Source organism: Vicia villosa, linkage group LG1, assembly GCF_029867415.1.
Source record: "Vicia villosa cultivar HV-30 ecotype Madison, WI linkage group LG1, Vvil1.0, whole genome shotgun sequence".
Lineage (NCBI taxonomy): Eukaryota > Viridiplantae > Streptophyta > Magnoliopsida > Fabales > Fabaceae > Vicia > Vicia villosa.
The window spans coordinates 45,038,217-45,110,305 of record NC_081180.1 but is presented as its reverse complement, the minus strand read 5'-3'; the positions used below and the strand labels follow the sequence as shown (position 1 = coordinate 45,110,305).

Sequence of the window (72,089 nt, the reverse complement as noted above, 5' to 3'; positions counted from 1 at the left end):
ATTGATGAGATAAGTTTCTAAGAGGCTTTCCAAATGCTGGTTTCAACGTGCCATTTGTAATACTAAATGGACAAACTCACATAATCTTCCATCAGGTAATTAATTAATTACTAATTTTTATATAGATCTATTATAGTATTATTAGGTGTATTAATAATAATTTATTAGGTATTAGGTTAGGTGTATGTATTTTTAAATGCAACAGGACCCGTATTTCCAAAAAAAAGTATGTATTTTTTCCTTTTTTTGCAATATATGTTATAAAGCTTTCTGAAATATGATTGTAAGTGCTTTTCAATTTTATGGCAGTATTAAATATTTGCATATGTAGATGCTCCAAGCTATCAGATATTAAAGAACTTTAATATTATCAGTACAGGCAGGCGTGCTCTACAGAATAATACTGAAGAAAAGGTTTCACAGTTCCCAAATCATTGCGCATGACTGGCACAGCAGCAACAGAAATCACTGAATTTGAAAGCATTTACAAGCTTAAAGTTACAATCGTGCCTACAAACAAACCTATGATAAGAAAGGTATCTTATTGATTGTTATTCATATGCAGCACCTCAATGAATTGATGACTGTTTTGTATTCCTAATATTCCAAAATGGTATGGATGATTGATATTCTTACTATATTTATATGTGCAAGAATAATGCAAATTTTTTTATCATAGTTCTCCAAGAGGTAGTTGTGGTAGATTATTTCCATCAAAAGTAGAGTTTGGAAGCCTTACTTTTTTATCTTAGAGTTATTTAGTGCATGTCTTGCCTGATAAAGCAATTTCATAAATTACTTGATGTTTCTCAAGTCCTAATAGTGTTTTTAATTCCTCTCCCAGGATGAATTTGATTTAGTTTTTAGGGCTACTACAGGGAAATGGCGTGCAGTTGTGGCGGAAATCTCTAGAATGAACATAACTAGTCGTGGGACGGATATAATCCTTGGCGGAAATGTTGAGTTTATGGCACGTCTGAAGCTTCGTGAGATACTGATGCCAAGGTATGGTGGAGCTTTAATTGGTATACATTTTCACCCATTTTTATTGTTTCCTCAGGCCTACAATAATAGACTTGCAGGATTTTGGACTTCTATTGGAGTGGTCCAACAATATTCAACTGTGATACATGTAAACAAATATTTCAAGTATCTAACTCATTAAGCCCCCCATCAAGTACTTTTGCATCCTCTGACATTATTAGTTTGCGATGATGAACAGTATGCATAGGATTTTAATTTTGTTATAGGTTCAATGAAATGCCAGAGTTTTGCTAGTTTCATTGGTGTCACAGTTTGTCAGTTAGTTCTAATAAGCTTGGACAATTGGAGCGCAACAAAAAAAGAGGTTGTGGGAGTTTATAAACAAAACATTTGGAATGCATGCATCTATAAATTTGGCTATGCAAATGTCCTCTATATATGTTATGATATTTGTAAACAATTGGATTTGTTTTAAAATGTTATTTGGTATTGTTGGATAATATGTATGCAATGAGTAACTTAAAATTATTTGTATTGAATTGAATGTAGCTTTTTGATATTTGCACACCAAAAGTATGATTTTGTGTACAAAAAAAACAGTGTACTATAATAGTGTTTTCGTAGAGAGTGCTATTAATGACACATCCTATAATAGCACTTTTAAGAGAAAGCGCTATCAAACATGTGCCATATATTAGCGCTTTCTTTGAGAGTGCTATCAAACATGTGCCATATATTAGCGTTTTTGTTGAAAGTGCTATCAAACATGTGCCATATAATAGCACTTCGTTTGAAAGCGCTATCAAACATGTGCCCTATAATAGCACTTAATTTGAAAGTGCTATCAAAATCAAATAAAAAATGTGCAAAATGTCCACTTCGGTAGCGCTTAAGAAAAAGTGCTATTAAAAACTGGTACTTTAATAGCGCTTTTAAAGTGCTATTAAACAAAAAACTTTTATAATAGCGGCGCGGTTAATAGCGCTTTTAAGCGCTATCAAACACATGAAAAAGTGCTATTAAATAGCTTACTTGGTGTAGTGTAAACAATTCAACTTGATGATTAGCATATGTGGAAGGGGCAAATCATAATTCTAAAGCCTTTGTAAAAAAAAATCAATCCAACAATAGTTTATTTTGGTGCCTCAATTTAAAGCAGCATAAAGTCTCACCCTTCATTTAAAATCCAGCTAATGATATACAATTCTCAGGTGGTAATTGATAAAAATTCAAAAAATACTCTGCTTGAAATAACCATTCTAAAGGGTCTCAACCAACAAATACACCAAGTTCCAATTTTGGGGTTCTAAAAAGGTATTTGATAAATCTGTGGTAAAGAGTATTGTTGGAAAATGAAAATATTGTAAGGTTGTGTGTGAGAAAATATAGTGGTGGAAATAATGTAAGGTTGTTCCATATAGGTTTGATTGTGGAAATGGAGTGGTAGTTGTGCTGCTGTGTTTTGGTTTGCAATAGAAAAATTAGGTGGAGTGTGTGAATGGTCAAATGCATGAGTATGGATGCTAATAACATGGATAAAATAAGGGCAGTAGAGGAAACAATAGGTGTGATAATAGGTGCATAACCAAGGATAGATTGAGGAGTGATTGTTATACCTGATGAACCTGTTGTTTTTGTGAACAGTGGGTGTGGGTGTTTGCTCCTTTCCACTTTGAGCCATCAACTTTGTGAGCGTAGTCATATGATATTGTCATGTCTAAAAATTTGCTACTGGTTATCTATTATGGTGCGGATTTTCCCAATTTATTGCTCCATATCTTGACTTGCTTTATGAAATCTCTCATCTATTTGATGGTGAGAATGATTGATTGCATTTTTAATATGATCATGGTTTTAGGAGGCATAAATTCAAGGAACAAGAGCACAAATGATAGATCTCTTCATTAAAACTAAAATTATTCTAAGTTGCAAGGGAAGAAAACACAAAACAAACTTTAAACTTTTTCGTATCATTTTCAGCAGAAAAATACACTTAAATAGTAGGATTTCCTTACCCTAATTGGCCTGGACCACTTTTGGAAAATTAAATAAACTTGAGTAATACAACTAATAACTATTAGAGATAATTTATAACTACACCCCATTAATATTAAAAATCTTTAAATCAATTGAATCTTTTTCTTTTTCTTTTGGGATTGAAACTTGGTCCTCTAACAGTTAAGGTAAGTAAAATTAGATAGATGATCTTAGGTTCTCTCGAATTTTTCTTCTTTAATGGCAGTTAAATAATTATTTGATTATATACTAGGGTCTTTGCAATAAACTTAATTAAAACTTCTACTATAAACAAATTATATAATGAGTGAACGATTGATAGAAGCTTCGTTAGTTTTCATGCTGAAGTAAGAATCAATTAACTAATGTGCTGGTCTTGAAAAGGAAAAGTGCTTGCCATGGAAAAATAATTTCATAAGTCTTCAGTCTTCTTTTAGTTCTAGTGAATTTTCTAAAGTTAATTAATTAATACACCGAAAGAAAAGCTTAATATTAAGCCTTTAATCTTCTTTTTTTGGAAAATTAAGCCTTTAATCTTGAAACAAGACAAGAACATTCCATGTAACCGAGGCAATTGAAAACAACTAGACGAAACACTGAAATTTAATAAGACTAATAAAAGAAATGGAAGCCCCATTGAAAATTAATTAATTTTATAAAGGGTTTAATTTTTAGATCAATCTCTCCAAAAAAAAAAAAAAAGTTAAGGGTGTTCATTGATTTGATTCACTAGTTTTGTAACTTTGTGAAAAAATTAGTTATGTTTTCGCTATCTTCCATTTGAAACAATTCATATGTTCTTTTGTAAGTTTGTAATCTCACATCTTTCATCTTCTCGGCGCCTCCAAAAGACTTTTCAAGAATCTCCCAAGCTTCTTTTGCAGATTCAGAATCATTAACCTTTTCGAAGTTGTCTGGACTCAGACATTGATGAATTATGAAGAGTCTTTATAACTTTTCTTCTCCGATTCTATATGTTCATTCTTTTCATTTTTTGAAACGTCTTCTCTAAGCGGTTCTACTCCATCTATTACAAGAAACCAAAGACCTTGACATCTGAATAAGACCTTCAGCTGTTTGCATCAATTCTCATAGTTATTTACTTTCAGAATTGATAGACTTGCTGGATAATTTCCATTCCCATAATTCACCGCTGATTTTCTTCTTCTTCCCTTGAACCGATCAACCGGAGCTCTGATACCAGATGTTGGAAATCTACCAATATCTATGATGAATTTCTATCAATCTTGGTGAACAAGATTGTTACTACCACACAATGATAATGAATTTTTTTTGAAAGAAAAAGAATGATTTTCTGCAGAGTTTCTCTCTGCCCATAAACTATGGAAAACTTCTCATTCACTTGCAACTACAAATTCTATGAATACAAATTGATTACTAAAATAGGGATTACTTCCTCTATTTATAGATTTAGGTTAGTTTGCTCTCTAGACAAAAGCCCAAAACTATACAAGTCTAAAATAGCGATTTTAAAACAAAATTAAATCTAATCAAATATGTGTGTAACTAAATCAAATCTAACTAAATCAAATCTAATTCAACACACACTATTCATCACTATGAATTACAGTTTAACATATGATTATTAAAAGAACCGTCTCTCCCTAATAAAACCTAAAAACATCTAACATATTGTATTTTGAGAGTGGAATATTAGAATTATTCAATTATAAAATATTAATAAATAATTTTTTTTATTTCAAACCACTAAGGTTTCTAAATTGCACAACACGACCTAATTAAAAGTACTAGAAGAAAATATAATTGGCGGCGATATTGCTTCATAAATCAAATAGTTTGTGTTGTGACAAAAATAGAAGATTTTTTTTTATAACCAAATTAAAAAAAAAACAAAATAAACTAATATTTCAAAAAAAAAATCCATATTTTCCACGTAGGCGCCATCCCACATGGAGCCTTCTAATTTTTTTTAAAATTTTTTCAGTTACCTACAGATTTGGTGTTACATTCGATTTACCTACAAACCAAACATTAAATATTTCCGTAGGTAAATTCGCAGGTAACATTAAATCAACAGGAAAATCTGTAGGTAACTGGAAAAAAAGGAGGCACCATGTGGGATGACGCCTACGTGGAAAACACCCCAAACACGGTTAGATGGGTAATTTTTTTGAAATATTAGTTTGTTTTGTATTTTTATTTTTTAAAACTTGGTTATTAAAAAAAATCTTCACAAAAATAGCTAGTAATTATATATATTGGCGCTGCGACAATTTAACTATTTGGTGAATTATTATTTACTCAACTCAAAAAGTTGGATAAGGTTACCCTTAATGTAAAATGTCTTGAAAACAACAAATAAATGCACTATTTATAAATAATTAAATATGTAAAAGTTAAATGGTGTTATGTGATTGGCTGAAAGTACACTATCCATCTTTTTGTGATGGGTAGAAAAGTTGTCCTCTAACTATTTTTGTTAACTTCAATATTCAACCATAGCTGCATGCTGGTTGCTGTGTGTGGTATTCAACCATAACTATTTTACAAAATCGTTTTTCAAAATATTACAAGTTTTTTATATTCGTTTTTTCTAAATTGAAATATTACGTTTGACATCCTATAACATCAACAAACATTATTGAAGACCAAAACATAGTCAAAATCGCGATTTAAAAAAATGGTATTTCAATAATGATTTTTATGAAAATCTATTTGAAATGGCTTCAAAATTAAGTGATTTTTTGAAATTTTGATATCCAAAAAAAAGTTTTAATAAAAATAAGAAATACCTTAAATAATATTGTAAGAATAACTATTCAAACCAAATTTTCATTTGAAGTTTTTATGAAAAATTTCTTTGTAAATTTTTTTTACGCAAAATTATGTAACACTATAAAAATCATTTTTAAAAAAAGCCAAAACAAACGGGCCTTTAGTCTTTGTCAAAATATGTCTTGTAAAAAAAGTCAAAATTAAAATTTGACCTGTAATTTGTCATGAAATTATTTTTAGGTTTGAGTATGATTTTTGCGAATGTTTGGTTGACATCTTAGTTTACTTAAGCGTTAATTTTATATATATATATATATATATATATATATATATATATATATATATATATTCAATTAATATTTAAATAAATTAATAAATTAAAAATTTAATAATACTAAAATTTTGTTTGTATTGTCTAAATGAATTGATAACATATATTTTATGAGACAATTTATTTGAGAGAACGTATAAAAAAATTTTAGTATTATTTATAAAGTATTCTCTAACATATATAAAACACCTAAAAACAAAGTTTTTCTTGGTGTTTCACACCTTTCTCCCAATCATGCAAGTTATGTGTTATGTTTTAAATAGAGACAAAAAACATGCATGGTTCAAATATGTTGATTTAAATCAACTACAACATATAAACATTATTCAAATCTAAATTTAAAGATTCTTTGAATCCTATACATATCAAAAAGTATAAGTGTGTGTGACTTACCTACAAGGATAAAAGATAGTCTGAGGCCTTAGTATAACAGATCATGATGATTAGGGCTTGTCTGCGGCGGCGAGAGGTTATGTATGACAGTGTATACAATGTTTACGGTGCGTGACTTATGAATATTGTGTATGAACAAGTTATTAATCAATATAGATTATCTAGTTTGTTTATTCTTGAATTTCTATGGTTTAAATGGTTGTGAAATACAATATTTCAATCTTGATCTAACTCTATCATCTATCAAACATTAAGTCTAGACATAGAATTAATGGTTGATAATCACTTTGTATCGGTTTATAAATATTATTTGTATTGTTCAATCGGTTGAGAAATCGTTGGTTGAACAATAAGGCAAATCTTACTATAACATTGCGGAAACGAATGGTATAGACGAACGATACGTGAAGCATTGATTGATAACGAATTCATACGCATGTTCATAGGAAGACATACAATTTTAGGTCGATTAAATCAAGTCTTGATACTTTTCTTTAAACTTAGAACTTTCCTAATTTTAATCTTTGCTACTAAACTTGTGAATGATCTTTTACCAAACTAAACCCAAAGTAACTTTAACTTGAAACAATATAAACTATAGAACAGCGGTGATATCGCACCAATCCCTGTGGAAACGATAAACTAAAAGTACTCCAATATACTTTCAACAGTAATTCCTCTAACACTTGGACAAAGCACCAAAGGCTTATATAAAGAACTCAAATTTCTTTGTTTAGAAGAAACAAGGACCTATATTGTGAGACCTTTTAGGCTTGCTATGGATTGCAATATATTTTGCTTATGTTCTTGCCTTGAAACATCAGTCTTAACATGCCATCTTCCCATCTTTGAAACTTGATGCTCAAGTAAGATAAATTCATGTTCTTGGACTCTGTGGAAAGATGAGATCACCCTCCACAAATTTTATGTTGGGAATTTGGTATTAATAAACTTGTGTCTTGGAGAAAATTGGCCAACAAAATTGGAAATTTAATCGAAAAACACTTAGAAAAAAATTGTAAGTATTTGACAACTTCAAGATGCCAACTTGATTAATCCATATCTTTAACTCTTATGAACTTTTGATCTATTCTTATTGCTATGGTGTAGTATCAAGTGACATCTTTAATTACATCCATTGGGCATGAAAAATGAATGCTTGAGGAAAGAGTTACAAGGTTGGAAAGTTAGCCATATGAACATGCATTTCCATAACTTGGAAATTTTTTCAATCTTTTCAACTTTGCCCTTTTCACAAGTTACCTCAAATTTCTTGATTTTCTTGATCAAGTTCAACTACTAACCATATTTTCATTTTATTTGACGTGAGAAGTTCATGTTTTACCAAAAATTCTCAAAAGTCAAAGTTTGACTTTGATCAGTTGACTTTTCCAGAATAATTCAAAACTTACAATTTTAATGGGAACTTGTGATCGTGATGCATTATCCATCTTATTAGGAAAATTTGAGGATATAAAGATGATAAGCTTGAGAATACCTTGATTGGTACACAGTTGAAGCTCAACCCTTAAAAACCCTAATTTTTGACTTTTTGACTGAGGTCCTCAAAACCCTAATTTGCTTAAACACTTGATGGATCCATGATGAACCCCTAATGTAGTGAGATATTCATGAATATGAAGAAATATTTAGATGATGAAGACCTAAGTCACAATATACTTGTGGCTCAAACCCTTATATGCTCATGACAATGAAATTACCTCAAACATCAACTTGTGTACAATTCGTAGATGAAACCTATGATATGTGTGATTGATGAAGTCAAAAGACTTAATAAAATGATGCATATGATGTGAGATATTAGGTAAAAAAATTAGGGTATGCCAATATTATTTGTATTGACAATGTCTAATTAAAAACTAATGGGAGATATTTCTTTCAACTGAGTTCACTTTGGCTTTTGATTTTCACTTTTCTTTGAGTACTTTGTTATTATTTTGTCTTTTTTTTTTCTTTTCAAGTTTGTTGATTTACAACTAACTTTTTTTCTTCATATTTTTACTCATATTCATTTGATTCCCTGAATTGCTAATTGATACCCCAAACTTCAATTCGACACATCTTTGAGACGTAATGCTTCTACTCCAAGTAGGGTAGGGTAATGATTAGCCTAAGAGTTACACATAGGATTAAAATTAAACAAAAGGGAATTAACCTCAAATAGGATATGCAAGGGATAAAAACAATTAAAAAGGGGTGGTTAAAGACTCAGGGCTAAAACAAACAACATGCCTCCGTGTGTGTAATCATGCAAATACGTCGCGTCCCTTTTTCGATCATTTCTTTGACTTCCTCCAACCTACAAAACACATAAACCTTTCCAAAAAGATAAAAAATACCAGGAATAATTAAAACATAGACAAATACGAAATTAAATAAATTGACATATAAACCACTCAAATTGTATGGAAAATGCAAATAACTCGCATACTTGTACCTGTTAAACAAATAATAACTAAAGCAGAAATGGAGAGTCATAAGGGACAGGTACTATAGTACCCTACCCATTTCCATACCTACATTTGGTTTAAGGATTTTAAGGATGTTTTTTAGAACCAATTTGGTGGGGGCATTGGCCAAGCCTCGTGCATTCTAAAAGACGCATTTCATTGGGTGTGTTTGGTGGCACCAAAATGAACTCTGATGAGATAAGTGGTTCTAGTTTTGGATTTTTTTCTTAGCTTCTTTTTTTGAGATTTAGACAAGGCAAGTTGGAACTTAAGTGATGCAGGATCAAAACCAGCATCATCATTATTAGATATGTAATCCATATCCACCTTTTTTGCCATGTTAGTCCAAGAGTCTTTGAGTAATTCAACATCCCTTCTTTGAGATTTCTTAGTGTTTAAAACATTATGTTGGGTGATTTCTACAAACTCTAACTCGTTAGAGATAAAGTGGCCAGAGCTTGTATTAGTTTTGTTCTGCTTTCTTTGATCTATGATATTTAGTTGCTTATTCAAATTAGTTGGACTAATCCTAGGACTGGTCAAGGCAGCTTTAGTATTCTATTTTGGATCATTATATAATTGTACTAAAGATTAATGGTGTGTACATGATGGTTTAATCACTCTACTTGCTTGTCCAACAAGTTCTACTTTGCTTTTGATTAGGCCAACCACTTCGATGTAGGTGTTTTTTGTCTTTTGAGGATTACCCTCATCTTATGCATTGATTTTGTGGTTGTATTTGTCCTTGGGATGCACGAGGCCTTTGCCAATGTCTACCTTAGTCACCTTGTCTTTGTCTTGATTTTCTTGATTGCCTATTTTCTTCTAACAATTAATTAGGTTATGCTCAATACAATTGGAATAACTACAGTATGCATAGAGTATCTCATACTCAATTTCCACAAAGAAAGCAAAACCTACTCTCTATTAAGATTTTGTAACTCAGATCTTTTGCTAAGTCAATATAGACTAATACTATAACAAAATGTCCAAAAGCCCTATCAAATGAGGCCTTAATAGAGGTAGATTCGATGCATATTGGGTTACCTATGCTACTAGTAATGAAAAAAATAATATTTGGTCTCTAGTTTTCCTAGGGGAAGACCACAAATACGAATCCATACATGAGCTGAAGTTTGGTTAATACTGATGGTATGAAGTCCCTTGTTTAAGGAAAGAGCTTCAACACTCTCGGGTCCATATTCCAAGCACTGGTAGAGCAAACTTTTCTAACATCTTCCAAACTTAAAAATGTGAATTCGAAATAGCCATTCCCTATGGAGTTATTCCCCACTTGGCTATTGAGTTCCATAGAGCTCTGTAGGCTTGGTGCACAGTCTAACAATAATGAGAAGATTAGTTCCTTTGGATCAGATAATTCTCCCATGTAAATTGTGTTTACAAGCTTCCAATCTTAGTTGGTATTCATCTTCTAGGATGGATAAAGACAACCTATCTCCTTTAACGCATGGTGTTAGGAGTTAGCTCAAAGGAATATTGCAGACGTATGAGACGACTTCCACAAAAGATCGGTTAGGTTTTTGATTTTTTGAAATTGTATTTGAAATGATAGGTGTTTGTTCTTTTGTGTGTGGTCGTGTTTCTGGTAATAGAAGGGCATCGATAGTGAATAATGGATGGAAATAAGAATAGGGAGTTAGGTCAACAGTGACAATCACCATTTTTTTCGCCATTTCAAAAACCCGATTTTATCATTCATATATCTTTCAAATATACAAAAATGATCAAATTATTAAATAGTAAAGTCACTCGATGCTTTCATCAGTAGGGGTGGAAATATGACAGACCGATAACAGGGGCCTACAGGCTAGCCTACACAAGTTCAGACTAAGCCACACAATTATTTTAATTGCTAATTTACATGTGTCTAAAACAAATAGGCTTTTGTGTAGACTAACAGGCTAACCAGACATTCAAAAAAGCCAGACTCAAGCCTAAAAATAAGCCTACGACAGACTATACACTAGACTTAAGCTTCAGATTTTTTGACAGGTCAGACTTAGGCTTGAAAAAGCCTAGCTCGACCTAGCCTATTTCCACCCCTATTCATGAGTTATATAATGCAAAAGTGATACTAGTTAGTTTCCACTATTAAACTAATAAATTATTAAAACCTACTATTAGACCAACCGTGATACAGCAAGATATATATTGATCAAATGGTGAAAAGTGCAGAAAACAATAATCATAAACAAAAAACTCCTCATAAATCATTGAGGCAACTTTTCACCTTTCCTCTCCCATGGAAATCAATTCTCCCCCTAACTCTTTTGTTTCCATCGTCAATTCCACCCGTAGGAGAAAAAAACCCTTAACCGTTAAAACCCAAACCGTTACACCAAAGAAGTGACCAAAGAAAACGACCTATGAGAATTTTAGGTCCCAAACCACCAAAAAGCAAACGGTTGAGAAAAGTCCCATCCGTGTGAGACAATGCAATCCAAACCATATGCAATCCATTATCCAATCCAACCAAACATTTTACTTCTTGTTCTTTATTTCAATTAATGTAACCTCATTTTGCTTCCTATCTTAGCTAGCTAGATCTATGTTTTATTTTTCATCTCCTCAATAATTTATCTCTAGTAGTAAATAAAGACCAAGGAGTAACCTAGATAGAGGTTAATAATTAATATTAATAATAATACATAAGATATGTGGGCTATGTTTGTTGGTGTTATGCATCCACAAAAATACTATACTATATTTACTTTTGTATAAAGCTGTCGTACGTCATGCCTGTCTTGGCCCTTTTAAATCCCTCTCATGTGCCCTATTCTATCACATACCTCGTGCATAGATTCCCAAATAATTCAATTATATTATAATTCTAATATGTGTTACTAATTCACTCTTATTCTATTCTCACGCGACGTCACGTGACACCTTGCATATTTTATAATATTTCAACTCACAATGGAAAAAATAATTAAGCCTTAATAAGTAAGATTCTTAGGACAAATGGACAGTGTCATAGATCGCATCGTATGTGATTTTTTGGCCTCATGAATTTTCTTAATCTGGTTTAGATCTAGAGTTAATCTATGACAGGTTAAATAAAAGCAAAGTCTGAATTGTATATAGTAAATAAATTTGAATTTGATTGGGATCAAGACACATTGCAAATTTGTTAAAAAAGAAGAGAAAAAAAGACACATGGTGGGAGCTTTATTTAAAAAGTTTAATATTCTGTTCTAAATTTTGAAAAAATGTGAACTGGTAATTTTGGTAATTAATTATTGGACCAATTTATGGTCCTACCATCTTTTTAGAAAGTAATACCCAATATACCACACTTTTCACACTTTTTCCCAATATGCCATCTTTTCAAAAAAAAAAAACTGATTTATAGAGCATCCGCCCTTTGAATGGGCGGAGCTTCACCTTTTTTAGGAACATCCGCCCTTTGAATGGGCGGAGCAGTGTATTTCGTTTTTTTTTTTTGAAAATTTTAATTAAATTAAAAACAAATTTAAATAATATAATAAATCTTATAATTAATAATAAACCAATAATATATATTTAAAATATTATAATAAAATATAATATTAATTTCATATTAATTTCACAACATCTTTATAATTTTTTTGATTATTTAATTAATTTATTTTATTATATATTAATCATATTATTGAATTAATATATTTTTTGTTTTAATCATATTATTGAATTAATATATTAATCATATTATTTCACAACTTATTGGATTAATATATTTTATTATATATTAATCATATTATTGAATTAATATATTACTTAATATTATTTTATTATTTAATTAATTTTTTGTTTTAAATATAAAAAATAATACAATTAATTTTTTTAATTTTAGTATAAATTGAATTAAAATATATTAAATCATGCATCCATAAATAAAATACTTTTAATTGATAAATTAAGTTACAATGCAATAAAATACTTTTTTGTTATTTATTAATAAAATTGTCATTATTTTAAAGTATTAAAAAATATATATATATAATGAAATTGGTATGGCTAATGGTGATGCTTTGAGATGGCTACAGAAATGAAATTGGTATGGCTAATGGTGATGCTTTGAGATGGCTAGACAATATTCCATTGGAAAAGTGGACGAGGGCATTTGATGGAGGTCGGCGTTGGGGTCACATGACAACAAACTTGGTCGAATCGATGAACTCGGTATTCAAAGGGACACGTAATCTACCTATTACGGCATTGGTGCGTGCAACATACTATAGGATGGGAACACTTTTTGCTGAAAGGGGTGCTAAGTGGAGTGCAGTATTGAGTTCTGGACAAACATTTACAGAAAGTTGCATGAAGGTTATGAAAGAAGAAACGGCAAAATCCAGCACGCATCATGTAAGAATATTTGACTATAACCATAACACTTTCAGTGTGAAGGAGACAATGGACCATGGTGAAGGAAAGCCTATGGGAGATTACAAGGTAAACCTAAGAGATCTTTGGTGTGACTGTGGAAAGTATCAAGCTTACCGTGTTCCTTGTTCACACGTTATTGCTGCATGTTCTGTGGTGCGCCAAGACGCCTATGCTCTACTGTCCGACGTTTACAGAGTCTCAAACTTATTCGGTGTTTACAGCACAAGTTTTCAAGTACTACCATTAGATGAGTATTGGCCCTCCTTTGAAGGAGATCAAATTTGTCACAACCCATTGATGCGGAGGAACAAGAAAGGTCGTCCGGTGAGCTCACGTATTAGAACAGAAATGGACAACTATGATAAGTTAGAGAGAAAATGTGCGTTGTGTCGTCTTCCTGGTCACAACCGAACGAATTGTCCAAATGTTGGAACCAGTAATGCATAGTGTTGGGCCAGATTTGTATTTGTATTTGTATTAGTATTTGTATTTGTATTTGTATTTGTATTTGTATTTGTATTTGTATTTGTATTTGTATTTGTATTTGTATTTGTATTTGTATTTCTATTGGTTATGTATTTGTATTATCCTTTATTAAACCAACTAGTTCTATCTTTGTCTGGTTGTGAAATTGTCTTCCAGGCCCATACTGCCACTCTTTATTTTGGACAGTCAAATACGCATGCTTTCGTCTAGTCCCATCAGGTCAGTCATTGATCAGTGTGTCTGCATTTATCATACATGTTAGGCGTGCTTGTAAACAGTACGCAACATCATTACTTTTTTCTACCCACTACTATTATAAATTAGGGGCTCCTATGGTTGAGTTTACACACAGATACACAAACTCCAAATACCAAACAATCACACAAACACAACCATGCCTCGCCGGACAACCATTAGGCCAGATGGATGTCACCGGACAACAGAGTTGCCGCCCCGGAGATCAACATGGCGTGCCGAACCTGAACCGGAGTATCGCAGAAGGACCGGACATGTCATATTCTCCGCCGTCAAACCTCCCATGCCGGTAATGTTTTGGAATATCTCATCCGTCGAGCAACTCAAGAGGACTCTCCTAAGATTTTTAGAGGGGGAGTACGAGGCCGGCGAACAGATAAGAAGCATCAAGAGGCTTAAAACAAGGGTTGATGCTGTGACTGGAGCAACGATAACTTTCTGGGATAACGTGGCATACGACATTGATGCCATTCAAATGATGCATGGACCTAATGACATTGTTTTAACCGTGGTGATTTCTTAGATGTTTTAGTTTATCTTTTTCTGATGGTTATTTTCTATGTACCTTTATCTTTTTCTGTTGGTTTTAGTCCATTTGCAGTCCTTTTAATTAATGAATGAACTACTCTTTTCCGTGGACGCTCGAGTTAGCTGATTCACTGATCTTATCTCTTGCAATTTAATATATATATATATATATATATATATATATATATATATATATTTTTTAATACTTTAAAATAATGACAATTTTATTAATAAATAACAAAAAAGTATTTTATTGCATTGTAACTTAATTTATCAATTAAAAGTATTTTATTTATGGATGCATGATTTAATATATTTTAATTCAATTTATATTAAAATTAAAAAAATTAATTGTATTATTTTTTATATTTAAAACAAAAAATTAATTAAATAATAAAATAATATTAATTAATATATTAATTCAATAATATGATTAATATATAATAAAATATATTAATCCAATAAGTTGTGAAATAATATGATTAATATATTAATTCAATAATATGATTAAAACAAAAAATATATTAATTCAATAATATGATTAATATATAATAAAATAAATTAATTAAATAATCAAAAAAATTATAAAGATGTTGTGAAATTAATATGAAATTAATATTATATTTTATTATAATATTTTAAATATATATTATTGGTTTATTATTAATTATAAGATTTATTATATTATTTAAATTTGTTTTTAATTTAATTAAAATTTTCAAAAAAAAAAAAAAAACGAAATACACTGCTCCGCCCATTCAAAGGGCGGATGTTCCTAAAAAAGGTGAAGCTCCGCCCATTCAAAGGGCGGATGCTCTATAAATCAGTTTTTTTTTTTTGAAAAGATGGTATATTGGGAAAAAGTGTGAAAAGTGTGGTATATTGGGTATTACTTTCTAAAAAGATGGTAGGACCATAAAAAATTCTAATTATTGCATGTGAGACTTTGTTTACATGTGCCTGTGGCAAAAGAAGGAAAAACTTTCTTCTTTTTAATGGGATGCCTTGGCTTGCTAATTACTCTAACTAACAATTCTGTCAATTTAGTTTTTTCTGTTATAACTGTGAGCCATAATTCTTATTACAGCCTCAGTATAAAAATAAGAATATTGATCGAGACAAGGTTGTCACAAATGGGATCTTTATAATGTTAGAAACGGTAGTAATAGATCAAAACATTTTATCAGATTCATTTTATTAAATCGAGAGACAAAGCAAGATCGTAAAATTCAATTCATTCAGTCAAAATCTATGAAGCACGGACTCTGACACGGACACTGCGACACGACACGACACGGACACTCCGACACCAATAATATCAAAAATACAGGACACCGACACTCCTACATATGCGATAGTATTTAAGCTTCATTTATCTATATATTGTTAGAAGAGTTAAAAATATTCTAATGAAAATTAATGTCTTTAATTTTTCATTGATAATATTGTTTCAAAACATGTCTAAAAGATATGTAAGGTATGTTGAAAACTATTATTTATGGAAAAACTTGTCAGAATTGTTCTACAAGTGTTGTATGAGTGTCATACGAGTGTCCGACATCGATTTAAAGAGTGTCGAAACAATGAAAAAATCTATTATTTTTTGTGACATTTCTCTGACTTTTCCGACACTTGTATGACTTTTCCGACACGTGTCGTACGAGTGTCATACAAGTGTCGGACACCGCGACGCACGCCTACTCTTAGAGGTGTGCGTGTTTCATACATCAAAATCATAGAAAGAAAAACAAAGAACTACTTATGATGAAGTGGTTTATAGGCTAGCGTTTGCAAACTTTAATTTTGCACAATGAGATTATTTATTTAATGTAAAATATATCTTTATTCATAAATTAAATGTATTTAGATCTAAGTGACAAAATAGAGAGTCAGGCTCAAAACTAGTTGGCCTTTGGCAGAATGTGTTATAGCAGACAAATTGCGCCTGCCCATATTTTCAGGACATAATTCGTCTCATCCATCTTAACTATAATAGAAAATAATATGAAATCTTATTTTATCATAAATGAAAATGAAGGCACATCAAAAATATAAAGTTGATATTAAAAGAAACATCACAAAGAAATGTACTCACCCTCAGCCACCTGTCTGTGATGCTCACTCTCAAAATTTTAGAAACTGTTATAATCCTTTTCCCCACCATTGCACTCTACTTGAACATAAACAAATAGTTATAAACAGCCATCTAAAATTCTATCTCTCTCCCTTTCAAAACATCATGGCCTAGCTGTTTCTTGGATCTAGAGATTCTGCCTAATTTTTTAATGTTGATACACCTCTTTTATTTTGAAGTAACACACAAGACATGATTTGGTTCCTTCTTGTTGTTCCTCCCTAGGCTCAAAAATCAATCAAAACTTTTTTCATTGGAGTTTGTAGCAGCATAGTTAGTTGTAATGCCTCTAAATCCATGGACCCTTTTTTCCTTATCCATTTTTCTATTACTTCCACACCATTCTTTTCTATCTTTGGCAGTGAACCAACAAGGAGAAGCTCTTCTTTCATGGAAGAGAAGTTTGAATGGATCCTTGGAGATGTTGAGTAATTGGGATCCAAATGAAGAGACACCGTGTAGTTGGTTTGGAGTGAGTTGCAACTTGAAGAACCAAGTAGTAGAATTGGATCTGAGGGATGTGGATTTGCTTGGAAAACTACCAACAAATTTCATCTCATTGTTTTCCTTGACAAGTCTTATCTTAACCGGAACCAATCTCACCGGTCCAATACCAAAAGAACTAGGTGCTCTGGTTGAACTCAGCTACTTAGACTTGAGTGACAATGCATTGAGCGGCGAAATCCCGAGTGAAATCTGTTATTTGCCTAAACTCGAGGAACTTCATCTGAACTCAAACGAGCTCACGGGGTCGATACCGGTCACAATTGGGAACCTCACAAATTTGACAAAGTTGATCTTATACGACAATCAACTGAGTGGCGAAATTCCCAATACAATTGGCAACATGAAGAGCCTTCAAGTGATAAGAGCTGGTGGAAACAAGAATCTAGAAGGACAATTACCGCAGGAAATTGGAAACTGTTCTAACTTGATCATGTTGGGTTTAGCAGAAACAAGTATCTCAGGTTTCATGCCACCAACTATTGGACTATTGAAGAAGCTTGAAACATTAGCCATTTACACTTCACTTCTCTCTGGCCAAATTCCCTCTGAAATTGGTGATTGCACACAGCTTCAAAACATTTACCTTTACGAAAACTCACTCACAGGATCCATTCCAACTAAACTGGGAAACCTTAAGAATCTCAGAAACCTGTTACTGTGGCAGAACAATTTAGTAGGCACCATTCCCCAAGAGATCGGAAACTGTCACCAATTATCAGTGATCGACGCGTCAGTAAATTCATTAACCGGAAGCATTCCTAAAAGCTTCGGGAACCTGACTTTGCTGGAAGAACTTCAATTGAGTGCGAATCAGATTTCTGGCGAGATACCAGGAGAATTAGGAAACTGTCAACAACTGACTCACATAGAGCTTGATAACAACCTTATAACTGGTACAATACCTTCCGAATTAGGAAACCTTGGGAATCTAACATTGTTGTTTTTGTGGCATAATAAGTTGCAAGGTAATATACCTTCCACTCTTTCCAATTGTCAAAACCTTGAAGCTATTGATCTGTCACAGAATGTGTTAACTGGTCCCATACCAGAAGGTATATTCCAGCTTCAGAATCTCAACAAGCTTTTGCTTCTATCTAATAATCTCTCCGGTAAAATTCCCTCTCAGATTGGAAATTGTACTTCTCTTATTCGCTTTCGAGCCAACGACAACAACATTACTGGTACTATTCCTTCTGAGATTGGTAATCTCAAGAATTTGAACTTCCTTGACCTCGGGAACAATCGAATTTCGGGTGTTATCCCGGCGGAGATCTCTGGCTGCGGCAATCTCACTTTCTTGGACTTGCATTCGAATTTCATTGTCGGAAGCTTGCCAGAAAGTTTAAGTCAGCTTGTTTCACTTCAATTTCTTGATATCTCAGATAACATGCTTGAAGGCTCCCTGAGCCAATCTCTCGGCTCACTCGCCGCACTTACTAAACTGGTTCTTCAGAATAATCGAATCAACGGTTCGATTCCGACTAAACTCGGTTCATGTGTCAAGTTGCAGTTATTGGACCTAAGCAACAATCAATTCTCCGGTAAAATCCCCGGTAGCATTGGTAACATTCCAGCTCTGGAAATAGCTCTGAATCTAAGCACAAACCAACTCACTGGCAACATTCCCCGTGAGTTTTCAGACTTAACAAAACTCGGAGTTCTTGATCTATCTCACAACATTCTCACCGGAAATCTCGATTATCTTGCCACCTTAGAAAATCTTGTGGTCCTCAATATCTCCTCCAATAAATTCTCCGGCCGCGTTCCGAACACGCCGTTCTTCGAGAAACTTCCTTTAAATGTCCTCTCAGGAAACCCGTCGCTGTGCTTCGCTGGCAGCCGGTGCTACAACGAAGGTGCCGGAAAATCAGGTCGCCGTGCGAGGGAAGCGCGCGTGGTGATGGTTATTCTCCTAAGCATCGCGTGTGTTTTACTCATGGCGGCGCTGTACGTTGTCGTGGCAGCAAAACGACGTGGAGAGCAAGAAAACGACGTGGAGCTCAATGGAAAAGACAGCGACGCGGAAATGGTCCCTCCTTGGGAAGTGACATTGTACCAGAAACTCGATCTGTCAATATCCGACGTGGCAAAAGGTCTCTCCGCCGGCAATATCATCGGCCACGGCCGATCTGGCGTCGTTTATAAGGTCACCATGCCAGCAACGGGGTTAACTATCGCAGCGAAAAAGTTCCGGTTAACGGAGAAGTTCTCAGCTTCGTCGTTCTCATCAGAGATTGCCACATTGGCAAGAATCCGGCACCGTAATATTGTGCGGTTATTAGGTTGGGGTGCTAACCGGAGAACAAAGTTACTGTTTTATGATTATTTACCAAACGGTAATTTGGATGCAATGTTGCACGAGGGGTGTACAGGATTAGCAGTGGAATGGGAGACAAGGCTCAAGATAGCAATTGGCGTTGCTGAGGGATTGGCTTATTTGCACCATGATTGCGTTCCTGCTATCTTGCACCGGGATGTTAAGGCGCAGAATATTTTGTTAGGAGATAGATATGAAGCTTGTTTGGCTGATTTTGGTTTCGCTCGTTTCGTCGAAGAACATCCCTCTTCATTTTCAGTTAATCCTCAGTTTGCTGGTTCTTACGGCTACATTGCTCCTGGTAACTATAATTTCGTCTTTCAATTATTACTTAATCCACTTGTTTACCAATTTCAAACTAAACTTAATCTTGTTTAGGCCAATTTAAATAATCGAAATTATGTCCAGTTAAAACAACTCAGTTGATAGGTAGAGACATCAGATATAAGAGCGTAATTCCAGAGACATTATAGCTGGAGTTAGGTTGAATGATTGACGTTTTTTCCATGTGAATATTATCATTCATGGAGCATGTGTATGATTGAAGGAAATGGGACCATAAGGTTGTTTTCTGTTAAAGTGTGACAGTGCTTGTTTTGTCGCTTTTTCTTTTTTGGTTTCATTACATCTGTAGTTCTGTACATCTCATGTACTTGACCACACGAAGTCACAAATAACTCACATGCATATAGACAAACATAGTTAATAAGACATAATAGTTAATGGCGGCACAAAAGCCAAATCATCATCATGGATAATTTGATAATGTATATCCTATGATTAGTTTTGTGTCTATAGTATAATTTTTGTGTTGGATTGGAATTTTGCAGAGTATGCTTGTATGATGAAGATAACAGAGAAAAGTGATGTTTACAGCTTTGGTGTGGTCCTACTCGAGATAATAACAGGGAAAAGACCGGTTGATCCATCATTTCCAGATGAAATACATGTTATTCAATGGGTCAGGGAGCATTTGAAGAGCAAGAAGGACCCGGTCGAGATTCTTGATTCGAGGCTACAGGGTCATCCAGATATGCAAATACAAGAGATGTTACAAGCACTTGGTATTTCGTTATTGTGTACAAGTAATCGCGCTGATGATCGGCCTACCATGAAAGATGTCGCTGCATTATTGAGAGAAATTCAGCATGACACTACTTCTGGTGCTGAGCCTCTCAAGCCTAAAAGATCCGAAACATCGTCGTATTCTTCGTCTTCAGTGACCCCAGCTCAGTTGTTGTTTCTACAATCAAACTCACATTCACATTCCTCCTCAATTGCGTATTCCTCTTCCTCGGCTGCAGCAGCATACCATTCACCAAGGAACCAGTCATGAATTCAAGATTGATTAAAGCTATTGATTGCTGTAATTTAGGACATAGATGAGATCTTGTTTAGATTTTCTTCATTGATTAGTTAATTAGTTGCGGTAATTAACGTTAGTGTAATGTGAGCAATGTAAATGTTCTCCGCGTATTCTGATTAATGGTAAGATAAGGCAAAGTGAGTTGAGTGTACAGCAGCAGCTTTGTTAACTCACATGATTCAATTTCTTTTATTCATATATTCATGTTCTGGCTAACCACAAATTTTCATCCACAAGACTTGAACACGAGACCTAACTTAAGATATCCGAGTTGCATTTTATACGCATAAACCATGGCATTAATTTTGACACATCTAAATACTTAGATAAGATATGCACTTGATGATTGAAGGGGCTTATACATAGTAATAACAGTACAAAAAACCAAAGGGGAACTTTCTGTAAGAAGTTGGTTCAACCGATTTTTAAAAAGAGGGCAATAAGTGAATGGTGTTACACTGAATTTTAGAGTAAAGTAATGAGATGTCAGGTTGGGCTACGTGGTGAGCTATCAATAGATTCTTTTATGGAGCCCTCTTTAGGTTCCTTTATGATTGTTGGTGATTACAAGAAAAGAAGTGGGTTGGCATGTCTTCATTCAACTACTAACTCTTTAGCTAGGCCCTCACCATGTGATGTAGGATCATTCTGCATTCAAGTTCATTACATTTATGGTCAAGCAATCTCAAGTATACTTCTGGTATATATTATAAGCTATCCGATATTACAACGTATAGCAACTCGCTTTTGCTTTGAATAGTTCACAACCAAATGCAAATATTTAGGTTTCATTTCTTGGGTGTTTGGCATGGCCCCCTCTTTCCAAAGACAGTGAACAAGTTATTTGAGTTTCCATCATATAAAGAAAATGAAAATGATAGATGACATGCCAGAGTACAATTTTCTCCGTCGTGAAAACTGAAAAATTAAACGTTAAACATAACTTGTGTTCCAAGTTATGTTCTTTATGTTGTGATCGAGTCCATCATTTTCATAAAATTAGTGTGTCCATCTCTGTGCTTAAAAGTTCATGTTTTCTCTTTTTTGCATTGCTTTTGATTGAGTTTAGGAGATTTAAATGCTCATTACAGCCATAGAAGGTATTGCCGCTAGTGAAAGTAAATTTGAACATGATATGTATGGCCCAGAAAAGCAAAAATTGCAATCTTGGAAAAAGTAAGAAAACAAAATAAGTTACAGGGTCATGTGTCATATAGGTTGATAATTCTTATCTTCTATTAGTTTCATGTATCAAATAAACTGATAGAAAGAATAATTATATCAATTTATCATCATTGTTGTGTAGATAAAATGATTGATTTTCATTAGAGACCTAGAAAGCTAAGCCTTAAATCCAATGTGTGACATATGAATATCTCAATGAATTTAGCTTAAGCCTGATCTCTATATCATGCAAAGATAGATTTTAAAAATTCAAGACCACCTTTCTATTTTACAAATATTTCAATCCAAAGCAAATTAGATATGTTGTGTTAGTGTAAACAAAACTACACTAACGACAACAAGATAACAAATCAACACACAAGAAATTGTTTATACAATTTGATCTAAAATTATCTAATATGTGGAAGAAATCAACTCTCCGGTTTACTTCCAATCAAAAGTCTTAATCAAGAGATTACATATGAGTTATAAAAATTAGCTCAACAATTATAAAAACATCACCAAATTTCAATGCATTTGAGATTCAGATTTCTCATCATCTAGATATATGAATCACTCAACTCTATTGTGTTTAGAAGTATTTCTCAACCTTTAAATTGCAATGAGTGACTAACTAAGCCCTTAGATTAAAAATCTCAAAGAAATTATCTATTTGACGATCTAGAAGAACCTTCCAACCCAACACGAATGATAGAAAATGTTTATATATGATACAAGTTTCGAGGCACATGCCTCACACTTGATGATATCCATATCACATTTCTCAACTTTAACTTTCACATGTCTTGCGCCTCCTTAAAATCTCTCCGCCTTTGAGGCAGAAATGAAATACCCCTATTTCCATTGCCACCGCCCTACGAGCCTTGCAGGGCGCGTCATAGGTGCGGCAGTGGTGAAAATGATAATTTACTGAGTTTTTTTTTAAGTAACACTCCTCAAATCTCCACATTCCATTAAAAAACTAAATGATGTATATTTACTCATTAACCACCTTGATGTTATATTTAAGCTGAAATCATTCTTTGATAAAGTTGATCGAGTTCAAACAATGATTAAACCTTGACGTAGGTAATGACTTGGTGAACACATCCGCCGAACTATCTTCCCACACAACCTTCTCACCACAATCTCCTAAGACTCGTTCATGTCTCTAATAAAGAGCAAACAAATGTCAATGCAATTTGTCCTCTCATGATTCACTTGATGATTAGCAAAACAAACTATACTTTGACTATCACAATGTATCTTCAAACATGCTTGAGTGATTTCTAGCTCCACAACCACACATGTTAACCACATGGCTTCCTTGGCCCTTTAAAATAGGAAAATATACTCCTCTTGAGTTCTAGATAAAGTGACTACTATAAAACTTAGTTGCTTTTCAACTTATAGTTAGTCTAAAAAATATAAACTCAAAATCGATAATGATTTTCTAGTGTCCATATTCCCCGTTAAGTTTGTACCCACATATCCTTTGAGCTTCCTTTGTTTACTTTAAACCACCCCTAAATGAATCATTCAAATACCTCAACGTATTCTTCAAAGCGTCACAATAAAATCAGTCAGGGTTTTCCATAAACAAACTTATTATACTAATGACATATGCTAAATTTGGTCTACTCTAAACCATCTCATATGTGAGGACATTGCATAACCAAAAGTTTGGTGTGATTGCCTAATATGAATTGAAAACTGAAGAATGAACTAATGCTTCTTCGATGGGGATTGTTTCTTTGATTGTGACTGCTTCTTTGAAGTATGTGATGGTTGATATTGTCTCTGTGATGATTGAGATGATTCGTCAACATACTCATGATATGAAGGATCCCTATAAACATCATACCCATTCGGTTTCTTCCCTTTCTTCTTCACTCCTCCTTTGGTTTTTATTTTCTCAGGTGGTGGACACATTGAAGTTTTTGTGGGATAAACAAGTTCACAAACCCTACTTTTTAATGCTATTTTCCTAACAACATCTAGTGATCTAAACCTTCTCCATAATTTATCTATTGCACTACTCATATCCACCTCTGATCCATCTTCTTCATCTACCTGCAAATCACCTTCCAAACTTAGTTTCCTCCAATGAAGATAACACTGTCTATTGGTATCGAAATACCACCAAGAACGTATCTTCCTAACTCACAAGCACAAGGTAACCCATAATTTGTTATATTAGTACAACCACATTTTTTCATGTTACTTCCAACATAATAAATCCTCGATATCTCTTCAGCAATGCGTCTCAAAGCAGCTCTAAAAACAGAACCTTGCAGATTACCATAAAATGGACTTATGTGTGCGTGCTCAACTTCATAAACACTTTTTCGAAAAGAATCTTGAATGTTGCCTATTTGTAAATTCAGATTGTCATTCATAGCTTCCCAACATTTGACCATGTCACCAATACTATTCCCCAACATCTGCTTTAACTTCCAATATGCAGACTCAACCCTAAAAATAAAACACAGTAAAAATACTAAAATATAACATCGTAAAAATTAATGCATAATAAAAATAGTAAAAAAAATTGACATACCAATTAGTCACAGTGTTACCCAAATGAAGTACTCGATTAATCCATGCTCCAACAAATCAGTGCCTATGTGGAATCAACCACGTGTCTTTCACATAATCAATTAATTCACTATAATCAAAACATGTCTGTTCAAGTTGTTGCAACCGTTGACTATACTCAACATCATCACTAGCCCATACAACATCCATCCATAATGAATCTATCGTCTCTTGCATGTCATTCACCACATATTGCTTGCATTTTGCACCAACATTTTTGTTAATGTCAAATCGACATAGCAAATTAATCATCGTAGGAAACACAACTTTAACTGTTTTCATCAAAGCAAAATCTCTATTCGTCAAGATCACTTGTGGACACAAATCTTTCTTCAGAAACAATTACATCAACTTATCCAAGACCCAACAAAAACTCTCTATCTGCTCACGCTCCATATAGGCAAATGTCAACTCGGTCGATGCATGCCAATAATTTCAAACAGAGGTTGTCTATATTAGTTTGTCTTATAAGTGCAGTCCATAACTAAGACAATAGAAAAAATATTCAGCAACTTAACCGAATTTGGATGAGCCCAAAAAATATCTCTCGCAACTTCTGAGTCATCTCTTTTTCTACTCCAGTAAACATAGTCTGCATCCTCTATAAGTTTAAGCAAATTTTGTATCACACTTCTTGGACCTATTAACTCTTTTTTATCACACTCTTGTGTTTATATACTTGCATGATCCGAGTGACATTCTCAGGATCTTGCTCTTTCAACGAAATCAATATGTGTCGAGGTGGAACATGTCTCTTTGTCAAATCAACAACATGCTGCTTCTCATCTGTGGTCAACCTACCACTAAAGGCATGACCTTCTAATCTATCAGGTAATCCATGATTATGAACTTCACATTTTACACCAATCTTTCATCCAGACCCATCTTTTGGCTGAGTCAACCTAATTTTGAATGGACATCTACATCTCTTAGTCGCACTATGAGTTTCACTTTTGTCCTTGTAATTTCCCCCTTTATCGCAACTACATATTACTTTGTTGCTTCTTCCTCTCTTGCCTGTTTTGGTGTCTGAACGAGTGATAATAAGAGTTACTTTATTTCTAATTCCAACCTCTTTAATCCATCTTATAACCTCTTCTTCTGTATCAAATGTTTGAGCATTTGAGAATACATTAGTGGTATCTACAAATTTCTCGTTTTTTTGACAAATTTAGAGCAGAATTTCCATGAAGGGTTTTGGTTAACAAAAACACAAACCGGATGACTTTGAGAAAGTGTTCTGGTTTGGTTTAAAATTTTTGACCCCTACCATAACACTCTTTTAAAGTCTTCCGAAAGGTGTTTATTCAAAACCGAATCTCTTTGTGTAAGTGTTTCAGTTTGCTAATTTACATATCAAATGTCTTTTTCAATTTGTTTCGGATCACATGCGTAAGGGTACAACTTTTATATTGTTTTGGTATATAGTAAAAAGGGAAATGGTAAATTGATTAAAAATATTAAAAAGTAAAATTGACAATTTTAAAAAATTATAAGGGTACAAATATAATCGTACAGGTAGGGGTGGCAAAACGGGCCGTGGCCCGCCAGACCGGCCCGCGCACCCGCCAAAAAATGGAGGGTTGGGTTGGGATTTTAGGCCCGCCGCTCGCCAAAGCCCGCCGCGCCAAAACCCGCCGCCCGCCATACCCGCCCCGCCAAAGCCCGCCCCTCCTCCAAAACTCACTCTTTTTTTAGTTAATTATAGTAATTGCAATTCTTGATAGTTTATTTTATACATTTATTTATAAATATATGTAATATTTTTTAAGTAAATTTGTTTAAAAGTTGCTTTTATAAAAAATTGTTTTAAAAAATAAGTGAAAAGTTTAATGAAAAGGTAAAAAAACCTAATAATCTATTAAAAAATATATAAATAAAAATAGGCGGGTAAGTCCGCCGCCCGCCAACCCGCCATCTTGGCGGGGCGGGCGGGCATGAATTTTATGCACATTTTACTTGGCGGGCATGTCCGCCCCGCTCGTTTTTTGGCGGACATAAGGCGGAGCGGGCGGCAGGCGAGGCGGGCGGCCCGTTTTGCCACTCCTATGTACAGGTACGAGATAAAATTTTCGACAAATTTTCCAACGAATAAAGAGCAGTCCAAGTATGGTCAGAGTTCGGCCCAATCATACGGGCTCATAGTATTGAAGTTAATTTTTTGAAAAAGACAAGGCCTAATGAATTTAAGTCACTTTAGTTGAAATTCGATTACCGCAAAAGCATAAGCTGGAGTAACAATCGTGAATATGATTAGTGTGTAGCATAGCATGCAGCTTTGATACATTTTTTGAGAAGGGAAATTCAAATATTCTCACAATACTAAATAATTATTACATTTGTCAGATTTTATTCAGATTAAAAAAATGATAATTGAAAGAAATATAATGGAACTATACTTGTTTGGAAGTATAATGAAGTAAAGGTGAACCTGCTGATTAAAATATTTCAATTCTTGCAAATGAAGATTGAGTTAACAAACAATTTTCATTTTTTTTCTTTATTCCTATTCATGTGAATTCTCACGAGGACGATCGAAGAATTCTTTGGAAGAATTTAAAAAAATATTGCAATTAATATTCATGAAGGTTGGTTGGTAACAGGAGATTTTAATGAAATTGCTCATCCTATCGAAAAGATCATTGCTCATCCTATCGAAAAGATCGGAGGTGCCTCGGCTTGTCTTTAAAAATGTACGAGGTGTTTATTTTAGAGAAATGATAAGCTTTAAAAATGTATGAGGTGTTTATTTTAGAGAAATGATAAGAATACATTACTTTTTACACTTAGACCGTAATTAAATATACCCAATACACAAGTTTTATTTTTTAAATAATTTTTGTTGTCTTGAATTTTGTGCAACCAAATTTTCCTTTGTTATAATTTTAAATGTAAGATACGGTGTATTAAAAGTGGGTGTTTTAAGGTTACTAAAACAGTTTTAGAAATATAAAAATTATAAAGATATAGAATAAAGATGTAAAATAACTTTTACATTCTCATATTCTCATGTTTCTATGTCCAAGGAAATGGGTGGGTATAAATAATTTACATGAAGGAAGGAATATAATATATTGTTCCTAAAGGAGCTAAATACCTTTGACATTATTAAGTGTGACGAAATCTTCGATCTGATGATTTATAATGGACAAATTATTGTTCATAAAGGAGCTAAAACCCCACTATTAGAACCAAGGAAGAAAAAATGTTTTTGTAAATTTTATAACTTGTTGGATCATAAAAATTTTCAACGGATCCTTTTCAGGGATCTAGTGCAAAATACTCTCAAGAATGAAAGGCTTAAATTTGTCGACAAATAGAAACTACAACCGAAAGGAGACGCTGAAACCAAAGTTGAGAAAGCTCTCTTTGTCAAACCAGTGGAAATAATGATGGTTGACATTGTCGACGAAGCTGAGGCCAAAGACAGTCAAACAAACTATAAAGATCAGGTAGCAATGGTCTATCCTAAAGCTGAAGAAGAACGGATTGACTTTTTGAAGTGTATATATATATATATATATATATATATATATATATATATATATATATATATATATATATATATATATATATATAATAGATGATATAGTTCAAGTCTTTATACACTAAAAAACAATAGCAATACATCTCTATACTTTGGTGTTGTTATAGACTAAGCTAGGGTCGTTCAAAATCAAACCGGCCCAATAGAAAATTTTGCAAAACCAAATCAAACCAAATTAAAATCGTAAAAAATTGCATTTGGTTCGGATGTGTTTGGGCATTTTTTTAACAAACCGTGCGGTTCGGTTTGCGGTTTGTATTTTACAAACCGAACCAAACCGCATTATGTTACAACCCCCAAACTTCAATTAACTTATATACAACCCAAACTCAAACCTATTATGCCTTAGCCTTACTATTACGAATTATTTTATGCTACTATTTTATGTTTTTTATTCCACTTTTAAATGAAAAGTTGTCATCCAAATATAACGAACTTTGTTGTTATTTGATAACGCATAAATGACTAAATACAACGTTATGTTGTCATCAATATGTGTGTATGGCTCAATAAATTTTTGTAAAAAAAATTGAACCAACCGAACAAGTCCAAATCGCATTGGTTTGGTTTGGTTTGGTTTTATTTCTAAAAGTCAACCGAACCAAACCGAACCACACACTTTTTTCTCTTGCGATTTGGATATTTTTTAAGTCAAAACCGCCCAAACCGCACCGCGAACGCCCCTAAACTAAGCTAATGTCCATTTCAAGCAATACTTAATCTCAAAAATTAAATAGGGTTAAATGTATTTTTGGTCCTCTCTATTTACATATTTTAATCTTTTAGTTTTCTTTAAAAAATTTAGCTTTTAGGTCCTCCCTATTTACATATTTTTAACCTTTTAATTTTTTTTAAAAAGTTTAGCTTTTAGGTCTCCCTATTTACATATTTTTAATTTTTTAGTTTTCTTTAAAAAAATTTAACTTTTTAGTCCTTCAATTTTACTCTCTTAAAATACTTTTTGCCACCTCTAATTTTACATATGTGGAAATGATGATTAGGATAATTTATTTGTTTTTATTGAGGAAACATTATTGACTGGGATACAAAATTTTTTAAAAAATATTAATCAATATTTTTAATAATATTATATTATCAATTATTATTTTTAAATATTTCTTTCCAAAAAAATTATTATGTAATTATTTTAATTGAAATATTTTTTTCATGTGAGGAATATCGAATTATGAAATTATAATTTTTGATGATTAGGGTAACTTATTTATTTGGTTTAAGTGCAATTTTGGTCCTCCTATTTTGTTTTTTTTTTTTTTTCGATTTTGGTCCTCTTATTTTTAAAACCACAATTTAGGTTTCTCTTTTAAATTTTCTGTTAAAAAAAATAAAATTAGGGATTATTTTTGCAGAAAAAAGCAAAATAGAAGGATGAAAATCGCACAAAAACTTAAAAAGGAGTCTAAAATAGTAATTTTTAAAATAGAGGGACTAAAGTTACAATTAAGCCAATTTATTTATTTATTGAGGTCATTGTTGATTTGTATAAAAAAAATTTAAAAACTATTAATGAATATTTTTAATAATATCTCGTTGTCATCCTAGCGACCTAAAGTGAATTTGTTTTACATGCTTAAGGTTTATAAATTCTTTTAGAATTTGTGAAACAACTGGTGTGGGACTTAGTGCTAGTTGGTATTAAAAAACTTTTCATTTTATTTTTAGTTCTTTGAGACAGAGAGAATGTGTTGAATTCTAGCATTCGAAGCGATTTTTTAACCTCAAAACTCTAGGGCTTTGGCTAATATGTATAAGGATTTTCCTTATGCACCGTGCATAAGTCTATATAAGTCATTGGATCATGTTTTTAATCCAATATTGAGTATTGAGTATTGAGTATTGAGTGGTGAGTATTGAGTATTGAGTAATAACATTTGATGTTTAGAATTTGATCCAATGATCCAAGGGTCCATAATAATCTATGCACGGTGTATAGATTTTTATCTATGCACGGTAACTGCACCCAAACTCTAGCATCCACACGACATTTTTATCTATTCTAAGAGTTTCAAAGGGTACGAAAAGAAGTTATTCATCCGAGCAGCCAGAATTAACAACTCTACATTAATAGCAACAACAAATTAACAGTTTAATAACTACTAGAAATATTTTTTGTCATTTTACATCATTTGTTTGTAGTTGGTTTTTAGTACTTAATAGAAATTTAAGCAAAGTAGCAGTAAATATATTTCATTTTCAATTGAGTTACAGGCTTAGCAGCAGCAACCAATATACTTGATAGAAACGAAACAAAAGAGAAGAAGTTTACCCGAATTTATACAAAGCTTAATACAAGAGATAAAGATTCACATCCAATACACCGGTAATCAAGTTCAAGGCATTCTCTCTGTCTCAAAGTAGGTGGAGCCAAGATCCAGCTAGTCCGGGTAGACGTTCAGACTCAACTTCTATTTTTTTTTACTCCCCCCAATTTAATTATTGATTTTTAGACAAAATCAGAAGTAAAATTAGTAAACATAGGCTGTAAAAATTAAAACAGATGAGCAGGGCCGGTCCCGACGTTTTAGAGGTTCTGGACAAATATTAAATTTTTTATATTTTAATTTATTATTATAAAAAAATTAATAATAATTTTTTTATAAAAAATAATAGAACTAAACATAAATAATAATATATTAAATTTTATTATATGATAAATTTTTTTGAATATAAATTAAATATTTATATATATTATTCAAAATTTATTTTTAAAAAATTGAAAAGTTTCATAAAATACATATATAATTATTTTATAGTTTATATTAATACAATGTGTTTTTTAGAAATTCATGTGTAAATGTAAAAACCATAAAACACCTTTATACAGTAGAAACTCTTTAAATTAATAATGTCAGGACCGGAGAAATTTATTAATTTAGAGAGTTATTAATTTATCGATAAATTAATAATTATTAATTTAAAGAGTTTTTAAGTAATTATACCATACATATCAAACAAAAGGGAAAATTAGTCTATGCCTCTTAGAATTACGTTGCAACGAACGTTGAGACTCAGCGTAAATTAGTAACTACTGTGTTCATATGCATTGGAAATCAATAATGACTTTTGAAGTACAGTAAATATAAACAAGAGAAACAAATGTGTTCAATGTATTTTAAAGGAAAACAGACAACTATTGAATCATATTTCAATAGAGTGTAATATATTTTTTATCAGTTTCTATAAATTATTAATTTATGATTTTCTTGGGACCCAAAATTATAAAGGGATCTCCCGAAAAATTATTTTCTTATTATTTTATCGAGTTTTTCAATTTTTTACATTGTCCCAAGTCGGGACCGGACAAATTTATTATTTTAGAGAGTTTATTAATTTATCGAGTATTAATATAAAGAGTTTCTACTGTAGATGCTATTGCTATAGTATAAGGCAAACTGGATCACCAAAACATTAAAAATTGAATTTTAAAAAATACTGGCTGATAAGTCTCGAACTCAAAGACCTATAGATTGCTAGACTAAGAGAAATACCGCTGGGCTATAGCAAAAACTTCTTATAATTTTAGCAATCATTTTATTTACTACTTAATATTTCTTATATTTTTTTACCCTTCACCCGATTCCCGATTTTGAGGCCCCCAATTTTGTGAGGCCCTGGGCCGTTGGCCTGGTTGCCCTGCCCCAGGGCCGGCCCTGCAGATGAGTAATCGATGGTGTAAAGTTTTTGCCCAGACTGTCTAAAATTCTTGGCTCCGCCACTGTCTCAAAGAACCTGCGGGAAAATGAAAAGCTTTTTCAATACCAACTAGCACTAAGTCCCACATCGATTTTACAAACTCTATAAGGATTTATAAACTTTAAGCATGTAAAAGGAATTCTCAAGTGGTCAAGAACCATTCTGATTTATTTACAGAGATCATCAGTGGTGGGCCTTTGCGACAGATGAATAAGGAATTGTTGTGATGGAAACCACCCTTTGGTTTTTATTTTATCAAAACCGATATCAATAGTTGTTCAAGTTTTAAGCTTCAATTTCCAACTCCTACAAAAAATGGGTATGTCATGGTGAAGTGACAAAAAAGAGACACTTGTTTTATACAGTTGAAGATGAAGATGAAGAATTTAGGAATGATACTCTAGAAGACATGATCCGTGATACTGGAGTAGATGCTTTCAAGAAAGCTAATGTGGTAGAACCTTAGCAAAGAGACATGGATGATTCGTTGTATTCAGGATGTCAAAGTTTTACAAGAATGTCAGCTGTGTTAAGAGTATTTAACCTTAAGGCTAAAGGTGGGTGGAAGGATAAAATTTTCACTGAATTGCTTGAATGGTCAGTAATATGTCATCAACATAGAGACATATCAATATCATATTTCTTTCAGGGTATGCTGAACATAAACCCCATACTCCATCTCACATTTTCTGAACCCTTGAAGCTTGAAAAATGAATTAATTTTCAGATTCCAAGCTCTAAGAGCTTATTTCAGTCCATACAAGGCTTTATGCAACTAATACACCATCCCTTCCTGATTCCTTTTCACAAATCTAGGAGGTTGTGATACATAAACATCCTCTTGTAAAGGACCATTAAGAAAAACATATTTCACATCTAAATGCATAAGAGGCCCATTCCTATTTGCAGCTATAGCAATCACCAATCTGATTGTTTCATGTCTAGCTACAGGAGCAAATACTTTAAAGTAGTCTAAACCATATTTATGTAGAAATCCTATAGCTAATAGCATTGTTTTGTGTTTGCCAATTGATCCATCTGGCTTTAGCATTATCTTAAAAACCCATCAGACACTAATGGCTTTCTTGTTCTTTCAAAGCTCACTCAACTCCCAAGTCTTGTTTCTTTCTATAGCCTTAAGTTCTTCTTTCATGGCCTTCAACCACACTTTCTTCTTGAGAGCTTTTTCAGCATTAAATGGTCAGAGTATACTAACATGGCACTCTAAACGACTTCTCATTAAGATTCTCTCTCATTAACTTGCAACATGTCAAACTCGCAAATCTTCTTGATATTTGTTTGATTCTTTGTGGCCTCTGAACTTACTCAGAATCTTCTTCATATTCTGGAACAGTATCAGATGATGAACTACCTTTAAAAAATCCACCTTCAAAGTTATGACCACCGTTACAGGTTAGATTACCACCAGAGTTTAAATCGTCATTAGAATGTAGATTAGAATAAGTCTCACCTTCAGAGTCAGACTCGCCTTTAGAGTCTGTTTCACCTTCAGAGTTACCTTCAGACTCTGACTCATCTTCTGAGAAAAAATGCCCTTCAGAGCAGATTCTCCTTCAGAAGTTATGTCAGGTGTCAATAGTGCACCAAAGTGGCATTGAGACTTGCTCCAACTCCATACTTCTGCTTCCTTCATAATGACATCTCTAGTGACTTCAACTTTGCTAGTGACTGGACAATAAAGCTTATATGCACCTGTACTGTGGTACCCAATCAACAACTTTACTTTGCTTCTATCATCCAGATTCTTTCTAGTAGGAACTGGAACATGTTTGTAACAAAAAATAGAATACTTTGAAATGACTCACACTTTGTTTATCTCTAGTCAAATTCTCAAAAGGAATAGTTTCATTCAGATTCTAGGTTAGACACCTGTTGAGCACATATGTTGCAGTGGAAACAACTTCACCCCACAAGGCGTGGGGGGTCTTCTTCGCTTTCAACTTGCTCTTTGTCATATCAAGCAAAGTCATAGTTCTTCTTTTAGTAAGACCATTGTGTTGAAGAGTGTATGGAGCATTAACCTCATGCTCAATTCAATTCTCTTCAAAGTACTTTTTGAACTCTATAAAGTTGTACTTACCTCCAACTGTCACTTCAGAGAACTTTCATCTTCTGACCACTATATTTTTCAACCTTCACTTTGAACTTTTAAAACTCAGCAAACACCTAATGCTTAAACTTGATGAGTGATACCCAAGTATTTCTTGTGAACTCATCCAAAAAATGCACAAAGTAATTGTTTCCTCCCAGTGAAGGTACTTCAAATGGCCTGCGTACATTATAATGCACTACTCCTAAATCATGCTTTTCTCTTCTGATGCAAATGAAAATTTAGCTTGCTTGTATTTCATGCATATCTCACATGACTTTGTAGGCTTCAAAATCTTAGGAATGACATGTATCATCTTCTTAGAACTGAAATTCCCTAAGAATTTGAAGTTCAGATTCCCCAATCTCTTATGCCATAGCTCACAGTCACCTTCAACGCTTTCTACACTAAGGCATTTAGTTTCAGTTGTCTCCACATTCACCTTGAATGTTCTGATGCTTCCTTGCTCAGATTGCATAATCAGCTTCTGATCAACATCACACAACTTCAAGAGATTCTTCTTCATAGTTACTGAGAAACTTTTCTCAATTAGCTGACCTACACCCATCATATTGGTCTTCATACCAGGAACATACAAAACATCCTTGATCAGAACAACTTTTCCATTCTTCACCCTGACTTTGACATTTCCTATTCCTTTAGCATTAAGATACTTATCATCAACACATCTGATATTTTTCCTCTTTCTATAGTCAAAATCAATCACCCATTGTTTGTTTCCAGTTAGGTGATTTGAGCAGCCAATGTCCATATACCACCAGTCTACCAAATATCCACCATCATATTTAGAAGCCATCAATAACACATGTTCATCATCAGAATTTCCCCTGGCTATGTTTTCTTCTTTTGACTTTCTTTCCTTGTTTAACCAACACACCTTAGCAAAATGACCAAACCTATTATAGTTGTAAGACTGAATCTTTCTTTTGTCACACTTCTCCTTTCCCTTTTGATGTTTCTTCTCATCAAAGTTGGAGGCTTCTGAATTCGGAAAACCACCATGTCTCTTTTTGGCTTTTGACCAAAATTGCCTCTGATTCTTCTTACTAGAAGATGCTTTCAGAGTCTGCTATACATCTCTTTTAGAGTTTCTCTCAGTCAGACACAACTCTTGTGCCTCTAGACTACTATGCAGCTCTTCAATTCTCATGGTGCTGAGGTTCTTAAATTGTTCAATTGCTACAACAATGTAATAAATTTGAGGTGTAAGGGATATGAGTACCTTCTCATAGAGCGTTTCTCCATAAGCCTTCATCTCATTGGTGACCACAATCACTATGGAGATGTAATATGGTACTTTCTCATTGTTTTTCATGTTGAGATTCTCATTCTCCTTACGTAGACTCTGAAGCTTCACCTACTCCACTGATACATCACCACCGTAGCACCATACTAGTGTATCCCACCCAACCATCGTCGTCATTGAATCAACGATCTTCTCAAACACTTTCGTATCCACTCACTGATGGATATAGAAAAATGCCTTTTGATCCTTCTTCCTCAGTTCTCTTTGCGCTTTCGTTGCATTCCTTGCAACCACCTTGTAATCGTCATTGATGAGATCAAGAACATCTTAAGCGTCAAACAACACATTCATCCACTAGTTTCAGTTCTTTCCATCAAATACTAGAAGCTTTGTGATCAAGCTACCGTTTCCGCCGTTCATCTTTGTTCATGTGCAAATTCGCTCAGATCTCACCAACACTCGTGTTTCCCAATCCCGCAGAATCAAGAAATGTGATTCTGTTCGATTCTAATATTTAATTCATTGTGAATTGAATGAGCAGAAATCAATCACACACGCCTCACGTACACTCGTTTTTCCTTGTGAACTTCACCAAAACTATATATACTAATTATTGGTGCACAAGGTTGATGGTGATGGTTTGTGTGTGTGTGTGTGTGAGAGAGAGAGAGAGAGAGAGAGAGAGAGAGAGAGAGAGAGAGAGAGAGAGAGAGAGAGAGAGAGAGAGAGAGAGAGAGAGAGAGAGTTTTATAAATGAGTTATCTTCCACATTGAATCTTAAGTTCAGTATTTAGACTACCAAACTTAAATGCAATTCAAATTGAATTGAAATGTTTTTTTTTTACTAAATAGAATATTCATTAATTCCAATCGATAGAGTACATTGTTGTAATACAAATTAAGAATCGCCAAAAACAAAATGGATGAATCTGCAAACAAACTCACAACATCCATGTTAATAGCATAAAACAGCAAATTCCATATGCCTACGAATATAACTATGACTATATTGAAATGTCTGAAATATTCATGTCTCCAGATCTGTAGCGTTAATGGTACCAAAGTCATAGATAGGATCTGCACTAGATCGAAACTCATCTTTCAAAATGAAACAAATGAACACTGCGCACAAAGACAGAAAAACAAAATACACCGCACAAAGACGAAAAATCAAAACAAACAACGACACATTAAAATGACGAAAACACAAAAAAAAAAAAAAAAAAAAACTAAATTTGCAACGGCCTTGCATTGTTTCTGTTAATCTAAAATAAAATTGAAATGTTAATCTAAAATAAAATTGATTCTGAATTACTTCTAAGATACTTAACAGAAAGCTAATTAAATTTGCAACGGCCTTGCATTGTTTCTGTTAAAACTTCATCACCTATATAGATGGATGAAGCTTCTCTTTGTAAAGTTAGTTAACACTCAATAATGAAGCTTAGTTTCTCCTCGAAATTCTGTTATCTATAATACCGTCATAGTTAATAAATGGCAGTCTATCACAATTAAAAACCTCATACGTAATTCCTTTCAAAGAAACATGAAAATAGCTTTTGCTTGCTTGCTACTACTTCACATTTTACATCTCACAACAAAGTGCTCTTTTGCTTCTTCATATGTGGAATCTTCTTTTCATAGGCCTTTCCAATTTGGGCCTTCATAATTCACAATTAATTCCTTATAAAAAGTAATTCTTCCATCACCTCCAGAAATTCTGACTTTTTTTGTCCAACACTATCTAGCATTCTGAAAATATATTTTGGAATTTGAAGGAACCTTTCCCAAGTCCTTTTTAAAAGAAAAAGACTTTGAACCAATAGAATAATCTTTTCAAGCTAGTGGGGATTGCTTTGTTGTCACGCATGGATGCATCAATTCTTTAGTTATTATTGTACACATGATATTCTTTTTCATTTTATTTTTTGAAAAAAACCATAGTTTTGTCATTTTACAATATTGCTACCAACATCCATTAGGACACTAGGATGCAACTAACTTGTACCGTACCTTTTATCTAATGAACCCAGGTGCTCTTTTTTTGTAGTCTAGTTTTAGATGATCTAAGACTTTGTAGACTAATACAATAATATAGTTATAACATTGACTTGACTTTAGTTTTCAAGGAATTTTTGACATTTTATTATTATTTCTTTGAAAAATTCCATATAGATCAAAATAAGAAGTTTAGGGTTATGTTTATGTATATGAGTTTGAACTATTAGTTAGATTTTATCCAAAGGATTTAAGGTTTAAAACATCTCTTTGGACAAATGTTGATAGCTCTTTCAAATTTCTTAATTTGATTATCTATAAAGATCGATAAACCTTTATGTGATTTATCTCGAGTTTATTTTCTAATTCGTTCAACTGCGCGGTCCGGTCCAATATGGATTGAATAGTATAAGAAACTATTATAAACAAAAAATAGTAGTGATTAAACCCATGCTTGGTGGGGAAAAGGAATAGGATTCTTCACCATTCATAAAATAATGGGTACCAAATTAAAATACTTGGTTTTCCTAACTAAAAACAGATAGATTTTATAGCATAGAAGTTTCAACACATAACTATTCGAGCTTAGCAGTTTCCCCAAATGCATAGCCACATTTAACGGATGCATTAATTAGCACTAAAATACACAATTTACAAATACATTGGACTATGTTTAAACATAGAAAATCATATACCTAGAAACAATGCACACCAAGTTTATTGGTCAAAGTCAACTTCATCACCACAATGTCCAAGTTGAGAGTTACTAGTATATATTATATGTTTGAAATCCATTATAGAAAAAAAAAATTCTAGTTGAGAAATAACTAGGAAGAAATACACTCAAACCATGTAAACTTTGTAATAAGAGAAAAAGTAAAAAAAAGAATATATACTTAAAACATATAGAAGAGAAGAATGTAGTTATTTTAGTACCAATAATAATGTGTTCATATTCATGGACATCTCACATTTCTTCCTGGACCTCCATAATAAAAGTAAGTTCCCCAAACATTGTTTCTTCCTTCTTTAATATCATAGCAATTTGAATGATCAGATAATTGGTGAATATTTGATAAAGGAAGCAGGTTATTATCCCAATCAACTACTTGTAAGTTTCTAAAATAAGCTGCTTTTCTAAAACCTTCTCCTGAAAAATGTCCACTTCCCATTTGAGTCCCGGTGTGGTAGCCTCTTGATCGCGAATTCACAATTTCTCCTCCAAATTGTACCATGCTTGCATGATTTCTCAAGTGACTAAATATGTTTGCTGGCCAATATCCAACTAGTAGACCTGATCCAAATTCTAGCCACCAATGTCCATGCTTTGGATCCTATATATATACCCAAAAAAATTAAGTGTATGTTATAGCCGTGTCATCGAAAGGGATATAGATAACCCTAATTCATGTTGTTAGTATATTGTGATTGTCAGATTAAGATCATATTGTTTAAATTTATCAAAATCTATATATTTTATAAACCAATCGATCTAAAGCTATTGGTTGGTAATGCCTAGACGGTGTAAATGTAGACATATCCCAACTGCACGAAATTCATTTTTGTGTCCTAACTTCACTAATGTGCATGATTAGACTTAATTATAAAGTATACAGAAAATTGGGCTCTACCATAATGTCGCATTAATGTTCATATTTTTATAACTATAGTAATTGAAGAATTTGCTAGAGTGATAAATGGAGAAGATTAATTTTTTAATAACAAGATTAATGTTCTCTTAAGGGTTAATTACTTAATTAATGCTAATTTTGGATGAAAGTATAGAATAGAAAAAGTAAAGAAGTATCATTGAAGCCAGTTACGGAAAAATCAATGTTAAAAAGCATGAGTTAGCCGAGAAATATTGCTTTAATAAAGGGAGAAAAAAATAAATAAAGATAGGAACATAGCTACCCCAATGAGGGACACTCGTACATGGAAAAAAGCCAGGGAATCTTCCATTTGAATAACAATAACATAAAGAAAATTTCAAAAGAAGAATGGAGAATAAATAAAGTAAACGAAATTATTGCTTCACTTGGACTCAAAGTTTTCAATCCTACATTGCAATTTCCCTGCCTAACTTTTTCATGTCAATTTAAACTAGTTATGAAATATACTAAAAAAATTAGTTTGAAAAGCAAAAAAAGCTCAACAAAACACTTTCAAAAAGATTGTGAAAAGCACCAACCACACTTCTAAATGAATGCGTGTTTAGTGTCTTATATATGTTAGTGTCTGATGCTGATATAACATTGACACACGTAATTACATTCAATTAATTCTATTTTTTTATATCATTACTAGTGTTTACTTATCAGTATCATGTTTGATGCCTGAATCTCTGTCTCGCGCCTGTGACAGTGATTCATAACAAGTAAAGAATGTGATGGTAAAATAGAAGTAATGAAATACTCACTTTCCACACCATTAAGCCAATATCAAACTGTCTTCCATTATAGATTGATCTTGGAGAGATTGCAGCCCCTATAGCAATCCTGTTGTTTGTTTGTATAAATCCCGAACATAGTAAATTGTAGCATCCCGTTGCTTGATACGCATCCGTCTATCAAATTCAAACATCAAATATTTGTAAGATTTAAATGAAAAGAATGAAATTAGAAGCAAGGAAAAATCAAAAGAAGCATGCAATACTTACAGTCCAATAAGTGAAGAATCTCGGATAATTGTCACCATATAACTCAGGACTTACCTGAAAGAAAATTTACATTCTTATTATTAATAACAGAAATAATTCAATTTCTTTAACATCTTCGTAATATTTAAACACTGAACGAAAAATGCGAACATACCTGCCATCCAGCTTCTATTGTATTAAGATCATTACCAAATGATCCAGCAATAACCCAAATCTGTGACAGGCTGAACTCATATTGATCTGTTACTCTTGGTGTCCAAACATTTATACTTGCTTTTGCTCCATAGTATTGTTCTCCATTTACAAAAACAACTGCATGCTGCAATGAAAAATTTTGTGTAATGATGCATGGTGTCCCTTCAAAATTTTAAGTTTCGAAACTCAAATGTTGAAAATTTTAAGTACTAATAATCTATCTCTGAAAAAAAGGCGTGTTCATGTCTGTGTCGGACATATGTGTCGGACGCACTGACACTTGAAATTACATTTAATTTATTTATTTTTTCAAATTATTACTGGTATAAGTGTAGCTATATCAGTGTCGGAATCGTTTTCAGAGTGTCCGTGCTTCATAGTAGTAATAATTTGTAATTACCTCATGACCATTCCCTGCAGAGTCTCTTCTTACACCTCTAGGTTTTCTTCCAAATCTTCTAACAGAACTTGCTCTAAGAAAATCTTGTTCTGTTGTTCTTCTGATTGGAACAGTTCCTTGAGGACATGTGTCACCAGAATCAGTCCAAAGCTGAAAGTTATATGTTGCATTTTCTCCATTGTTGTTGTTGCTGTACCCTTTTGGCCTTTCTGGTGGATCCTGTAAACCTTAAGCCTCTTACTCTCAAATTCAATTCAAGCATTTTATTTAAATAAATAAAAAACCTTAGTCCTTTTACAAGACAAAGTTAAACATGTTACATTGGATGAAAAATGAAATAATTACCAATGGTTTTTGTCCTTTGAGTTTTGGATGGTCAAAAGCTGGTTGTTGATGAGATATAATACAATCTATCACATCTCCATCTGGACTCTGCAACAACAAAAAAAGTAAAAGAATTTAATTCATATCACTGAATCACAAGAAAAATGCATCAGATTCAGCACTTCAGCACTTGTCGTTTCGATTCGTTTTAAAATAAATATTTTAGAAGTAAAGTAAAATAAAATGCCTTGATAGTCTTGATGGGAGGCTTGTTGATCTTCTTCAAGTGAGCTCTGATTCTCTTCAATTTACGCAATGCGAAATCTGGTCTAAAAGTTTGGTTAACATTGTTGGTGTGAGAGACTAGTTGTTGTGATGAAGTTGAATTTATGACAATGGCGTGTGACAAAATTGGGGTAAAAAACAGAAGCAAAGTAACAAAAACAAGTAGAATAGGTGGTAGAGTGTTTTGGGAAGAAGTGGAAGAAGACAATTTGAGGGAATGATTTAGTAAACTTGTTTGTTCTGAGACAAGATGATTTTCTTGTTTGCATTGGTGTTGTCTTGTTGTGAATTGAGGTGAAAAAAATGAGTGTTTCATGTGTTTTTTTGTCAAGGAAACTGAATAATATCCCTTCATGTCCATACAAAACAGAAGAACAATTCCAAGGAGAAAGCCTACACCAAGTTTGTTTTGAAACTATAAACAACCCTTCTATTCTAAATGGTCCTCACTAGAGAGAGAGAGAGAAAATATAATGGTTTTAATATGTTGCTCCCACACCTTGAAAAACTTAAGTACTAACAGCAAACAAATAGACCCACACCCTGTACACATTTTCCAAGATTTACTTTTATTTACCCTTCCAAAGGGTTTGACAACTATGTAACTCTACAATAAGTATCTTAGAAATTCGGAATGAATTATCTAAAATAGTTTCACATTTTTAAAATTTTTAAAGAAAAAAATGATTTATATATAATACTAATACTCAACGTCTTTTTAAAAAAAATAAAGTCGTATGATTTACACATAAAAAATAGATAATACTTTGTAACTGCAGTTTCCGTTGACTTGACGTCAACGGAGAATGAGGGATCAGACTCATATTATCGTATCTTATTCATTAGTTTCGATTTTTCAAATAATTGTTTTTGACATGCTAAAATAGTCTCACATTATTTGAGAAAGAAATTAAAGATAATTTATACATAATCTCACAGTCTTTAACACATTGAAATACTTTTTCAGTACACGTCGTAGCACGCACTTAAAGTCGACCTGAACAAAGTTATTTTAAACTTTTGTATGAAGGAAGTTTGGTTGAAAGTCATTGATTGCCTTACACTACAAGGGTAGACTTAAATTGAACTTTGATTTGGGTATAGCTTCCAATATTGTTGTTGTGTATCCATTGAAGGTTAAGATTTATGTGCTGTCATCCTATACCATGTTCCAATGCTACGGAATAATAATGTGGTGGCTCTCCCCTGGTGATAGCTGCTTTTACTTTCCTCTACTCGTATTATTAATTGCAATTCAAATTTTGATACTGCCAAAGAGAAATCGACTTTATGATTATGGAGCTACCTCCTCTGTTATATGCACCAAACATCAAAGCAACTTTTAATGGACCATGCCTAATAATTATATCCAATGCTACCTAGAGAAGTTACTATTCATTTAATATATTAAACTACATATATGCACTACAGTACTTATTTTTTCTTGCCTCATTTGATAAAAAAAAATAAAAATTATTTAATGTATCATACTTTGGATTTTTTTAAGTACGTATAAACAAAAATATGATAAATTGAATGTGATCACGATGAAATTATTAAAAAAAAATAATAATTTATTATATATAAAAATAGACTCCAATATCTTATACCACATAGTCATATTTTTGTTACATCATTAAAAATTTATGCCACAATTTCAAATATATTGTGACACATCTAAAAACTCATCTTCACTTTTTTAAAAAAATTATTTCTCTATTAAATCTTATGAGTTCAACACCGGATAAGTAAAAAAATCTATTAATTTAACAACTAATTATTAATAATTTTAATATAAAATAATTTTATAAATTTTAAATAAAATAGTTTATATTTTTCTTGCAATCTTTTCATCTATTTCATCATTATTAATATATTTTTGAAATATAAAATTAATTATATCCGTTTATTCAATATAAATAAATAATTTAAGTCAATATAATATAAGTTTTGTTTAGAAAAAACAATACAAATAATTACTTACAAAAACTTTGTTGTTAGATGAAAATATAAAGTAAGACAAAAAATAAAGTATCAGCCTAAATAATTTTACACTAAAATTTCACATTCGAACGACTCAGACTCTATGTAACCAATCATCAACGTCAAACACAGGTCTAAATTGATTTTTCCTTCTATTGTAGAAGAACATTAAAACTGCCAATCTTTCAAGAACTTTACTTGACCTTGATCCAAAAACCTTGATAAACACAAATATCCTGCGCCAAGCTTTTGTTCCACATCGATCTTTACTAAGTCCTACCGGTTCCTTGTCTGATCCTTTGCTCTACCAAAAATGATTGAAAACCTCACAACTTCGTTCAACGTCAACCTTTATACAATTATACAAGAGTATTCAATGGAGTATAGAGAATACTCTTCTATTTATTGGATGCTAATCTTCATATACGATAGATACAAAGTGATTCTTTATTCTGAAGCACACAACAAAACTTTAAAAACATTAGTTTTCTTAATGTACCTTGGATCTAGTACTCACACTCAATCTTTACATTTAAGCACCACAATAATGATTTCTTGGTTTAAGGTTGAAGAAGATGATGGTATATAAAGAATCTCACACAACACAATATAGATCACACGAGAACAACATTTTGGTAAGTGTTTCACAAGGTTGAAACAAGGAGTAAATGTGTTTGAGAGGAATAATACTCTTAAGTTTTTCCAAATATTTGTGAAATGTATTTTTGATATTACTTAATCATAAACAACTCATTCAACAAGTTTTTCAGAATGCGTATGAGTTTATTATTATTGTTTCAATGTTTTGGGGGATAATGTAATGGATGTGCCATTGAAATCACTTTTAGGGATAGAAGGTTTATCATATATAGATAGCCAAATCATTTTATCTATTGATAATAAATATACCTACATGTTATCCCTATAATATGCATAGTTTTCACCTTAAAAATTAATGTCTTAATTGTACGTTCCCTTCGGATCATTGTCACCCATATTATCATCTTTTGAAGTCGCAAGACCTGATCAAAAGACTAGCTCTAAGGTCAATTGTTAGGAGAAATATGGTAGTCGAATAGTCTAGAAAAGGGGGGGGGGGGGTTGAATAAACCATTCTCATAAAGACCAATTTTAAAAAATGTTTGCTTTTCAAAATCAGAGTTTAATAAAATGTTTAATAAATGAGAAAGATAAAATAGATGTGATTGAAATGATTCCTGATAACAACCCTAGATTCAGAAAATAGAACGTCATCACGATGAAATTACTAAATAATAAATTAGTAATTAATCCAAATTTGAATGTACACGAGAAGTGTATTTCAAACTTATTTAATCAATAAGGAGTTTACAAACATAATTTTCAAGTTTAATCACCAAGGACATCATTTATAGGCTTAGTCTAACACATACCTAGTTTTACACAAAAAATTGCTACGAAAACAGTAAATCCTAACCGCATGCAATTTCTAAAAAAACAACAAAACCTAAGTATACAATATCTAAGCAAGAAATAAAAAGAGGTAAGCTTAGAGAGAGAGAGAGTGTGCAAAGTTTATATCGATTCAGCTCATTGGTCCTTTCACCATTGAAATTTTGTAGGATCTTTCATTATTTTGTAAAGTTAATAGAAGATATTTTTGGTACAATGGATAATAAAAAAGGTAAACACAACAATCCAATTGCTTTAGTCAACACATGTCTAAACTGATTTTTCCCTTCTATTGTAACATAACACTGAACTACCCATATTTCAAAATCTTCACTTGATCTTGATTCAAAAATCTTGCTAGACACAAATATCCTCCTTCAAGCTTCCATTGTGCATCGGCCTTTACTGAGTTTTACTGGTTCCTTGTTTGAGCCTTTTTTTTCTACCCAAGAATTATTGGAAAACTCTCAATTTTCATTCTGCAACAACCTTTACACAGTTATACCAAAGTCTTTATGAAGTATAGAGAACACTATTATCTTTGTCTGAAGTCAATATACATAAACCATAAACTCAAAGTGATTCATTATCCTGATACATACAATGAAACTTCACAAAACATAAAACCTTCTCTAATGTACCATGGATCTAAAACTCACACTCAATCTTTTAGTTAAGCACCAAAACAATGATTTCTTGGTTCAAAGTTGAATATGATTATGATTATCTAAAGAATATCACATAACACAATCTAGATCATAAAAGAACAATATTCTAGGAAGTTTTTCTCAAGATTAAAACAAGGAGAAGATGTGTTTGTGAGAGGAAGAACACTATTGGGTTTTTCACAAGATTTGTGAAAATATGGATTTTAGATATTACTTGATCATAAACAACTCACTCAATAAGTTTTTATGAATGTGTATGAGTTAATTATTATTGGGGGAAATTGAAAAAAAAAAGGTTTATATATGTGCTAGAGGTTAAGCACAAATGTGAAAAAAAGTGAAGACTGAGGTGAGTCAAAACATATAGTTATGATTTGAATTATAGAAAAGAATAACTTGAATGAAGGTAATAAATTTGGAAATGGCAAGCTTTGATTTGAATCATGATGTGATACTTGTGATTCGATTCAATCAATTAATTGACATGGTTATTTTTTTAAAGTTTATTCAGTCATGAAGTCTTCTTATTCGAGTTAAGGAATTTCTTGATTTGAATCAGAAATACATAGCCAAAATCTTGATTTACAAATGATTTTTTATTTCAATTAGCTATATACTTTATTTGAATCATGCATAAAAAACAACCTGTTTTAAGTTTTCTAACTTGTGATTCAAGGCACACATATGCCTAACTTTGAACAACTTGTTCTTGATAAAAAAACACATTGAAATGGATCAAATCTAACTTATTAAATATAAGTGGAGACACGAAGTACAATATATAACGAATGATCAAATTACTTTGTTCCTATCTACCATGAGCCTCATATAGCATAAATCAAAGACAAGAATGAAGTTGTTTGTCAAAGAAGACAGTCGTCCATAAAAAAATTAAGCGATAAATTGTCGACAAATTCAAAGTGAACTCAATATTAAGAATTTGTAGTCGATTGTTAACAATGTAAAGATTGGAAGAGTCGTATAAGGGAAAAGGTATAACAAAATGCCACAAATACAAAATGCCAAAGTGTATAAATGCTCCCTCGTGTATCCCCTCCCCCTAATTGCCCCAACAAATGATATTATGAGCCCTTGATTCGAGTGGAGGGACTGACTTACTTGTATCGATATGCCCGTAGGAGATGTCCCGTTAAAAAGTGTCAATGACGGTATAAGTGTATGTGGATAAAAGAGCTTCTTCTTGAGAGGAAACATTGTGGATAAACTCACACTTGAGGGTGAATGTTGAAAAAGAAGTACAAATGTGAGTAAATATGGAGACGTCAATATTTATAAATGAGAAAATTTATATTTCTATCACCTTAAAATTTTGAATGAATATGTAGTGTTTCTCTCATAAATATGTGTTGTTCAAAAAAAATATCTAAACATTTATAAATATTTATAAATATGATCTTCGCGTGTTGATCCTGAATTCTCATACTAACTTATATTAGTAAAACTTTATTTTTCTAGATAATTTCCTTGCTGTTTTTTCTTCTTCTTTTTCCACATGTAAAAAAACTAAAAATACTCAGCAAACAATTATACATACTACGCCCTTACAATGTCGGTTAGAGTGTGTTGTGTAGTTGTTGCTTTCACCTCTTTATTTATTAAGTTTCCTTATTTGTCATAAACATAACATTAAATAACACTTAATTTTGTATTCTGTGAGTAAATCGAAACGAAGTGAAGTTATGTTAAACTATATGTCACAAAACAATGACCAAATTAAACTAAGTAGTTTGACGGAAGACTATTTACGATGTTTTCCAAATTCAACACCCTACTTTTTCACTTTTTATACTCCACATCATCTTCTCTCTCTTCCACCTAATAATTCAACACACATTCAACTTTTACTCACTACAATAGTTTTGTTTAATAAAATTCAACACCCTACTTTACCACCATTCACAACACACTAAAAATTCAAATAGTCACAACAACCAATAGGATTTTGCAAAATATTGTATGTGGCCCCCACTCTCATTCATTCAACATGTTGAATTCTTTCAACACAAAGTAATCCACATCATATTAAACAAGCTATTAAACATACCATTGCATGAATTCAACAGTTGAAAAAAAATTTCAACACCCCCATTGTACATAGTCTAAGAAATAAAATACCGTTAAGTTAAGTGATGTCAATGGACGGTCAAAAGAGTCAATAAACGGCAGTATGTACCATGTACCGACGAATGACAAATCATCTAAGCGGTGGGACCCGGGAGCTTTCTTGTTAGTCTGTCTTTTAAGAATTAAAGAGGTTACTTGTTGGTTTTTTTTTTTTTTTTTAAATTGAAATTTGTTATTTTACTCTATTACACGATACAAAATAGTAATGTTTATTATTTTTTTTAAATATTTGGATTGTATTTTTTTTTTACTTTTAAAAAAATAATTCCAAAAAATATTAACTAGATACAAAATAGTAGATTCTTTTTCCAAAAATAATATGATTTTAATGTTATGGTAGATAAAAAAGAAATCTAAAAATTAATTTAGCAATTGAAAATAAATATACAATCATTGATCCAGAACACAACACCTCTAATTTTAACTCTATATCATTGTTATTATTATACTTTTAACATTAATTTATGAGATTAATATAAAAAATTATACAATTAATACATCACAATTTTTAACTATTTTATAAGTGATAAAAATAAAAGTAAATTTTAATAAAAATATAATGGTTACAATTAATTAATTACGCTGTTGATGTATTTTTTAATTTATTTACTAAATCTAATTAACTTGTTTAATACTTTTTAAAATATAAAATAATTTAAAAAGAACTGCTCTTATATGTTTGATATTTAGTTAAATTATAGTTTTGGTCCCTATTTTGTTTGATTCACGAATATAGTCCCCCTATTTTAAATTAAAACAGTTTTGATCCCCCTATTTTATATTTAAACCGTTTTGTCCCCCTCTCATATTTTTTAAATCAAAATCGATGAGATTTTTTATTTTTTAACTTATATTTTTATCTACGAAATTCAATAATAAGTTTATATACAATGATTTGTCGTGTTTTACAAGTAATTTGTCAATTAAAAAGTGAAAATATTGTTAATTTTAAGCAAAAAAGTATGAAAGGGGAATCAAAATTGTTTAAATCTAAAATACGGGAACCAAACCTGTTTAAATTTAAAATAGGGAAACCAATTTTGTGAATCCGAGAAAATAAGGGGGATAAAAAGTGTAATCAAGCCTTGATATTATGATGAGTTTATCAAATTTATTATTATTATTATTATTATTATTATTATTATTATTATTATTATTATTATTATTATTTTGTGTGTAAGCAAGAATTTGATTAATGGGAGAACTAAGGGTTCTCCAACCTTGAAACACAAGAACGGAACAACTCCGACAAAAAAAAAACGATATTACAAACCAATTACAATTACGACATAAAAGCTAAAGGATCTTTGCTAAAATCGTAAAAGTTACAATTGGGATAAGCAATATCGCCCAAGACAGACCACCTCCATATCAAAATTTTGATATTCCAAACTATATTGTTAATATTCCAAATTTCGTTTATAAAACAAAAGTCGTTCCTTGTCAACCAAATAATCCAACAAGTGGCTAACCAAAACACCCCCAATTTGTCAACTCTGATGCCTTTTACCCGCCCCATGGAATACCATTCCATAAAAAAAGAAATACAATCAATCTCCTTCCATTTCGGGTAATCCACCCACTCACCAATTTCCTTACAAACAACCTTAACCACATCACAAATCAAATTTATTATGAATTTGCAAATTATGATGGATAGTCTTGATTTTTACATGTTAATGTTGAACAATATGTAAGTTAGATGATTCATTAAGCTAATGCTTTAAAATTTGAATTGAAGATGTGATTTTCTGCATGGTGAATTTAGGGTTCATTTGTTTTAGTTTAAAAAAATATTTTTTTTTAAAATTTGTTTAAATAGTTTAAAAAAATTTGTTTTAATCCCACATCGAATAATATATGGCCTGAATATGTCCTTATAAGTGAGGACAATCCTCACCGTACAAGCCGGTTTTGTAGGGTTGAGTTAGGCCTAACCACATTTCTTTACAACGTCTATAAAATTTAACATCAATCAAAACTTATTTATATAATAATAGTTTTCAATCTAACAGTAGATTTTATTATACGAATATGTAGTAAAGAATTATCAGATGTGTCATGATATTAAGTTTGACACCTTGATGTCATTGGATTATATATATATATATATATATATATATAGTCAGATCAAATGACACTAAGGTGTCAATGGTTAATAAAAATTTTCAAAAATAATTAGATTAAATGATCAATTAAATTCATTTGATTATATATATACATATATATATATATATATATATATATATATATATATATATATATATATCAAATGACACCAATGTGTCAAATTTATTACTATAACACCTTCAATAATTCTTTTTTAGATATTCGTGTAACAAAATCAACCGTTAGATTGAAAGCTAATATCATATAAATCATGTCTACGAAATTTCACATCAATCGGTAATTATTTGACCTTAGTAAAGTTTCATAAGACGTTAGTTTTTATGATTCTCATTGACATGTCAAATGATTATGGATTGATGTGAAATTTTATAAACATGATCTATATGATAATATATTTCAATCCAACAATTAATTTTGTTATTCGAATATCTAAGAAAGGGTTATCAGAGATTCAGGAGCATCCACCACAACCACTTACTTAACGATGCTAAATTCACAAGCCTAAGATACTCACCCCCAAACCCCCACCCTCTTATCCTTACCCATATCCTCTCACTTCACCCAAACAACCTTGTTATCCCCTTTAGACCCCCTAGAAAAACTATCTTAACATACCTACCAACTTTTGCCACACTGAGATGTGCATCTTCATAAAAGACAAAAAGAACACTCGACCAAGGGGGCCGAGTTCGACACCGAATTCAACAAGACCACCCTCCCCCAAGACTAACGAACCTATTCCACCAAGAAGCCAACCTTTTAGAGACAAGCTTAACCAAAGGGTCCCAGGTCCCTGACTTCCTCGGTTTCGCATCCACCAGAAGACCTAAATACTTAAAACAAAGGGACCCTACCTAACAATGTAGATACTCCTCTATCCTATTTAAAAATGTCCTACTCACATTGATAGTTAACTGATTATCCATCGACAGGACACCCACAATAACTGTATCTTCAACGTATAAAGGTGGGTCAGCAGAACTCCGTCATTCCCAACCTTAAATCCTTCAAAGACTCCCTCAGAGACAACTTTCTTCGACAAAGCACTAAGACCATTGTTGTGAATTCAATGCCAAGAACAAAGTATAAAACAAGGGATGGATAAAGAACAAGGAAGAAGAACACAAAAATTGGTTATAACTGCTATTCTTTAACTTTCTCTTAGAAAACAAGATTACAAGTTTACAAGAATAACAAATAACCTCTCTCACCCTAAATCAGGATTTGTTGCGTGTGCAATGATGAGAGACTAGTATGCTATTTATAATAAAACCTAACATACTAACTAATTGGCTTTTTCCATAAGGCCCATTACACAAGCCAACTTAATAAACAAGCTAACTTAACAAATTAGGGTTTAAACACTAAACCTAATTTAACATGCTAACAACCCTAAAATCTTCGACACAAACATGTGAATAACCTTCGACTTCATGCTCAATCCTGTCGAACCAAGAAGCTACCCTTCGACCATACTAGAGTTTGATCTAATATCTCACAAATCTCCACCTTGGACCTAACTCTACAACATCAAGGGAACAAACTAGCTTTCTTTATGAAGCTTTATCAACTGCATGCACTGGAAAAACTTGCAACTCGGAAATGTCTTTGTGATCATATCAACAACATTATCCTCAGTCAAAACCTTCAGCACTTGGACTTCTCCATGCTCGATTACTCCTCTGACGAAATGAAGCCTCACATAATTGTGCTTAGTTCGCTCATGATAGGCTCCTTTACCTTGAATTTTCATCTCCTTAGCAAAACCTTCAAGCCACAATGCTTCTTTCACAGCTTCAGTTAGGGCAATATACTCCGCTTCAGTGGTTGATAGAGCAACAACCTTCTGAAGTGTTGCTTTCCAACTAATTGTTGTGCCAAACATACTGAAAACATATCCAAAAATAGACTTTCTAGAATCCATACAACCTGCATAATCAGAGTCGACATATTCTTCGATTACTGCTTTACTATCTTCACCCAAGGCCGTACCATAAATTAGGACCCTGTTCAGAGACCCATTTATGTACCTTAAAATCCACTTCAATGCTTTCCAGTGAGCCTTTCCAGGATTCGCCATGTACCTGCTTACAAGACTTACTGTATATGCTATGTCGGGTCTAGTACAAACCATAGCATACATCAAAGAACCAACTATATTAGCATATGGGATGCTGTTCATATAAGATCTTTTGACATCAGTACTGGGACACAGATCAATACTCAGCTTGAATTGAGGGTTTGTCGGAGTCACAATTGGCTTCAAATTCGACATACCAAAAATTTCGAGAATCTTTCGTAGATATGCCTCTTGAGATAAGCATAACTTTGACTTCTTTCTATCTCTTCGAATGTCAATTCCAAGAATCCTTGAAGCAGCTCCTAGATCCTTCATATCGAACTCCTTATTGAGTTCAACCTTCACCCTCTTTACATATTCGACGTTGTTGCTTGCTATGAGAATATCATCCACATAAAGCAACAAAATAACAAATGAATTACCATGTCGAAATATGAAGTAAACACAGTGGTCGAACTGACTTCTAATGAAACTTATGCGTGCCATGAACTTGTCGAATCTCCTATTCCACTGAGGAGATTGTTTCAGCCCATATAAAGATCTCTTTAGCTTGCACACATAATCTTCCTTCCCCTTTTCGACATACCTTTTAGGTTGCCTCATCAGGATCGTTTCATCTAGATCACCATACAAGAACGCAGTCTTCACATCTATCTGTTCCAGTTCTAGGTCGAACTGTGCCACCATGGCAAGCAACATTCGAATGGACCTATGCTTCACAACAGGAGAAAACACATCATTAAAGTCGACACATTCTTTCTGAGTGAAACCCCTTGCAACTAACCTTGCCTTGTATCTTTTCGACGTCACTCCTTCAATTCCTTCCTTAACTTTGAAAATCCATTTACAGTTGAGTAACCTTGCCTCGGCAGCTTTCTTGATCAGTTCCCAAGTGTGATTATCATGAAGAGATTTCTTCTCATCATTCATGGCCTTCAGCCATTCAGTCTTATTTTGACTCCTCATAACTTCCTTATAGTATCTAGGTTCTTCATCTAGAACCTCATTTGTAGAGATTAAGGCATAAGCTATAAGATCTGCATACCCAAGTCTCTGAGGTGTCTTGATGACTCTTCTCTACCTATCTCTTGACAATAGGTAGTCATCGACAGTTTCCTCAACTTCCTCAGCATCTTCTGCTTCTTCTTCGACTTCATTTGGAATATGCTATTCATCATCAACTTGCTCCACCTCAACAGGAATCTCTACCTGTTCCAGCACTTCTGCACTTCGACCATCATCATCATCAATTTTCTTGGAAGCCATCTCAGCTTCATTGAAAACTACATCTCGACTCTTTCTACACCTCCCGTGACCTGGCTATAAGCACCATAGCCTATAAGCTTTTACTCCTTCAGGGTATCCCTTGAACATGCATTTAAGAGCTCTAGGTTCGACCTTGTCTTGCCTAATGTGAGCATAGGCTACGCATCCAAATACTCTCAGTTTGTCGAGATCTGGTGGATGTCCCGACCAAACTTCTTCAGGTGTCTTCATATCTAACGCTGTCGAAGGACATCTGTTTATCAGATATGTTGCTGTCGAAACAGCCTCAACCCAAAACACATTCTTTAATCCAGCACTAGTCAACATGCATCTAACTCTCTCCAAAATAGTTCGATTAAACCTTTCAGCCAAACCATTTTGTTGTGGAGTAACTGCAATAGTTCTATACCTTGCAATATTAGAGGCAACACAAAAACTGTCAAACGCCTCATTGCAAAATTCAAGGCCATTATCGGTTCTCAACCTTTTGACCTTCCTGTCAGTCTGATTTTCGACCAGAGTCTTCCAACTTTTGAAATTCTCAAAAGTTTCATCATTAGTCTTCTGGATGAATACCCATAACTTCCTGGAATAGTCATCAACTATGGATAGAAAATACCTTGCTCATGAATGTGATGGACACCTTGCAGGCCCCCAAAGATCACCATGGATGTAATCAAGGGATCCATGTGTTCTTTGTTTGCCTTTGTTGAACTTCACTCTGCAAGATTTTCCAAATACACAGGGTTCACAAAACTTCAGCTTTTCGACTTTGTCTCCACCAAGGAGATTTTATTTCCCTAATTCGACAAGACCCCTTTCACTGACATGGCCCAATCTCATGTGCCAGATTTCTGTCTTCGACAAAGGTTTCGTGGCTGCAACATTTGTCAAACCACTTACAACTTCAGTCTCAAGGGTATACAAGCCTTGTTTCTTCACGCCTCTCAAGACTTCCTTCGACCCCTTCATGACTCTTAGGATACTTTTCTCTCCTTGGAAAACATATCCTTTCTTGTTGAATTCACAAAGAGAAAGAAAATTTCTCTTCAAATCAGGAACATACCTGACTTCAGTCAACAACCTTATTGACTCATCATGGTGCTTGAATCTCACAGATCCAACACCTGCAATCTTTCAAGCTTTGTTGTTTCCCAGCAGGACTGATCCACCATCTTGATCACATAGTTCCTCGATTAATTTTTTGCTTGGAGTCATGTGTCAAGTGCAACCTGAATCCATAATCCACTCTCTTCTCGAGTCACTGCTTGAAATCACAAGAACATCAGATGATTCAAAATCATCTTGAACAATGGCTGCATTGCCATTATCTTTACCTCCGTGATCTTTCAGGCGTTTAGGGCACACCTTTCTTGTGTGACCCTCCTTCTTGCAATGATAGCATCAAATGCCAGATGCTTCGTCGCTTTAAGACTTTGATTGGCTTTTGCCCTTCTTGTTGTCGAACTTGCCCTCCTTTCGCAAGAATTTTCCCTTAACGGCCAAACCTTCACCAACAGTCGAAGGTTTATGCTCCTTTCGTTTGTTCAAGTCCTTAGAATACAAGGCTGATTGAACTTCTTCAAAGGTCAGGGACTCCCTTCCATAAAAGAGAGTTTCTTTGAAGTGAACATGTGATCGAGGCAAAGCGCACAATAGTAACAACGCTTGATCTTCATCATCGATCTTCACATCAATATTTTCAAGATCAAGAATCAGCTTGTTGAACATATCCAACTGCTCAGCCAACACTTTGTCTTCAATCATCTTGAATGAATACAAAGCTTGTTTCAGGTAGAGTCGATTTACCAGCGATTTGGTCATGTACAAACTTTCAAGTTTCGCCCATAACCCTGATGTCGTCGTCTTCTTTGATACCTGTCGAAGAACCTTATCACTAATGCTCAACAGAATCACGTTGTATGCTTTCTCGATCATAGTCGTCTTCTCCGCTGCCGTTAATTCAGCATTCATGGCTGCCTCTCCCTTCAACACTTCCAAGCAACCCTGCTGAACCAGTAGGGCTTTCATCTTCAAGCGCCACAGACCAAAATCATTCACTCCGGTGAACTTTTCAATCTCATACTTAGTTGAAGGCATCTTCTCCATGCTCACCGCACCAATTTGTTATGAATTCAATGCCAAGAACAAAATATAAAACAAGAGATAAATAAAGAACAAGGAAGAAGAAGAACACAAGAATTTGTTATAATTGCTATTCTTTTACTTTCTCTTAGAAAACAAGATAACAAGTTTACAAGAATAACAAATAACCTCTCTCACCCTAAATCAGGATTTGCTGCGTGTGCAATGATGAGAGACTAGTATGCTATTTATAATAAAACTTAACATACTAACTAATGGACTTTTTCCACAAGGCCCATTACACAAGCCAACATAATAAACAAGCTAACTTAACAAATTAGGGTTTAAACACTAAACCTAATTTAACATGCTAATAACCCTAGCATCTTCGACACAAGCATGTGAACAACCTTCGACTTCATGCTCAATCCTGTCGAACCAAGAAGCTACCCTTCGACCATACTAGAGTTCGATTCAATATCTCACAACCATCCACCACTAAAAGAAACTCGAAGGGAGCTAAAGGATCTCAATGCTTTAAACTTCTTTGAATACTAATTTTCTATGTAGAACTATCGTTCACAAAATACTTTCTCTTAGAAACTCTAGCCATATCTAAAATCTCATTAAGCGCAATCATACCATTCACCAAATTTTTTCTTGACAAAAATCGACTGCTGAGAAGAAATAACCTTCCTTTAAAAAATATATATATATGTTTTTCTAAAAATTGAGTGAACTGCACATAAACTCTTTCACAAAATAATGTGTTTGAGGATTTTTATTTTGTTAGTATTTTGTAATTTTAAATTATGGAAAAACTAAGACCATCAAAAGTGTTTTAAAAGTTAAGAATCTTTTACACACGTCTTAAAGGTCTGCATGTTACTAGGCCAGTCAAAGTTTTGGTTTTGATTTTTGATCAAATTATTACCATTATGTAACAAATAATTAATTAAGCATAATTAGGCCAAATAGACAGAAATATATTCTGCCCTACCTCACCTAGCTTATGAAGCTAGTAAATTCTCTTGGACTGAGAGTTATGGTCACTAATTAAGCTAGTTTTGTGTATTGTATAGTGAAACACAAAAGCATGGGCCCAAACATTGCTTATCTTTTAATGGTTGTGACAGGGTCATGGTGATGCTTCCCACTTACAGTTCTTCCTCTTCTTTTCTTGTTCTTTATTTGATCTATTCTTTTCACAAACTCCCACTCACTCTCTCTCACACTCATACAAAATGGATCTTGAAATGAAATAACATACTCGAGAATAAGCTGTAGCAATCAGCATCAATATTCTTCAACAGTGAGTGCATTATACTTATTTCAATGAATTTTGCTATTAAAACAAATAAATGGATAAAATTTCATTTGAAAGAATAAAGAGATTAATTAAAATGAAATGTATTGAACCAATATTGCATGCATGCCTAGAATTTATTCAGAATTCCTATGATTGTATGGCTTTAGCTATATAGAATCAACTGGCTCGATTTCGCTAAAGGCTGCCATGCTTTTTAAAAGAATAAGTATCATGTGCAATTTAAAATTCAGAGAGAATAAATATAATAATATGCACTAACTGCAAAAAATATTCTCGTAAAGAAAACAATGCAAGAATATTTAGAACAATCATTCAGTCTTATCTCTCACCATATAAAATGTTTGTTAAGATATTTTAAGATGTAATATAATAAAGTCTCTGTAAAAAAAAAATAACCGCACGATAAATAGGTTGAAATATTTTTTTTAATTATTATGTTCTAATCGGAGGTGGTCCTGAGCATGGGCTCGTGGGGCGGGAGCCCAGGGCTCCAAAATTTTAGGGCACCCAAAATTTTTTTACACCCTATATATATTAAAAGATGTGAGATATTGGATCGAACTCTAGTATTGTCGAAGGGTAGTTTCTTGGTTCGACAGTTCGACAGAGTTAAGCATGAAGTCGAAGGATTGTTCACATGCTGGTGTCGAAGTGTGCATGCTGTAGTCGAAGATGGGTCTAGCATGCAGATGTCGAAGATGCTAGGGTTGTTAGCATGTTAAATTAGGTTTTAGTGTTTAAACCCTAATTTGTTAAGTTAGCTTGTTTATTAAGTTGGCTTGTGTAATGGGCGTTGCTGAAAAAGCCCATTAGTTAGTATGTTAGGTTTTATTATAAATAGTATACTAGTCTCTCATCATTGCTAAGCTGCAAATCCTAATTTAGGGTGAGAGAGGTTATTTGTTATTCTTGTAAACTTGTAATCTTGTTTTAAGAGAAAGTAAAAGAATAGCAGTTATAACCAATTCTTGTGTTCTTATTCTCTTCCCTAATTCCCTATTATACTTTGTTCTTGGTATCGTTTTTCACAACAAATTGGTGCGGTGAGCGTGGAGAAGATGCCTTCAACAAAGTATGAGATTGAAAAGTTCACCGGAGTGAATGATTTCGGTCTGTGGCACTTGAAGATGAAAGCTCTACTGGTTCAGCAGGGTTGTTTGGAAGCGTTGAAGGGAGAGGCAGCCATGAATGCAGAATTGACGGCAGCGGAGAAGACAAATATGATCGAGAAAGCACACAGCGCAATTTTGTTGAGCCTTGGTGATAAGGTTCTCCGGCAAGTATCAAAGGAGACGACGGCATCAGGGTTATGGGTGAAACTTGAAAGTTTGTATATGACCAAATCGCTGGTAAATCGACTCTACCTGAAGCAAGCTTTGTATTCATTCAAGATGATTGAAGACAAAGTATTGGCTGAGCAGTTGGATATGTTCAACAAGCTGATTCTTGATCTTGAAAATATTGATGTGAAGATCGATGATGAAGATCAAGCGCTGTTACTATTGTGTTCTTTGCCTCGATCACATGCTCACTTCAAAGAAACTCTCTTGTATGGAAGGGAGTCCCTGACGTTTGAAGAAGTTCAATCAGCCTTGTACTCTAAGGACTTGAATGAACGAAAGGAGCATAAACCTTCGACTGTTGGCGAAGGTTTGGCCGTTAAAGGAGAACTCTTACGAAAGGATGGTAAGTTCGACAAGAAGAAAGGCAAAAGCCATTCGAAGACTTACAGTGGCGAAGCATCTGGCATTCGATGCTACCATTGTAAGAAGGAGGGTCACACAAGAAAGGTGTGCCCTAAACGCTTGAAATATCATGGAGGTAAGGATAATGGCAACGCTGCCATTGTTCAAGATGATTTCGAATCATCTGATGTTCTTGTGGTTTCAAGCAGTGACTCTAAGAAGGAGTGGATTATGGATTCAGGTTGCACTTGGCACATGACTCCAAACAAAGACTTGTTCGAGGAATTATGTGATCAAGATGGTGGATCAGTATTGCTGGGAAACAACAAGGCTTGCAAAATTGCAGGTGATGGATCTGTGAGATTCAAGCTCCATGATGAGTCAATAAGGTTGTTGACTGAAGTCAGGTATGTTCCTGATTTGAAGAGAAATCTGCTTTCTCTTGGTGAATTCGACAAGAAAGGATATGTTTTCCAAGGAGAGAAAAGTATCCTAAGAGTCATGAAGGGTTCGAAGGAAGTCTTGAGAGGCATGAAGAAACAAGGCTTGTATACCCTTGAGGCTGAAGTTGTAAGTGGTTCGACAAATGTTGCATCCACGAAACCTTTGTCGAAAACAGAAATCTGGCACATGAGATTGGGCCATGTCAGTGAAAGGGGTCTGGTCGAATTACGGAAACAAAATCTGCTTGGTGGAGACAAAATCGAAAAGCTGAAGTTTTGTGAACCCTGTGTACTTGGAAAATCTTGCAGAGTGAAGTTCAACAAAGGCAAACAAAGAACACATGGATCCCTTGATTACATCCATGCTGATCTTTGGGGGCCTGCAAGGTGTCCATCACATTCAGGAGCAAGGTATTTTCTATCCATAGTAGATGATTATTCCAGAAAATTATGGGTATTCATCCAGAAGACTAAGGATGAAACTTTTGAGAATTTCAAAAGTTGGAAGACTCTGGTTGAAAATCAGACTGGCTGAAAGGTCAAGAGGTTGAGAACCGACAATGGCCTTGAATTTTGCAATGAGGCATTCGACAGTTTTTGTGCTGCCTCTGGTATTGCAAGGCATAGAACTACTGCAGGTACTCCACAGCAAAATGGTTTGGCTGAAAGGTTTAATCGAACTATTTTGGAGAGAGTCAAATGCATGTTGACTAGTGCGGGATTAAAGAAGGTGTTCTGGGCTGAGGCTGTTTCGACAGCAACATATCTGATAAACAGATGTTCTTCGACAGCATTAGATATGAAGACACCTGAAGAAGTTTGGTCGGGACATCCACCAGATCTCGACAAACTGAGAGTATTTGGCTGCGTAGCCTATGCTCACATTAGGCAAGACAAGGTCGAACCTAGAGCTCTGAAATGCATGTTCATGGGATACCCTGAAGGAGTCAAAGCTTATAGGCTATGGTGCCTAGAGCCAGGTCACAGGAGGTGTATCACCAGTCGAGATGTAGTTTTCAATGAAGCTGAAATGGCTTTTAAGAAAACTGATGATGTTGGTCGAAGTACAGAAACATGTGACGAAGAGCTGGAACAGGTAGAGATTCCTGTTGAGGTGGAGCATATTGATGCTGAATTGCATATCCCAGATGAAGTCGAAGAAGAAGCAGAAGATGCTGAAGTTGAGGAAACTGACGATGACTACCTATTGTCGAGAGATAGGTCGAGAAGAGTCATCAAGCCACCTCAGAGACTTGGATATGCAGATCTTATAGCTTATGCCTTAATCTCTGCAAGTGAGGTTCTAGACGAAGAACCTAGAGACTATAAGGAAGTTATGAGGAGTCGAAATAAGACTGAATGGCTGAAGGCCATGGATGATGAGATGAAATCTCTTCATGATAATCATACTTGGGAACTGATCAAGAAACTTGTTGGGGCAAGGTTAGTCAGCTGTAAATGGATTTTCAAAGTTAAGGAAGGAATTGAAGGAGTGACGTCGAAAAGATACAAGGCAAGGTTAGTTGCAAGGGGTTTCACTCAGAAAGAAGGTGTCGACTTCAATGATGTGTTTTCTCCTGTTGTGAAGCATAGGTCCATTCGAATGTTGCTTGCCATGGTGGCACAGTTCGATCTTGAACTGGAACAAATGGATGTGAAGACTGCGTTCTTGTATGGTGATTTAGATGAAACGATCCTGATGAGGCAACCTGAAGGGTATGTCGAAAAGGGGAAGGAAGATTATGTGTGCAAGTTAAAGAGATCTTTGTATGGTCTGAAACAATCTCCTCGACAGTGGAATAGGAGATTCGACAAGTTCATGGCACGCATAAGTTTCATTAGAAGTCAGTTCGACCACTGCGTTTACTTCAGATTTCGACCTGGTAGTTCATTTGTTATTTTGTTGCTTTATGTGGATGATATTCTCATAGCAAGCAACAATGTTGAAGATGTGATGAGGGTGAAGGTTGAACTCAATAAGGAGTTCGATATGAAGGATCTGGGAGCTGCTTTCAGGATTCTTGGAATTGACATTCGAAGAGATAGAAAGAAGTCGAAGTTATGTCTATCTCAAGAGGCATATCTACGGAAGATTCTTGAAAAGTTTGGTATGTCGAATTCGAAGCCAGTTGTCATACCCCAAAATTTGCCCATGCTATTTTTCATACACAAAACCAAATCAAAAGACAAAGCTCCAAAACACAGTCTCCCACACAGAAGTTCTAAACTAGGGTTTGAATAATTCAGAGGAAAATCATTGAATCAATGGCTCAAGGTGGTTCCATAGGGTCACTAACATCCCAAAGTATCTCCATATAAAGTTTCAAGTCAAACAGAGCAAATTTAGTCCCTCAAATCCTGATTAGGTCAACAGTCGACTCCCAAGGGCAAAACAGTCATTATACAGTCAAAACTCAAGATATTTGGTCAACAACATTCTCATAACCCTAAAATCATCATTTGATCAAGGGTTGATCATGATGATGCAAGGAAAGATCAGAGAAGTCAAAAGTCAAGAGTTACTATTTTGGGCATGAACTGAAAAAGTCAACCAAACTTTGAAAATTCACCAAATATTCATACTTCATCAGAAAAATTCCCACCAAAGCTCATTTTGAAGAGAATTCATTCCTCTATCCAATGATCCAAGAATCAAAGCTCACAGGTCAATGGTTTAAGAATTATGGCCTCATACATTACAGGTCCTTTTCAAAAGTCAACAAAAAGACATGTTTTTCAAAAGGTCATAAAATGAGAATGGAAAAGAATTTTGATATGAGACCAAAGACACTGGCTAGAAGACTCTTTAAGGTTTCCAAAAAGTCTACAAGCTTGAAAAAATATTGAGATATGGAGAAATGGCGTGGTATACAAGTTCACTTATTTTTCAGAGGGGTACAAAGAGGAAAAAACCTAAAATTCCAAATATTTCTAAATGGGCCCATTTTATTTCCATCCAAACCTCATCCTAAGCCCATACACATGCTAATTACAAAGCCATATTATTTTTACTATTTTATTAATTATTTTATGGATTTAATTCATTTAATTCATGATTTAATTAAAATAAAATATAAAAAAAACAAATCTTTAATGCAAGGATGGTTTTTGGCTAATTTTGAGGTCCAAATTATCCCACAATATTGTTCAAATTCGTGCAAGGCCAAATATGGCAAGTTGTGAATCAAAAAATTTGGTTTTTCAATCAATAATCAATTTCGCTAAGTTCCTTTGTCTTTTCATTTTTTTTTATTATTATTATCTTATTTAATTCAATTTTAACTATTTATTTATTTATTACTAGTTTCTTTATTTTTTACCCCAAATTCTTTTTTATATATAATAAGAATATTTCTCTAAATTAAGTTTTTATATATATTTAATAATTAACTTAAGGTAAATTAATTTAGTGGTTGATAAACGTGTTTTAGTATTTAATTTGAATTAATCAAATTGCTAATTAGAGTTAGATTATTTAATCGAAAACCTATTCTCGCTGACTTGATTAATTAGTTGAAAACCAATAATTAATTAATTTGGTTTTTATTTATTTTATTAACCATGGTTAACTTGTGCCCTAAATCAGGGTTTGTGAGGTTTACAAAGATCGAACCCTGCACTAAAAATCTTCTTCTTCTGTGCCTTTTTCAGGGTTATCTTTTCAAACGCTTTCCGACTACGCGCCTGATTCAAAAGCCAAAGTTAAGTACTCAGCTTAATTTAATTTAAATTATATTTGATTTATATTTTAAATTAGGGTTTGTTTCGCCTTCATCTTTTTCTGCCTTGCCCTTCAGGGTCAACCCCAAAAGCGCCTAGCAATCATATCAGATCAAGACTCAAAGCTAAGTATTTTATTTATCTAAAAGTCTATTTTGTTTCCTTTTACTTTTAAGGTTTATCCTTTTAATCCTTTGAACACCGCATACTCTCACATCTATTATTTTGCCTTTGCCTTTGTTTCAGGATTACCCCCGAGGCTTCCCGCCAACCATATCAGATCAAATTCGAAGCTAAGTGCCTACTTACTTTGCTTATTTTAATTTTCTTTATATCTTTATTTTTTAGAGTTAATAGCATTTGCCTCTGAACTGATAATGCACTCACCTTATTTTTGTTTGCCATTTTTCCCACTTTTTCAGGGTTTGCCTAATGCCAAAGCTACGAATAATTGGTAACCCTAAACTCAAATCTTAAATTATTACTTGTGTCAAACCCCATTGGGGATCCGCTGGTTTCATTGTCCCCTTCCTCTTTATTGCTTTATTATATAATGCGTGGTTAGTAATCTTAGGGAGTGCAAGCCTTAAACTGAATTAGAATAACTAATTAAAAGATAATATAATTGAATATAATCACGTGATTGGTGCACCCACGCACACTTTTGGGGTAACCTCCCTGTTGCCTTGTTGCCTGTTGCCTTGTTGCCTGTTGCCTTGTGTTTTTTGCAGAATAAGCCATGTCCCTCGAATTCGAGGATACCTCAGCCATGTTGCCTCGATAAAAAGGTCACGACCCTAACGATGCTGCCTTCGATACACAAATGACCTCGACCCTCGGAAGTTGCCTACGGAAAAAGGCTGAGGTATCTTCTGGCTGCCTACGAAATGGCTTATTCTGATCCTTGCCTTAGACTACCTGCCCTTCTATGGCATGGGACAGTCTTATGGCAAAGGATGCTTCGATGACCCTTCAACCTCCAAACGAAAGGCTTCCTGCCCTCTTATGGCAAGGATAGACCCTTTCATTATGAAAGGCAAAAAGAGACCTATCATCTGAGTTTAAGGTAATTGCCCCTAATTGCCTTGCAATGCTCAAACCTTTTTTATTATATTCTTTCTCATAATTTTTCAAAAGGGCAACGCTTATTCACAAGCTAAAGTCCCTATCTCTTTCATCTACTTTTTCTAAACAAACGAGCAAGCAAAGCAATTAAGAGCCCATGGAAAACCATGGATGCAAAGGGTGCCTTACACCTTCCCTTTGCATAAATTACCCCCCGAACTTAGATTTCTTTAAAAAAGGTTTTTTTCTGTTTCTTTTTGCCTTTCCGAATTTGTTTGGATAAAATAAAAGTCGGTGGCGACTCTTGCTTACCGCGACATTTCGATTGATAAAAAGTCAGTTCACCGTATTACACCAGTTGTGACTCCAACAAACCCTCAATTCAAGCTGAGTATTGATCAGTGTCCCAGTACTGATGTCGAAAGAGCGTATATGAATAGCATCCCATATGCTAATATAGTTGGTTCTTTGATGTATGCTATGGTCTGTACTAGACCCGACATAGCATACGCAGTAAGTCTTGTAAGCAGGTACATGGCGAATCCTGGAAAGGCTCACTGGCAAGCATTGAAGTGGATTTTAAGGTACATAAATGGGTCTCTGAATAGAGTCCTAATTTATGGTGGAGCCTTGGGTGAAGATAGTAAAGCAGTAATAGAAGGATATGTCGACTCTGATTATGCAGGTTGTATGGATTCCAGAAAATCTATTTCTGGATATGTTTTCACTATGTTTGGCACTGCAATTAGTTGGAAAGCAACACTTCAAAAGGTTGTTGCTCTATCAACCACTGAAGCGGAGTATATTGCCCTAACTGAAGCTGTGAAAGAAGCATTGTGGCTTGAAGGTTTTGCGAAGGAGCTGAAACTTCAAGGTCGAGGTATCACTGTTAAATGTGATAGTCAAAGTGCAATACACCTGTCAAAGAATTCATCCTATCATGAGCGAACTAAGCACATTGATGTGAGGCTGCATTTCATCAGAGGAGTAATCGAGCGTGGAGAAGTCCAAGTGCTGAAGGTTTCGACTGAAGACAATGCTGCTGATATGATCACCAAGACATTGCCGAGTTGCAAGTTTTTCCACTGTATGCAGTTGATAAAGCTGCATGAAGAAAGCTAGTTTGTTCCTTGACGTTGTAGAGTTAGGTCCAAGGTGGAGATTTGTGAGATATTGGATCAAACTCTAGTATTGTCGAAGGGTAGTTTCTTGGTTCGACAGTTCGACAGAGTTAAGCATGAAGTCGAAGGATTGTTCACATGCTGGTGTCGAAGTGTGCATGCTGTAGTCGAAGATGGGTCTAGCATGCAAATGTCGAAGATGCTAGGGTTGTTAGCATGTTAAATTAGGTTTTAGTGTTTAAACCCTAATTTGTTAAGTTAGCTTGTTTATTAAGTTGGCTTGTGTAATGGGCGTTGCTGAAAAAGCCCATTAGTTAGTATGTTAGGTTTTATTATAAATAGCATACTAGTCTCTCATCATTGCTAAGCTGCAAATCCTAATTTAGGGTGAGAGAGGTTATTTGTTATTCTTGTAAACTTGTAATCTTGTTTTAAGAGAAAGTAAAAGAATAGCAGTTATAACCAATTCTTGTGTTCTTATTCTCTTCCCTAATTCCCTATTATACTTTGTTCTTGGTATCGTTTTTCACAATAAAAGAAAATTTTTTAATATAAAAATAATTGCTAGAATTATTATTTTTTTTAAATATTGGCTAACAAAATTATAGGGGCACTACAAAGTCAAAATTAATAAAAGAATGTAATTTCCCATAAATAAAATATATAATAGAATTGAAGGTACACGAATACTGTGTGGAATAAAGTCTTACAGTGGCTCAAAGTCCAGCATAGACCACAGAATTGGGACATGGAACTTGACTGGTTGTGCAGGAATGCTAGCAGGAGGAATAGCCGAAATAAAATGATACAAATTGTTATAGTTGAAACGATTATGCTGTATGGAATTTTAGAAATAAGATTTTTCAAGTGAACAACAACGAGGAGTTGAATAGCAATAGTATCAATCAAAGCATCCAATGGAGGATTAATGGGAGTCCCAAGCTTGCAGCCTATTGTAACATGATTCTGAGATAGTTTTATGTTTCTAGGTGTTTGTCTTTTCGCTTTTCTAGTCTTGCTTGATGCCTGGATCGTTTCTTGATCGGCTTGTATTCAAACGATTAATTTTTGGAATAAAATTATTCTTATTTGCTCCAAAAAAAAAATAATAGAATAAAATCAATTAGTTTTCCTAAAATAAAATTAATTAATGTATCAATTATTTTAACAACTAAAGAGTTTAATTGCGACACTAAAATTAAAATAATCATATAGAGAATAAAAGATGTATTACTTAGGATAGTTTCTGTTACTAGATATCTAGCTGAGCAAAATTTAGCATTTCATGAAAAAAATGAGAGGATTAATGTGGAAAACAATGGAAACTTTCTTTCTCTTGTTGAAATGATTGTTGAATGGGATCATGTCATGCAAAAACATTTTGAACATATTAAGAATAATGAAATTCATTACCATTATCTTAGTCATAGGATTCAAAATGAATTGATTAACTTGTTAGGTAATGAAGTCAAAAGTGCAATAGTCGGAAAAATCAAAGAAGCAAAATATTTTTATATGATTCTTGTTTTTACTCCTGATGTAAGTCATCAAGAACAAATGAGTCTCATTATACGTTGTGTGAGTGTTTCTACAAGTCCAATAAAAATTGAAGAGTTTTTTTGTAGAATTTTTGAAAGTCCTATGACACAACAGGTCAAGGATTGTTTGAAGAATTACAAAATGTATTAGAAACGCTTGGTCTAGATGTTAATAATGTGAGAGGACAAGGATATGATAATGGATCAAACATGCATGAAAGGTAAATATCAAGGTGTACAAAGAAAATTATTAGATGTTAACCCTAGAGCATTATACACACCATGTGGTTGTCATAGCCTTAACTTGACACTTTGTGAAATTGCAAATTCTTGTACTAAAGCTAAATATTTTTTTTGAGTTTTACAACGTATTTATAATGTATTTTCTCATTTGACAAAACATTAGAAAATTCTTAGAGACGACGTGAAAGGTTTAACTATTAAACCATTGTCACAAATACGTTGGAAAAGTCATGTGAATATTGTATATGCAATTAAATCTCAAACTTCATATGTAAGAGAAGCACTACTTTAACTAGTTGAACACTATAATGATCCCAAAATTAAGAGTGAAGTTGAATCTTTAGCAACTCATGGAATTGGAAACTTTGAATTTTTAGTAGCTATGCTTATTTGGTTTGAATTGGTAATTGTTGTTAATAAAATTAGCAAGAGCTTGCAACAAAAAAAAAAGACATGTGTATTGATGTGGCTATAGATTGTGTGTTTATTCAAAAACGTAAAATTCATAGAAAACAACACTATGATGAAAATCCATCTCAACCCACACAACTGAATCTTGAGTCTGCTGAAGAGTCTTTCCGAAATCACTATTTCTTATATATTGTAGATCAAACAATTAACTTACTTGATAGAAGATTTAGTATAGCACATATGAAAATATTTTTGGATTCTTGTTTAGTATTGAAAGTCTTAGATCATTATCGAATAAAAACTTGAAAGTATGTTGTAGGAGTTGAATCTTGATGGTGAAATTTTGTTTGAAGAATTGAAAGTTATCAGATTCTCTTGATCTTTATGGTGAAATTTTGTTTGAAGAATTGAAAGTTATTAGAGAAGTTTTAGGAGTTGAATCAAAATCAAACTATATGATATTGAGTTCTTTAAATAATTTTAATTTCTTTCCTAATGCATGCATAGCTTATCAAATAATATTGACTATTTTTATTAGTGTTGCATCTGTTGAAAGAAGTTTTTCTAAATTAAAATTATTAAAATCTTATTTGAGATCTACTATGTCACAAGATTAATTAAATAGTCTTACATTGATTTCAATTGAAAATAATTTTTTGAACAACCTTGATTATGAACAAATTATTAATTATTTTGCAACAAAAAAAATACTAAAAGGATAATATTTAAATAATTTTAAAGGTTTGGTCAATTTTTTTTTATAGAAAAAAGATCAGATCAAGATGAAGAAGATGTCTCTTTGTAGTGGTTTATGTTTTGATGTAGTATAAACATTTATTCAAGGATCCATACTTATATTCTTTTTTGCACAATATCAAATAAAAATGTGTTTTTACCCAATTATTTCTTTAATCCTTATGTATTTATTATTAAAAAAATTGGAGCACCATTCTTTTGATTCGTCCAAGGCACCCAAATTTAAAGGATCAGCCCTGGTTCTAATATTATATAATTAAGTAAAATTTTATAATTACATTTACAAATAATAAACAAATTAATTGGTCATCACATAATATTTCACATAATATTACAGATTATGGTCTCCATTATACAATATAGCATATAATCTTTTCTCTCTATCTCTTGAAGAGGTCTAAAGCATAAGTAAACCAAGTTAAAGAATATGTTAATAAATTAATTGTAATTAAATGGACTCAGGATAGAATAATGGACTGAGAGATGTTAAAATGGGCTAGTCTATATGAGTTGGTCTGCTAGGCTCAAAAAATCATAGGGTTTGGGCCTTAAAATTAGAGCCCATATTTTTCAGGACCTTTTTAGCTCAGCCCTAAAAAGTCCGCTATCCATTAGGGCTAGTCCATATGGGTCGGGGTAGTCCATTAGGCCCGCATAATTATAAATTTAAAAAATATTAATATTTATATTATCTTCCTCCAAAATAGCATATTGATTTTTCTCACTTCACTAATTTTTATCTCTATTCTATTCAATCTTTCTCTTTTAAATTTTATACATTAATATAATCGACATTTTTTCATCGTATTATATTAGTTTTTCTCTTATAATAAATATTCAAGTATTATTTTATACAATTTAGACATATATTATATTTAGAAACTCATTATAGTATTTATAAGAGATAATATAGTACTTAAAAATGTATTATATTTAAAATAACATAATTTTTAATTTTATTTATAATAAATATTATGGGGTTTTTTATTTTAATTTTTTTAAATAAAAAGCCCATTTAGGACCGGATAGCCCGAAGCCCATCTAGGGCCAGGCTCGGGTAGTAAATCTCGAGCCCATATTACACAGGGCCTTTTTGACCTAGTTCTAAAAAATCCAGGGTCTGTCAGGGCCGACCCGTTTAGGGCCGGATACCTCATTTTGACAGCTCTAGATAGAATAGTGAACAAATCACTTTTTATAGTATTTTAAGCACTTTCAAATTGTATTAGACTTTGTACGGAATACCCATGATAATCCAGTCCATTCTCGACTTTGTACAAGATCGATGAAAACTCGAATGTAAAGAAGAAATTTGAAATTTTGTGTGTAGAGGATAAGTTTTTCTCATGTGTTGTTCTAAATTCAAAATGATAAATTTATAGGTCAAGTAGTGTTGTTTCACAAGGTTACCACACTTGATAAAACATACCCTTTTAACAACACTTTCGGAATGTTGCAATTTTTTTCCTACTACAACACTTTAGAAGTATGTCTATTCTATTGGAGGCTACTCAGGAGTTAACGAGGGAGCATTTAATAATCGAGACACTCCTTTGTGAGCGATATACCACTTGTCCACCTAAAACTTTAAGGTGATAAGTGTGTGGATTCTCTCACTTATAAAGTGTTCATTTTCCCCTTTTCTAATCAATGTGGGACTTCTTACTCACACTTGATTCTCAATACTCCCCTTCAAGTGTGAGTCCATACATCGTGTGAGTCTATACACAATGCTCCCCCTCATGTGGAAGTTCTCTCTTCCACATTCACTTGTATCCGTTGACTCTCTTCAACTACATGTATCCAGTGAGTCTCTTTAACTACATGTATCTGTTGACTTTCTTCAACTACAAATAAGTCGGTCCCTTCACTCAAAACCAAAGGCTCATGATACCACTATTGGAAATCCACCAATATTTATGATGAATTTCTATCAATCTTGATGAATAAGATTGTCATCAATCACACAATAACGATGAAAATAGGAAATGAAACTTAAAGAAAGAAAGGATTAGGGTTTCTGCAGAGTTTTTCTCTGCCCACAAAATATGGAAAACTTCTTATTCACTTGCAACTGCAAATTCTGTGAATACAACTTGATTACTAAAATAGGGGTTACTCCCTCTATTTATAGATTTAGGTTAGCTTGCTCTCTAAGCCAAAAGACCAAAATACCTATTTTAGAACTAAGTCAAATCTAATTAAATATGTGTGTAACTAAATCAAATCTAGTTCGACACAAATATTATTCGACACTATGAATTACAATCTAATACACCACCTAATTCATTGTGTCTAAGCTATCTACATTCACCATAGCTCTAAGTATTTTGAATATTTTGACCTGCACTCTCATTCGTCATGATATCTGCAATCTGATTCTCAGTTCTGCAGTTTTCCAACTTCATCTTCCCATCTGCTACCTGCTCTCGAAGATAATGGAACCTCATTTCGATGTGCTTGCTTTGACCATGTGCTATCGGGTTCTTCGCCAGGTTGATAGAAGACATGTTTTCGATCTTCATGGTAATTGCTCCATGATCTTTAATTGTTATCTCTCCGACCAAGTTCACCATCCATGTTGCTTAATATGCACAAAGAGAAGCATCTATGTACTCTACTTCGCACGATGATAATGCCACCACTGGTTCCTTTCTCGAACTCCAAGTAACTGGTGCACCACCTAGTATAAACACATATCCTGCTGTGGATTTTTGATCCTCAACATCATTACACCAACTTGAATTAGTGTACCCAACTAACTTGCACTCTTTTTCTTTATCAGCTGCAGGAAATAAAATGCCATAGTTGAGCGCTCCTTTTAGTTACCTTAGTATCCTCATCGCCGCTGCTAGGTGTGATACCTTTGGATTCTGCATGAATTTACTTACCATACCTACACTGTATGCTAAGTCGAGCCTTGTGTGACAAAGGTGTCTCTATGACCCAATAAGTCTTCTGTATTGAGTTGGGTCGACATCATTTTCATCTGCATATTTTGACAGTTGCAGTCTTGGTTCTGCAAGTGTCGAAGTCGAGTTGCATTCTTCCATCTCAAATATCTTGAGAATTTCTTCTGCATATCTTCTTTGATGCATCATCAAACTTCTACTGCTCTTGTAGAATTCGATGCCAAGGAAATATGAAATGTTGCCCAGATCATACATTTCAAATTCCTTGCTAAGATCACCTTTGAAGTCTTCAATCTCACTTTTGCAGCTACATGTTATCAATAAATCATCGACATAGACACATAGTATAAGCAATTCACTATTGCTTCTTCTTACATATACTCCATATTCAGTTGTGCAGTTCACAAATTCCTTATCCCTTAAAAATCTATCTATCTTCTTATTCCAAGCTCTGGGAGCTTGTTTAAGTCCATACAGGGCTTTATGCAGCCTGTACACCTTTCTTTCTTCGCCATTTTTCACAAACCCAACTGGTTGTGCAACATAGACTTCTTCGTATAAGGGGCCATTCAGGAATGCACATTTAACATCCATCTGACATATGTGCCAATTGTTCATGTTCGCCCGACCAACAACCAACCAGATTGTTTCGATCTTGGCAACAGGTGCAAATACTTCATCGAAGTCGATTCCTTCCTACTGAAGAAATCCTTTCGCCACAAGCCTTTCCTTGTGTCGAGTAGGGATGGAAAGCAGACCCGCACCCACGGGGTCCACCCGCAGCCGAACCCGAGTTGACTGGGTTTGGGTTCGGGTTCGGGTGCCACCCGATATTTCGGGTGCGAGTTTGGATAGTGTGAAACCCGCACCCGAAACCCGAAATCACACCCGCTTTTATATATATATAATATATTGTGGAAAGTTGTAGGAAAAATGTATTTTATGTATTTTACTGCGGGTTCGGGTTTGGGTGAAAAATCCTGAACCCAACGGGTGTGGGCATGGGTGTTATTTTCCCACCCGAACAACATTTGGGTTTAGGTTTGGGTTTGAGTTCGGGTGCTGATTTCGGGTGCGGGTTTGGGTAGTGTGAAACCCGCACCCGACCCGACCTGTTGCCATCCCAAGTGTCGAGTCACTTTATCTTTGGGATTCATCTTCAGCTTTTATACCCACTTACATCAATTGCCTTCTTGCCTTAAGGCAATGCGACAAGTGACCAAGTGTTGTTGTCTTTGATGGACTTCAATTCCTCATTTATGGTTTTCACCCACTTCGAGTCCTTCAATGCCTTAGTTGCATTGATAGGTTGACATCTGCGTAGAAAGCGTAATGTACCAGCTCACCTTTGTTATCAACCACATCATTTGATGTAATCACACATTTTTGAAACCTTATAGGGATGTGTCTTGTTCGCTGAGGTCTACTTGTACTTTGTTGATCTCTAACCTCCTCTTGTCGAATTTCTCTTTCGACTTGAGTTTCTGGTTCTTCAATTAAAATTTCCACTAAATCTTTCTTGACATTTTAAGATCATCTATGATCATATCCCTGCTGATCACTACTTGCTTATTCACTGGGTCGAACAACTTGTAACTTCCAGTTAAATGATATCCTATTAGGATCATCTGACTCGACTTGTCATCAAGTTTTCTTCTCAACTGATTTGATATATATATATATATATATATATATATATATATATATATATATTTCTATGTGCTATAGATCCAAATACTTTCACATGACTGAAGCTAGGCTTTACACCAGGTCAACATTCTTCTGGAGTAATTCCTTCCAGCTTCTTTTTCGGACATTTGTTCAAAATGTATGTTGCCGTCGACACAGCTTCACCCCAAAATTCTTTAGGTAAATGCTTGTCATTCAA

The 72,089-nt window shown here is 33.5% G+C and overlaps 3 protein-coding genes and 1 long non-coding RNA gene across 5 annotated transcripts in view; 2 read left to right on the top strand and 2 right to left on the bottom strand.

Annotated features, from left to right (window-relative positions):
* Positions 1–1,432, top strand: part of LOC131605221 (uncharacterized) — a 2,723-nt gene extending 1,291 nt beyond the window's left edge. The window contains exons 4-5 of one of the 2 annotated variants that reach the window (XR_009284666.1): positions 380–536; positions 845–1,432. This is a non-coding gene — a long non-coding RNA (uncharacterized LOC131605221). Of the gene's footprint in view, positions 1–374; positions 537–844 lie in introns of both variants that reach the window. The other variant, XR_009284665.1, reaches the window with a different exon arrangement.
* A 15,235-nt stretch (positions 1,433–16,667) lies between these two features.
* On the top strand, positions 16,668–21,327 carry LOC131636115 (leucine-rich repeat receptor-like serine/threonine-protein kinase RGI4). The gene is made up of 2 exons (XM_058906766.1): positions 16,668–19,866; positions 20,396–21,327. The coding sequence occupies exons 1-2, from the start codon at positions 17,025–17,027 to the stop codon at positions 20,899–20,901; spliced, it is 3,348 nt and encodes a 1,115-aa protein (XP_058762749.1). The 5' UTR covers positions 16,668–17,024; the 3' UTR covers positions 20,902–21,327.
* A 2,493-nt stretch (positions 21,328–23,820) lies between these two features.
* On the bottom strand, positions 23,821–33,002 carry LOC131624691 (uncharacterized). Its single transcript, XM_058895645.1, has 6 exons — positions 32,734–33,002; positions 25,373–25,517; positions 25,121–25,177; positions 24,719–25,023; positions 24,213–24,570; positions 23,821–24,168 (listed from the first exon to the last, which is right to left on the bottom strand). Exons 1-6 carry the CDS (start codon positions 33,000–33,002, stop codon positions 23,821–23,823), a joined length of 1,482 nt encoding a protein of 493 aa, XP_058751628.1.
* Positions 33,003–37,687: 4,685 nt separating this feature from the next.
* Positions 37,688–41,687, bottom strand: LOC131636107 (protein neprosin-like). The gene is made up of 7 exons (XM_058906760.1): positions 41,152–41,687; positions 40,926–41,012; positions 40,581–40,799; positions 40,140–40,304; positions 39,986–40,039; positions 39,746–39,892; positions 37,688–38,660 (listed from the first exon to the last, which is right to left on the bottom strand). The coding sequence occupies exons 1-7, from the start codon at positions 41,548–41,550 to the stop codon at positions 38,283–38,285; spliced, it is 1,449 nt and encodes a 482-aa protein (XP_058762743.1). The 5' UTR covers positions 41,551–41,687; the 3' UTR covers positions 37,688–38,282.
* Between the last annotated feature and the right edge of the window lie 30,402 nt (positions 41,688–72,089).

Coding starts and splice junctions, on each gene's coding strand:
- LOC131636115 (XM_058906766.1), top strand. CDS start 17,025: ATGCCTCTAAATCCATGGACCCTTTTTTCCTTATCCATTTTTCTATTA. Junction 19,867..20,395: donor TTACGGCTACATTGCTCCTG/GTAACTATAATT, acceptor GGAATTTTGCAG/AGTATGCTTGTATGATGAAG.
- LOC131636107 (XM_058906760.1), bottom strand. CDS start 41,550: ATGGACATGAAGGGATATTATTCAGTTTCCTTGACAAAAAAACACATG. Junction 41,013..41,151: donor CTCCCATCAAGACTATCAAG/GCATTTTATTTT, acceptor TTGTTGTTGCAG/AGTCCAGATGGAGATGTGAT. Junction 40,040..40,139: donor CAATAGAAGCTGGATGGCAG/GTATGTTCGCAT, acceptor ATTTTCTTTCAG/GTAAGTCCTGAGTTATATGG.
- LOC131624691 (XM_058895645.1), bottom strand. CDS start 33,002: ATGCTAAAGCCAGATGGATCAATTGGCAAACACAAAACAATGCTATTA. Junction 24,571..24,718: donor ACGTGGTTGATTCCACATAG/GCACTGATTTGT, acceptor TTTTATTTTTAG/GGTTGAGTCTGCATATTGGA. Junction 24,169..24,212: donor TTTCGATACCAATAGACAGT/GTTATCTTCATT, acceptor GGTGATTTGCAG/GTAGATGAAGAAGATGGATC.